The following is a 70,239-nucleotide window of genomic DNA, read 5'->3' on the forward strand; positions in this document are numbered from 1 at the left end:
AAAATATAGTTGAATTAGATAGTTGGGTATACATAATAAGAAAAATGAGATTGAAATATATAGTTCAAAATGTTTAAAAAAACCTGCCAGCGCAATTTTGATTCATTGGGTCAATTATTGATTCTTACTTTGTATATTATTAACTATTTTTTCCAAGTATTTTATTTTTTTTATATTTTGGTCATCTAAACTTCAGTAAAAATTTGTTAAAACTACATATTTAAATTGTGGAGAATATATCATTCTAGTGGTTTTACTAATAATTAAACATGAAATTCCTCATAATTTTCTTACATGCCTTCAATTTATAACTACTACTTTTTTTAATGTGCAATATTATTTATAATTGTGATGATCATATGTTTCTTCCTTGAAAATATAGTAGAATTAGATAGTTGGATAATATATAACAAGAAAAATGAGATTGAAATATATAGTTCAAAATGTTTAAAAACCCAAAATTATTATTGCTCAAGATTACTTTAGTCAACCTACCTTCATCGTAATTTTATATATTTGATATGGATATTGTCTAGTACATTGATATAAGAGGTCATGGGGTCATAGCTAGATTGGTGGGGAGTGAGTTTGTTAACCAACCCAACTAGGTTTAAAACCTCACAGTGATGTGTTTTAAAATGGATAATATGTTTTAAGTGGTTTTAACAAAAAGGTGGGCCCTATTTTCATATTTGTAAGGATGTTTCTATCAAGTTGGGTCACATGTTTTTGATATATGTGACTTACATGTTGTCGCATATATCCTAGAAGTTGTACTAATAGATATGGGTTTAATTTGAGATCTAGCTCGAGTTATCCTATCTAGTGATTGATCCCCCTAGTTTAAAAAACTATAATGATTTAAGAGAAAAACTACCCTATGAAACATGGTTAAATCTACACATGACATAAAAAAAGTTCCCCACTAGGGATTTCTTTTGTAAGGAGGGCCAACCCAAAAGTTCAACGCTTACTTAACTAAATGCATATCCACATCATCTAAGTCCACTAAGTTGGCCACTCCCACTTCAAATATCTAAACTAGCATGCATGGTCATTGTAACATTGAACCTTCATGTTTCACTTGGGAAGACCAAAGCAAGTGCCCCTTAAAAAATATTTGTTGAGGTGATGGAAGACCACATGGGCTCTACTGTAATTTGAAGATACTTTACAATTCTAGAAATAAATAAGCAGAAAGATCCCATTCTATCTTCCAACTCTTCTTGTGGTTTTCCATGAAAACAAACTCTTGCTCTTTTTCGTTGAATGTAAACACTTGAACCACAAATTTAATGACATGCTTATCCCAAGCTTGGGCTTCCACCAATGCCTCATAATCCCATTATTTTTCCACCTTGCCCACTTCTTAACAAATATTGTCAATTCTCCTTGAGTTGTTGTTACTTGGCCTTCACACCTCTATATTCATCTTCTAACCTCAATTAATTCACATCACACATAATTTACAATGGAAATGATAGTTGGTCATATGCCTCAAATTCTTCTCCGAGCCAAAAATTTCCTCTGAAAGCTTCACTCTATAAACCACTCACAATCCCTAATTACTTTCTCCATAGGGTTCACCCACAAATCATGAGAGAAAACCTTTGGCACCAATGAGACTAATGAATTCTAGAATTGATGGAATAACAACATGTATCCCAACCTCCAAGAAATCACAATAAAACCACATGTGACAACCCATCTCAACTATGTAAATATGATAAACCCCATTTCTAGGAGTGAATGAGAAAGTATGAGGCATCACAAGGCTTTAACTACCATTTCATTACTACATGCTTGAATTGACACTTATGGCATTAATACAAATTCAATATTGTATTGAGACTTTAGGATATATCATGATAAGGGAGACCTGCAAGTACCCCACATCTATATTCAAAATATCTTCACCTAGTCCCAATCCCATATTGGCTTTTGCATCAACAATTGAGTTGTGTGTTTGAAGGACATATAAGAACTCTATTTTTTCAAAATCCTCCTCCAAAGCTTGAGCTTTAGGAAGAAATCTTGTGGGGTTGAATGGTGATTCACATGTCAAATAATAAGAGTACCCCAAGATTGTCACATGATTTATTCCATGACTATTGAGTAACATTAATCCTTGATAAATTGTCAATGTATTGACTTATGTTTGTGGCGATACAAACCCCCAACCATAATGAAGTTCTTAATTTCCATTGCTATCAAGGGTAATCCCCACACCTACCTCCCTAAATACCTTTTCGAATGTTATATTTCAACAAACTTTCTTTTATTTTTTAAACAATATTTCAATTTTATATAAGTTGTTGTTTATTTTTATTTATTTTTGTAAATAAAAGGTGGAATTGTATAAGTTTTACAATCATCGTCCTCCCAGGAAAGAGGTTAAATAGCAACTTAATGTTGTAGGCTAGATGCTACTACAAAACACATGACCCCACTAGAGGTGGCCTCAATGATAATCCTAAGGGTCACTATTGTTCTTGTGAATACCATCTAGGTTACAAATGCCTTTTGATCCTAGGGTAATACATAAAACTACTTACGGTTGGCTAAGAGCTTGTCTTCCTCGAACATAAAGAAACAGGTTAATGACCCAAGACCTAGAGGCATATATCAACAGCGAAAGTCTACCCCTTTATGGATCAACAGTAGGTCATTTCAAATGGCATGGATTTTTTTTAATAATTTTGATGAGGCATAATGCATTTGCAAATAACAACCAATGATGGTTATCTTCACTATTGATCAAGAACTAGATTATGATCAGTTGTCACCTTTAAAGAAAATTTTACAATTATCATTAACTTCACTTCATAAATATAATATCAATAAATTTCTACTATATATCATTAAAGATAAACCCTATATTTTTGTTTCTACCCCCATCATTTAAAAAAATAAAATAAAAATAGAAAATTGCATTATCATTCACAAAAACCAAATATACCAAGTATAACTTCAAAGCATAATAAAAGTTGATTGGTAAATAAAACAAAATTGATCTTATTTGTTTTCCATAACATGTTAACTAGATAACTGTAATATAATATCATGTATATCCTTATCAAACCATAAGTTGACATAACATTAGTAATCATGAAGTTTTACTATCACATCTCGTAGAATAGTCAATCAGTTAAAAGCAATAAAGAGCATAGCAAAATCCAAATTTATAAAAATATTCATTGTTTTATAAGAACTTTACAAAATATTTGTAAATAATGCCTAGTCATTTCGAAAAAATCTTTTTATGAGGAAAAAGATAAATAGATAAATAGAAATATAGTGTACTAATGAAAAAAAATTACAAAATTGTCTTAAGGGAAAAAAAATTCCAAAATTGTCTTAAGGAAATATCTTTATGATTGTGAGATAAAATAGTAAGGTTATAGGAAACTTTTTATGTGTGGTTCAAAATTGACTCTTTTTTTTCAGTGGGGGAGAGAATCCCCACTGAAGAATCATAATACATCTTATATCGCCGAAGCGAGCAGATTCATCATACAATATCGCCAAAGCGAGCAGAATACGTCATCATCCGTCATCATCGAGCAGAATATGTCATCATCCATCACATTACGTCATCATCAAACACATAACGTCATCATCAAACTGCAGCAGCAGCAACGCGCATCGCACAGGATTCGAACGTGGTTGGGGGGTGCGAAAGCCAACCGCCCCAACCACCACATCATGCACACATAATGATGAAAGTTTGATTTTTAATTTTTTCTCTTTTATTTTGTAGTTTTGTTTTTTTAATGTGTTGGTCAAATCATAGATATTGGACTTCTCAGTTTTTACATTTTTTAAAATCTTGTAGCATATTGTTATAGTAAAGCGATGAGAAATGTGGAAATTTTCTACATTTTAATATTTTTCCTTTAAAAACTAGATATTTCTTTTCTCTACAAATTGTTAAAATAATGAGAAAGATGAAAACGACATTAAGCTTATCTCAAAATGTAATGTTGTTTTTTTTTTTATTATATATATATATATATATATATACACACACTATTTGCATTAAAATAATAAGTTGGTAGTGAATTAACTTTTAAATTTGAATATGTATCACATTGATCGTTTAAAGAAATGAGAGATAAAATTCTCTAAACTCATAATTTAGAAGTATTTTAGAAAATTTTACTTTCAAAAAAATTATTAAATATTACATATACAAAATAAGTATTTTAATTTTAAAATTGACTAAATGAATTGAACATTCAACTGAACATTCAACTGGTAACTGGTATAACTACTTATGGGGGTCTAGATTTGGACTCTTGACCAAATTTAATTTGTTTTGGACCCAAATTTGAGAGGTAAAAGTTCCCCTCAATTAGGTGAATGTGTTTTTTTCCAATCCAACATGGGGGGCAATTCTATAAATCTATAATGTCAAGGAACTATGATTTTCATCTCATTTCCATTAATGTTGGATGGATATATATCTCACTTCCATCTCAGTAGTCACTACAATTTCAAAATAAATAATTTTCATTCAATTAGAATTTGAATATTTTCTTGTCCACATTTTGTTCACTTTAATTTCAATCTAAGATCTTGTCTAAAACATTCATCTCTTCTCTACCAAAACTCATAATCAAATCTCTTCAATGCATTTTTCTTTAACATTGCTTTTGCAATGTTTATCGACACAACTTATAAGGCTCTACATTTTATTGAGTTCATGATGTGCACAGAAAATATGTGGTACAACAAGTAGATCATTATTTAGCACAACATGCAGACCCATTGTGCCGCCACCTCTTCTTCTTCCTTGTCATCTTGTACTTACGCTTTTCCATTTTATCAACTAGTTTATTCTAAATTTCCCAACAATTGCCTTACCTTTTATAATGGTAATTTTATTATTGACTTCTTATTTTGGCGTCTCTCCATTTCAACCAGTTTTCCTTTGTTAACAACTCCTCTTGCAAACCTCTTCTTCTTAGTTTAAGTTTGTTTATTTAATTCTTTCCACATCAACTCCACTATGTCAAACGCTCAACATGGAAGCTTATCTTATCAAGTGACAATAGTTATCCATTGACCATAGGACCAAAGATGAATCAAACTTGACCCTGTCAAAAAAAACTACTCCTAACATTTAGCATAGAAGTGACCTTTAAACTAATGGATTGAAATTATATTAAATGACTTACACTATTTTGGATTTTTAATGTCGTTCCATTGAAGTCATCTTTCGACTAAGAGGACACAAGTGGCACATATCTATTCTACCAAAGTCATTGAGGACTTGCACCTAGCCACGTCAATTTTTTCAAAGTCTATGTGCACACTAGGCTCACGAGCATGCTCATGTCATGGGAGACAGTGGAACCCTATTAGGGTCAATAGTTGTTGACGAATGTAACTAGGTTCGAACTTCATAATTGTATTTGAGTCATAATGAAATGTATTTATCAAAATAAAGAAAAATGAATTTTTATTGTTATTGTTATGACTTATTAAAGCATGAGTTTCATGCTTGGGTCATCATGTTTTAAGTCAAAGTGCCCATTGAGGACTTCTAGGTTTTGTCTTGAGTCATTAGAGTCATTTTCCATTTAAAGAGACCCTTCTTGGGCTTTTGAATCATGTAAAAATAATTAATATTGAGTAAAATAAGTCATTTATCACCTCCACATAAAGTCGACCCTTACCTGATCAAGTCGGCCTACAAGAGGGTAAATCGAACTCTAGAATAAGGTATATATACAAATAGTTCAATTCATTTGGAGGACATATCTCACACAAGTTCGATATCCAAGAAGAGGAAGCAAAAAAAGTGTGAAGCTGCAAAAGAAGGAGGAGATTTGCTAGAAGAATGAAGATCGAAGTTCCTGGGTTTGTCTCTCTCTCACTCATGTGGATTTATTGGGTTATTTACTAAGTCGAATTTTTGATGCTAGAAAGGTCGAAGTTATGGATTTGTTGGGTCAAAGTTTTGGTTTGCGAAGGTCGAAGTTTTGGTTTGAGAAGGTCGAAGTTCTGTTGTTGGGTCGAAGTTTCGCTGGGTCAAAGTTTTGTTGTTAGGGAGATTGAAATTCTGTTATTGCTTCTAGGTCAAAGTGTTGCTTCAGGATCGAAGTGTTGCATCTAGGTTGAAGTTCAGTTGTTGTTGCAGTGGAACTTCTAGGTCGAAGATTTTTATTGGAAGGTTATCATCTGCAAAAGAAAGGAAGGGCCGACTTGGTGTGTAGAGGAAGTATGTGTCTAGGTCAAGGACTCTTGGATCATCTTGTGAAACTAATAAAAGAAGAGTTGTTGATTAGGTTTTCCCCTAGATAAGGGTTTTGCCCTAGCTATCCGCCTACATCTAATGTCTTTGATCTTCGTGTTATGGTTTTGGTAGTTGCTTGATGAACTAAGATAAAAGAAGAACATAAGAAAGTTAATAAGAACATAAGAATATCACATGTAATTATCAATATAAAGAAAATCTTTCTACCTTTATGATTTTCCAACATGGCATCAAAGCTTAGGTGAAGAAGAAGGAAAAAGACAGCCTGAAAATCTATTGAAAAGAGAATAAAGAAATTGAATTAGGGATCATATAAGAAGTTAAGCCTACTAAACCCAAATTTCAAATTAATTTCAAAATACCAGAACATGAAATTTAAATACCGAATTTAAAAATTAATCTAATGAATACCAACTTGTCTGCTCTGTTGCAATTCTTATCCGATTGCGTTACCAAAATGGCCAAAAGCTCCCTACTGAACTGGGTACAACCTAGGTACTCAGTGTCAGAATGCTTTCCAATTGAAGCAATCTGATACCCCATGCCCAAAAACTCCAGTGCAATCAAGACTCAAGACTCCTTCATGGCTGTACTTCTGTGTTAAAATTTGTTCTCATGTCTGCACCTTTGCGTTAAAAGAGTTCCTCTCCCCCTTCTTCAAGATTTCCTTCCTCCTTTTAATTCCTTGTCCACCGCCTTCCTCCCATCTCCGTGTCAATGTTTTGTTACGTGTAACTTTTATGAAATCAAATCTCATTTGATTTTGTTGATTTTATTTGGATACGTAGATTTGATTTGATTGAAGTTTATTATTATTTTAATAATTTAATTTTATTTATTTAATTTATAATTTTAATTAATTTATATTATTATTTTATTAATTTTAATTTGTAAATTAAAATTAACATTTTCTTTTAGTTTAAAGATTTATAATATATATGATATTTTGGAGAGATATTAATTCATTACCTTAATTTATATCTCCTCCTGTAGTAACCAACTTACATATAGTGTGATACATGTGGATCCATGCATATGTAGCTATCGTATGGAGGTCTCGTATGTATGTTAATATTCGTATTTTATTTATAGTTATAGGTGGGTCATTACATACATCCCTCCTTCCAAAAACTTCGTCCCGAAGTTAGGGTTTCTAAAATATATTAGTGATTAATGTGAGTATATAAGTCTTTATATTTCAGGATTGAATTCGTTTTATATGGGTATTTAAAATTTGTTTTCTTGAATATTCTAATATTTTACAACTATAATATTCATGTTCTACCCCAGTCGGGTCCCCAAGCTACTCTAGAATCATCCTATCCTTCATAATCTCTTTCGTTTCCATCCTATCCGTCATCTACTAGAGTGCCATGGCGTTAGCTATACTGACTAACCATTCATAGACTCTCAAGGGTATCAGCGTCGATTATATCAACCTGATTGCCCAGTAGGCATTTGGTAGTCATCATCACACGTCTAGGAGAGCGTGATTCACACAGTCCTCCCATGACTCCAGGTTTTGGAGGATAAACGGTGGGTAATACCTCCACCACTCCTAGTGGGACCAGAGTCAACACTCTTTCATGGAACCTCATTGAGCCTTAATTGTACTGAAGTTTTTGTCATTACGTGGTCATTTTGGTAACAATGATATCTGCAACGTAAACACTTGTCCATATATTATAACATATGCATCAATATATATAAAATAAATAGTTTTTATATAACTCATACATGTTATCTACAGTGTAACATATTTGGTCATGTCTTACTCATGTTATTGACTTTTATATTGAAATTGTAATCATTCTTTTATTTCTATTTCATTAATCATATCGATATGCATAAATGAAACAAAATTATAGATATCTTATATCATAATTCATGATTTAGATTTTATAGCAAGGTTGATCAATTATTGAACTTCATTTTGGTATCCATAATTCAGTAACATTAATTTAAATAATATATTTCATCTTGGTATGCATGTACCAATGGAATTAAGCCTATAACATAGATCATATTTCAGTAACATCAAAATTTACGTTTATATGTGATCCTTCCAAAATGGTTTTGAGTATCTGATTAAAGTAAAGTAAATATATACAAAATATAATTTAAAGTTCTTCAAAATTGACACAAATTGGGATAGTTTTTACATATGATTTTGTATCTTCCCAAGTTGTTGATCCAAGAAGAAGCATCCAATTACAGGGCATGGAAAAAAGAAAATAGATCTCATCCTCGAGAAGAATAAAGTCTTGGATCTAGTCAAAGGAAAAAGTAAAGAAGCCTACGGATAAATCAAGAGAATCAGAGAAAACAAAGTTTAGAGAAACAGTAACATTGGCCATAAGCCTAATAATGGATAAAGGATACCAACATAGATTCCGCTCAAGAGATTTGGAATGATACTTCTACATTCGAGCAATTATGAAATGCATGCAGTCAGGAAGAAGTCAGAATATCTTTAGTAAGAAACAAGGAGAGTGAAGAAGAGAAAATCTTGAATTCATAATCCGCTCATCACAAGTATAAAGGAAGCTTAAAGAAGTCCAAAGGGCCAAAATAGACCTATCCAAGATTGAATACTACATTGCCAACGAAGATCCACCAAAGAACAAGATGGAAGGATCCAAAGTCAAAGACCTATTTTCCAGGGACTCTTAGGGACTATATCCCTTACATATAGTTTTGAATTGTTTTCCTTTAGGTTTTGATTTCAAGTACTTGTAGGTCTAACCTACTTTGGAAGAACATTTTTGAGTTGTTGAAGGTATCCCTCAAGATTGCATTAAGAGGGAGTCCTCACCATTTTACCAAAGATAAGTATCTTACTCCTTGCATTATCAATTTTTTATTTGGTTTCCCTCTCTAGATGTGTTTGCGTTAGATGCTAATAACTTTTCCTTGTTTAGGAAAGCTTGATGACATACAAAGGGATTATGAAGGAGACCTCAAAGAACAAACTTGAAGCATTATAGAAGTCCTATTGAATCATTGTCCTATAAGTTTTGTCTACAAGACAACTCAAAGGTATGTCTTAAGACCATAAGCTTTGTTCTCTTCGTGATAAAGGTATATTCATTTTAATAAATCTACTTTACATTACTAACAAGTGTTATATCGAGGACCTTTGAATCAAAAAGATTCTTGTTTGGGTGATTAATCATTAGATTGAATCTACCCTCATTAAAAACATCATGTTTGTGGAACCCTAATAGGTTTTTTTGTAAAACCCTAACATAAGGGTATGTCAAAGCTAATGTGTAAGGAAATCAAGAAAATATTATTATTTTTTATGTTTGGGGCTTTGATGGTAATACTAGTATGGAAACCCTAGTCCTTTAGAGTTGGGTGGCAATGTGTTCCTAGGCCTTAAGGTTTTGATAAATTAAGTTTGTGAGCGAAACTCTTGTGTATCGAGAGTAAGCTCCTAGGAATGAAACCCTAGGTGTATGTTTGTCTGTCTAATCAAAACCCTAGCCCAATAAAGATTGTTATATGTCTAACTTTAAATGTATTGATATTTGTGTCTTAATTTTATCTAATATATGTTGTTATGATATGCTTCTGCATGATTATGAAATCCTAGATATGCATATGTGATAACCTAATTACTGATAGTATGTAAATTCTAAGGTTTGTAACTAAGCCCCAATAGGAGTTTTCTATTCTAAGATATAGTGGTATTGTTTCCATTATGATGATAAATCTGGGGTTCACTACAAACCCTAGTAGAAGTTGGTCATATCGTTGAAACCTTAGATTATGTTGTACTTGGTTTTATTTGTTGACATATAAGGCTTAGTGTCTCAAAGATAAAATCTAAGGCTTTACAAAAGGTTGGTCATATTGTTGAAACCTTAGATTGTGTTGTGAGTGGTTTTGATTGTTGAAATCTAGGGTTTGCATTAAATTCTAGTAGAAGTCTAACATATGAATTATAAATTTGTTGGATGCATTGTAGAACTATACTTGTTTGAATTGCTTTTAGGGTTTGCAATATATTATAATAGAGTATGTCATATCTTTGGAAGAAAATATCGAGGCCCTTGATATAATGAAGATTGTTATCTTGATTGAGTTGCCCACAGTGTTGATGATGAAGTCTAAGGTTTATGACAAAACCCTAGCAAGAAATTGAAGTATAAAAGTATCTGTCTCTTGTTGATTATGAACCTAACTAAGTTTAGGTATTTGATGTCTAAAGTCTAATGCTTCCATTATTGTATGATTCTAATATAGTTAACTTGATGCTTCTATATATGTATTTGGTTGTACTTGTGATTTAAGTTGTGCAGGTACATAATCTTCAAGTTACTGAAGATATTCGTAAGTAAAGTTTATTTGATAAGCATGATGAAGTAAGTTAGATGAATGATGATAAAGATGACTTTGATAAGAAGGATGGAAGTCATAAAAAATTCTCTGATGTCATAGAAAGAAGTTGATCTCCCTAAGTTAAAAGGGAGCCTGGATAAAAGAAAGGGTATATCTCCCAAGTTGAGAAGGAGGGCATATTATAGCCATGATGGATACCTTGAAGAAGAAATTGGAGAATGAATGATAAGGTGTCGCTAAAAGAAGGAAAGCTAAATCCGGTTGTAGAATATGTTGATGCATGTGATGAAATTGTATGATTGAGGAATCTTCTGTCAAGATTTGTTTGGGAAGCCTCTTAAGTCCTAATGTGATAAATTATGAAGCAACATCAAGATGTCTAAAGACCCCAGAGGTTTGTGTTTACTCATGCGAATTTGAAAGGTTGCTATTGATTTGAGGTTATGATTGTTCAAGTAAATCTCTCAAAGTTTTTGAAAAGCATGCTTGAGGTTAGAGAGATTTGATGTGTTGAGGCATTTTGTGCATAATATTCCTGGGAGAACATCTGACTGGCATATGTGTTGATGTTTAGTTCCCGAAATAATAGGGAAGGTGGCATTGGTCATAGAGTTCTGGCCTTGCATTACGCACCTGGTTCCCTGGGTTGATGGTTAATAAATAATCCTAATGGTACCTAGGGAGGCTGAAAGCTTTAGTCTATCTTAGTCCTAGATTACCCTGGTCAAGAATCTAGTCAGTGGCACCGTAAGTACCTAAACTCTTCATGTTTCATGTGTTGTGAGATCTTCCATGTACTTGTATGAATACCTCCCTAGTTAAGAGTGAGTGTTGAAGAATGTAACTAGGTTTGGTTTTCATAGTTGTATTTGAGTCATAATGAAATATATTTATCAAAAGAAAGAAAAAAAGATTTTTTATTATTATTGTTGTGACTTATTAAAGCATGGGTTTCATGCTTGGGTCATCATGTTTTAGGTCAAAGTCCCCATTGAGGACTTCTAGGTTTTGTCTTGAGCCATTAGAGTCATTGTCCATTTAAAGAGACTCTTCTTGAGCTTTTGAATTGTGTGAAAAGAAATAATATTGAGAAAAATAAGTAATTTGTCACCTCCACATCAAGTCGGCCCTTACCTGATCAAGTCGGCCTACAAGAGGGTAAATCGAACTCGAGAAAAGGGTATATATACAAGCAATTTGATTCATTTGGAGGACATATCTCACACAAGTTCAATATCCAAGAAGAGGACGCAGAAAAGTGCGAAGTTGCAGGAGGAGATTTGTTGGAAGAAGGAAGATATAAGTTTATGGGTTTGTCTCTCTCTCACTTGTGTGGATTTACTACGCCATTTACTGGGCCGAAATTATTCTACTGGAAAGGTCGAAGTTTTGGATTTGTTGGGTCGAAGTTCTACTACTAAGAAGGTCGAAGTTTTGTTGTTGGGTCGAAGTTTTGCTAGGTCAAAATTATGTCGCTGGGGAGATCGAAATTTTGTTATTGCTTCTAGGTCAAAGTGTTGCATCAAGATCGAAGTTTTAGGTTGAAGATTGTTGCTAGAAGGTTATCATCTGCAGAAGAAAGGAAGGGTCAACTTGGTGTGTGCGGGAAGTTTGTGTCTAGGTCAAGGAGTCTTGGATCATCTCGTGAAACTAGTAAATGAAGAGTTGTTCACTGGGTTTTCCCCCAGATAGGGGTTTTGCCATGGCTATCTGCCTACATCTGGTGTCTTTAATCTTCGTTTTATAGTTTTGGTAATTGCTTGATGAACTAAGATAAAAGAAGAACATAAGAATATCACAAGTAATTATCAATATGAAGAAAATATTTTTCCCTTTCTGATTTTCTAACAATAGCAACCCACTTTCACTAACCTAGCAAGCCACCATTGATGTGAGAATATCTTCAGAACTATCTTCTTTATGTAATTCTCACTCATCACAACCATTGTTGCTTTGGCATAATCCACTTATAATGTTTACTTCACAAAAAGTCCAAAAATTTATCAATAGATCCCTATAAAGTATCTTATTCTTATTTGTGTCAAGGTTAACTGATTTCTCTTTGAATAACTTTTAAGATAATGATCAATTAACCTATTACATCACTCAATATTATTTTCCCTTTACCTTTAATCACCACTAACAACAAAATCAAATGATATCATTACACGAATGAGCAAGGAAAGATAAAAAACCAAATCACGCATGCAACACATTTAAACATGGACAAAAAATAATGATGGAGGAGAGAGTATTATTATTAAGTGTTGAAGCAAGGAAAAGACAAGATGCTTCCATTGCACAAGAAGCCTTCCATCTACTCAACTTATATTATCTTTCATGAATATTATTTATAGTTGAAGCGATTCAGAACATAACTAATAACCAATGTCACTAAGCCAATGGATGTTGATATGTAAGCCAACAAGGTCGACATTGTTAACTACTAAATCAATTGCCTACATTTGTATTGTCATCACTTTCAAATCCATACATGTTAACTACTAAATCAATTGCCTACATTTGTATTGTCATCACTTTCAAATCCATACATCAAATAAGATTGCTCAAGTGCATGTTTCATACAAATCAAGGTGGTTTCAATTCCATTCATCCTGCAAATAAACATGATTCAAGCCCTTACAATGTAACCTCAAACCAAATTTTGAAAACAAATCAAGGTGGTTTCAATTCCATTCATCATGCAAATAAACATGCTTCAAGCCCTTACAATGTAACCTCAAACCAAACTTTGAAAACGTTATTTTCAGCACTTTCAAATCCATACTTCAAACAAGATTGCTCAAATGCAAGTTTCATACAAATCAAGGTGGTTTCAATTCCAGTCATCATGCAAATAAACATGCTTCAAGCCATTACAATGTAACCTCAAGTCAAATTTTGAAAAGGTTATTTTCAGCACTTTCAAATCCATACTTCAAAGTTCAAACAAGATTGCTCAAGTGCATGTTTCATACAAATCAAGGTGGTTTCAATTCCATTCATCATGCAAATAAGCATGCTTCAAGCCCTTAGAATGTAACCTCAAGTCAAATTTTGAAAACATGAACCTTCGGAATAGAAGCCTCTTGATAGCCAATTTCTCTCCATAAAATATATAAATAAATTATGACTTTAAATAATTCAATCAAGTTCAACCAAATTATCATAAGTAAAACAGTCTAAGTTTGTAGAATTTTGGGTCTACCCTCTATTTAATTAATAACTATTTAGGTAAAACACTTAAGAAAATGCTAAATGGTGAATATTAAGCCCTAAATCTCCAACGTTAAGAATCCTCCATTTCTTTTCACGGTGCCATCTTTTGATACTTTGCAAAAGAATCAGATCATTCTACTAAGCATAAAATAGTATTCAAAAAAATATCACGTACCACTGCCACATTCATCAGAGATTAGTAGAGTTGACAACCTCTCCCACTCCACCTCTCTTGTTTTGTTTTTTTCCCTCTCCTTAGTTCTTTCCTTCCAAACATTTACATTCTTCCTAGACTATAATACTTCAAAACTCGAGATAACTAGGTTAGACACAAATCTTTTACTATGTTTCATAACTTGCTTTATTATCTATTTGCTACTCAAAGATACAAAATACATGTTCACCACCATTACATCTAAACGAAAAAAAAAAAAAGTTATATATAACCAGAGCCCCTTACCTTTTTTACTCAACAAAACAGGCACCGTACTCTGTTTGACTTAGTCAATGTATTATTCAAATTGCTAGAACCGGTAGTTGATAAGCTGCTTGGGATAACTGGGGAGTGGGGAGAAAGGAAAGGTCTAGCATATACTAAAGTAAGACGGAGAATTCTATGAAAGGATCATATCCCTGGTTTGCCATAATTCGATATATTCCTCCAAACATACTACAAAAAAAAAAAACCTATAACTTCTTGGTTGCAAATGAACCAGTACTTACTCCAAATTAGAGTCACTAGGATCTCTGATGGGGTTATACAGTCAAATTTCAAAAGGAGATGATTATACCAAAATGATTCCCATAGTTCCTTCTGGTATATAACAAACTTAATAGACTTTTTTCTGTAGCACTTTTCCTCCATCATTGAAATTGATAATAGAAACTCCAAACCAGATGCATTGTATTTAAAGATTTGCCTTGAAAGTCCTATGATTTTTTATTGAAAACAAATTATACTATACAATCAAATAGAAGAGGGCAATCAGATATTTTCATGACTCCAGACAAATAATCTTTTGTCTGGAGCTAGCAATACATCCCTTCTGTGATCCGCACATGTGCTCAAAATCCATGTTAAACGAGATAGCTGATTGTTATTTTCTAATCTGAGAGTTGAAAAGGAAAAAAGATGCTAATATAAATTTCTAACCACTACATAATGAGATATGGTGAGTATAAAATTCTAAAGCCAAATATGAAGCTATATAGTAACGTTTGTCATGATACACTGTAATGTTGCCATTATGAGGCATTTTGTGCTTCCAAAGAAAGTTGTTATATGTGGTGGGGCTGTGAAAAGATAAAGTGATACGCCATGGAAAACCCCCTCAGAGCGGTGGCTTAGCTAAAGGGACAGCTTTAATTTTTTATAAGCAGAATATCCCAAAACAAAAACAAAAGAATATTCTAGTAACATTTTCTTTTGAGAATTCAGCAATTGTTTCTTATAGAAATAGGTGGCCCACATTCTGTGCACTCCAGTCCAAACAGCAAGAATATTACAACGAAAGACAGGTCACTATGAAACATATGTTTTCAAAAAAATAAGATCTTCACTGAAATTTATATTAAGATAGCCAGTGCTGCTTTTCTCTATAGGATGCATGCATGAAGTAAAGCTCCACCCACACCAACATAAATTAAAGTTTCCTAAGGTCTATACCAGCCTTCTTGGCCATAGCATCCAGTCCCTTTTTTTCAATTGTTTTCAATGCCTTGGTTGATATTCTCAATTTAACAAAACGTTTGCCTGCTTCCCACCAAATTCTCTTGTACTGTAGATTAACTCCTTGTAATTTCTTCGTCTTATGATTTGAAAAAGATACCTTGTTTGCATTATTTGCCCTCTTGCCCGTAAGTGAGCAGACTCGACCTGTAAGAAAATTCATGGAACTCATATGAAAGTGATTCACTTCACGAATGAAATGCCATATAAGCAAGATATGCATGCCCATACCAAAACCCGTGGAAAGAAAATGATTTCTACCCAAAGCTATTGGCCTTCCACTTCAATGCATATCAAATCAAAGATTGTCATAGCAATGAGAAATCTTGTCGTAGTGAATATGCAAACGTTTCCAAAAACTAAAATGAACTTTGCAGGAATTACAATCAACTGTCCAAAATCTCCATTGTTTTCATCAGGTAATAAAAATTGAAATTTGGTCCATGGGGTCTTGGATAGAAGGTGATCGGGTTCGCTGTTAAGGCACTCCTAAATGTTAAGTCACCGGTTCAATTCCCTGCCCTATTTGCGTGTTATTCTTGGACATGACGATGATGTAGCCTCACCAATGCCAACTTACAAAAAAAATGAGATTTGACACTAAATAGTAAAAATACAAAAAAAATGAGATTTCACTTCTCTAGGAAAGATTTGGAAATCCAACTTCACAGATGATTGGAAATGTACCGGAAGAAGATGATTTCCACCAAGGACAAAATGGCACATTATACCCAATGAGTTTGTGCTTGTATCTAGAGTCTGTGACTCCTCTTATATTCCAGTGAAGATTCTCATTAACTTATGGGATTAAGTCACTCCTAATCATGCCAAGACAACAGGCAAAATGTGGATAAGCAAGGCTTCTCTTGCAACAAAATTCAGACTACCAACTTCAGGCAAGCCCTGTCTCTTAAACACAATTTGGTTATTACTTTTCACAGAATCCCCATTCTCACTTCCAAAATCAGGAAAGGCCTGGGACCTGGGTCACCCAGGCATTTCGGCAGCATTTCAGGTATGAGTATGCCAGCTTGGGGGCCATTTCCTGCAACATACAATTATTCAGACAGAGGAAAACAAATTTTCTCCAACTTCGATTTTTCCATCACAAAACACGTAAAAAGAAGGAACTTGGAAGAGTTAAGATTCCACCTGAGAGTGATTTCTCAATATAATTTAGGAATGAACCTTGTATATTACAAAGAGCTGTTTTTCCTTTGTGCCCTTGATGCAACAAAATAGAATTCAAATTAGTCAACAGTGTCTTGGTTTGATGGTAAAGCAGGGGTGTTTCAAACCCTTCAAGGTTCAAATCCCCCAAAGACACATTTCTCCCCTCGGGGGTTCTCTTGCCCATGTAAGCAAGCCCATTTCATGTGGTTGGAACCTGATACATGTCCTGGGCAAATTAGGCAGAACAGATACCCCCTTCTGGGGCATCTCAGCCAAGGGGATTCTTTTGAGGGTTGTAAGCTGGTTACGTTCCAATCTAATATTCCCTCGATGGGGAAGGGCACACTTTGCTGCAGTGATAATCAGAAGCATCTCGTCATAAATAAAAATAAAATTCAAAACAGATCTAAGGCTCCAATATATCAGCATTTGTAATAGACATAAGGAATGTACGAGCTGGATAGGTTATGTCGAGGCAATCTTCAAGTTATTTAATAAATTGTCCTGGAGGTAAAGAGTAGCAAAAAAAGGACAAAATAGAGTAATATGTGAGTTAGATAAATACAAAGTCAACAATAACTTCCCAGAAAACAATATAAATTTAGAAGTGTGAATTAAGTGACATGGAGTTATGAGGCTTCGAATGCATCAAAACCAAATTAAAAATAGCACACTACGGGAAGTTATCCACGTAAACCTCATATTCTGGACCATATATCCAAAATGTACAGCTGGATGAAGAAAATGTACATTACACAAATCAGCAAGAACTGCCATGACCTCAAATTGAAAACAGACAGATAAACAAAATAATATGATTGATATGAATGGAGTTAGAGACTGAATTGGTGGTTGTTGGCCCATCACTCTTCTCAGTGTCTCATATAAGATTTTGGCAAAGGAAGTTGCTCTGGCGGGAGCATACAGGTTTTGTGCAGGGCAGGTTTATCTTGGAAACTTGATCTCCACATGGGAGGCTATGGAATGGGCAACACAACTTGTTTCTTAATTGACTTTGATAAAGCACATGACAAAGTTGATTGTTTCTTCATCACAAAAATTGCTCTCTTTAGGCTTTGGATCTAAATGTTTTGCCATGGTGAATACTTTATCTCAAATGCTTGAACTTTCATCTAGTTCAACAATTCACTCTTGGCTCACATCTCTTCCCCCAACCCACCACCATCGTTCAATTATACAAGGATAGTCCCCTTGCCCTGTAATTTTATGTCTTGGCAACTGATGTTCTAGGTTATTTATTAGTGTCTGCTAGGGCCCAAGAAAGCATTCAGAGCGTTTCTCTCCCTAACGCCTCATAAATAGTTAATAATCATTTTGCAGATAAGTCTATCCTCTACATTCAGGTGGATCAAGAGTTGGTGGAGAATACTCACAGTTGCTTAGATCTCTTCCATGCACTTTTAGGAGACATTGTCAATGATCAGAAAACTGATTATTGGTTGGTTGGCCCCAAATATACTCCTGATTGGATTCCTTCAACACGGAAATTCATCCATCTACGTGTTATTGTCAGCTACCTCGGGATTCTCTTGGATGCAGGGCTTTCAGCAATTGACCAGTTTTACCAGTGATACAGGTCCTCCAAATTTGGTTTATATTTGTTCCACGTGTGATGAATAATTGGTCTCCAGAATGATTGGGTTACTGTGCAAAACTGAATTCATTTGTTGAGTTGGTATTTCCACAGGTCACGTGATAAGTTGCTCAGGTCCACTGATGGTTCAACCCCTGTTTGGTATCGAATTTTCACACCTATGCAACTTTCAGGCCTGATCACCAGAAGTCTGTATGCAAATGACAGCCTGAGTATCCCACTGTTGACCTGCTATCAAGGAGTGAGGGATTTTATCATTCATGTAAATACCGACTTCTGCCCTATTCGACCCACAAAAGAGGCTATATATACAAGTGTAGTTCGATCCATTTGCTCAGTCAGTCAACAAGTTCGATTTACAAGAAGGAAGTGAAGAAAAGTGTGAAATTCAAGAAGAAGAAGGAAGAATTGCAGAAGAAGAAGAAGTCAAAGTTTTGGGCTATCTCTCTCTCTCTCTCTCTCTCTCTCTCTCTCTGTCGTACAAAGTCACTGGGCTGTTGCTGGGGTCAAAGATCTGCTGCTGGGTAGGTCGACGTTCTGGAGTTGCTGGGGTCGAAGTTCTTCTGCTACATAGGTCGAAGTTTTGTTGCTGGATAGGTCGAAGTTTTGTTGCTGGATAGGTCGAAGTTCTACTGCTGCAGGGTCGAAGATCTAGATCGAAGTTGCTGGAAGGAAGAGCTGACTTGGTGATTGGAGGAAGTTTGTGTCTAGGTCAAAGAGTCTTGGATTATCTCGTCTTGTCTTGTGAAAACTACTGAAGGAAGAAGTTTGACTAGGTTTTCCCCTAGATAGGGGTTTTGCCCTGGCTGAGTGCCTACATCTTGTGTCTCTTGTTCTTGTGATCTTCATACACACATAATTTGGTAATTGCTTGATGAAAGATAATATAATAAAGAAATAAAAGAAGCCAACACAATTCAAAAGTAATTATCAAGAAAGAGAAATCAAACCCTAATACTACTATCACTAATTTCTCAACACTGTTGAATTTCCACAATCTTGGGTCTAGGATAGAATCTTAGAATCTCTTACGCTACAAACCAATAATCTCAACAAAAACTACTACTTTGCACAGCGGAAAATATAAAGCAGTAAATCACATATGCACAAGTATAGACAATTTTTTACAAAATATTGTACAAATATGTACAACCCAATCTTTGTTATATTAAACCAATCTGAATAATACAACAATGGAATACAAGATACAATGACAATCATGCTGCAAACTCTATGTCGTATCTTGTCGTGTCAGTGCTTCGCTCCCGATTTGCCCTCTAGCTGCCTCTTAGTCCATCAAAGGACAACACATAGAGTCTCCAGAAGGGTTGCCACCTATCACTGCTGCAAGTCGCTTCTGCCGCTATGAACACGAGTTGATCCAATCTGCTCTTCTAGGCTAGCCAACAGCTGAGCTCCAATCTGCCTTCTAGTAGCCTCTTTTGTCCATCAAAGAGCTACACATAGGCTCAACAACTTCACCCAAACTTTGGTTCTCACACCTCATTTAGGACTGCTAATCACAGGCTACTTTGGGTTGTCAACACGTTGCCCTCCAACAAACCAATGATGCCCAATACACCCACTGCAAGATCTGCTCCTAGGAATGACTTTCAACCATCATGAAAAGTCCTCCAAATGGATCCCACAGGCTTCTACAATAACTTTGTCCACACTAGGACCGATCCAACTAGCATCTAATCAACATGAAACCATCACATACCTCTCCAATCATGGGTTGTCAACATTGTTGTAGGTTTGTCCCATTGGTTAGGGTTGCAACTACACTGCAACAACAACCTTTCCTCACGTCCAAACCTCCCTTTTCTGTTGCGGTCTTCCCTTCCTATCTTTTGTCCACAATCTTCTCAAAGTTTGGGCTAAATCTAGCCCCAAACAACCCTTCTCGGCCCTCTATTCAAATAAGGCAAGGCTTGTGGCCTTCCTATAGCTACAAGCAACCTTACGGCCTACCTACTTCAAGGAAAAGAGGCCTGCGGCATACCTGTTTGTGCCTCCAATGATTACGGCCTAAGAAAAGGAGAAGACCCACACTTAAAATTCTGCCCATAATTCCTCTAATGCATGCCGCTTACTTCTGTTGCTCCACAAACTTGTGAAACCCACCCAAACAAGACCAAAACAGTCCTCCTCCACTTCGGCCTTCTTCCTTCTTGAGCTGTGGCTGCCTTAGGATGGTATTCCTTATGAAAGATGCACTTTGGATGCTCTAAATGAGCCTCACATACCTTCTATTTATACACATAAGAAGGGTCAACGAATAGACATGTCTTTTGGACAAATCACTTCAAGCCTACATGACTTGAATGCCCAAAAACCCATTATCAACTTCAAAAATTCATAACTCCATTTCTACAACTCAGAATTGGATGATTTTGGTTGCGTCGGATTCGTCTCAACGAGAGCTATCATCCTCATCCATCGCATGTCGAAATGTGAACATGATTTTGGCTCAAATTGTAAAAGTTTCCATTAACAGCCCAAGATTATCAATACCAAATATTTCACATTCAGAACTTAATATGTTGTTTAAGATGACATACCTTGACTAACAGCGGAAGATGTAATGGCTGCCATCTTCTGTCTTCTGTCTTCTGTCTTCTTCTCAGAATTCGGTTTCTCTCCTCTTGCCCTCACTTCCTTTATGTGCTTCTTGATGGAGAAGAATGCAACTCTTGTGTGGGAGAGAGAGGACCCAATTCTTTATATATTATTTAACTCTAATCTGGTACGTCCATCATATACCAATTCAACGCTTAAGATCTAATGCTTTAGATTAGAAACTGCTTTAATGCTTTTAACCGGGTCACATTAAGATTTAGAAACTGCAGATTTCTAACATTCTCCCACTTGACCCGATTATTCATAATATTAAGTGTTGAACATCATACTATGATAAATTGCTGAGAGTTATGGCGGTTGTGCACTATTAATTCAATGCATTCCCTTCCATATACTACAATACCAGCAATCCATCAATTCATACTCATAATTTATATAAAACAGCATAATGGTCCACATAATGTCTTATATCATAATGATTAAACATAATATCTTTATAAGACTCTTTCTTGTTTAAAATTACATAAAATACGTACTACTTCATTAAAACAAGAGACACATAATTGTATATCAGAAACACATAAAAGAGCTCAGAATGTCACACATCAATTATTATTAATACAACCAAGACCCATTCTTTGAACATGTTCCTTAAATTGTCTTGGTTGTAACCCTTTCGTCAAAGGGTCTGCAATCATAAGTTTTGTCCTGATGTGCATGATTGACACTCTTTGTTTCTGAACCTCATCTTTCACAACAAGATACTTCAGATCTATGTGTTTGGCACCTTTAGAGTACTTGTCGTTCTTTGAGAAAAATACTGCTGCAGAGTTATCACAATAGATTTTCAGCGGCTTGCTAATGGTGTCGACAACCGCAAGTCCTGAAATAAAGTTCCGCAACCATAATGCATGAATCGTGGCTTCAAAACATGCCACAAATTCTGCCTCCATAGTAGATGAAGCAACGATAGTCTGTTTCGCACTTTTCCATGATATGGCACCTTGAGCAAACATAAACAGGTAACCAAAAGTCGATTTTCTAGTATCGATGCATCCAGCAAAATCTGAATCGCTATATCCAATCACCTCTGATTCATTGGATCTTCTATACATGAGCATGTAATCTTTCGTGCCTTGTAAGTACCTCAAAACTTTCTTTGCAGCTTGCCAATGTTCCCTTCCTGGATTACTTTGATACCTCCCTAACATACCGACCGCAAAGCTGATATCCGGTCTAGTACAGGTTTGAGCATACATTAGGCTACCAACAACAGATGCATATGGAATTGATTCCATTTCCTTTCGTTCAACATCATTCTTAGGACATTGCATGAGACTGAATTTATCACCTTTCTGTACAGGAACTATCCCAGGTGAACACTTACTCATTCCAAATCTCTCTAGAATCCTTTCGACATATCCTTTCTGAGACAATCCCAATATTCCTTGTGATCGATCACGGAATATTTCTATTCCAATCACATAGGATGCCTCTCCCATATCTTTCATTTCAAAGTTCGTTGAGAGAAATTCCTTAGTCTCATGCAATATACTTAAATTATTTGCAGCAAGCAAGATGTCATCAACATAAAGGACCAGAAAAATAAACTTGCTCCCACTGATCTTTAGGTATATACAGTGATCAACCGTATTTTCCTTAAAACCAAAAGATGTAATAATGGTATTGAACTTAATATACCATTGCCGGGATGCTTGTTTAAGCCCATATATTGACTTCTTAAGTTTACACACCAATTGTTCTTTACCTTCTACAGAAAAACCCTCAGGTTGATCCATATAAACATCCTCATCAAGATCTCCATTCAGAAAGGCTGTTTTCACATCCATTTGATGCAACTCCAAATCATAATGAGCTACTAATGCCATTATTATTCTTAGTGAGTCCTTTTTCGAAACAGGAGAAAATGTCTCCTTGTAATCAACACCATCTTTCTGAGTGTAACCCTTAGCAACAAGTCTAGCTTTATATCGTTCGATATTACCACTAGAGTCGTGTTTGGTTTTAAAAACCCATTTGCATCCGACTCTTTTACAGCCATGTGGTAATTCAACGAGATCCCAAACTTCATTATGTTGCATGGATTTCATTTCTTCTTTCATGGCATTAATCCATTCCTTTGACTCTTTACTTTCTACAGCATGTGAAAACGAAACTGGATCCTTATTGATTCCAATATCATAATCTGATTCTTGCATATAAACCACATAATCATCAGAAATAGCTGACCTACGATTTCTTTGAGGTCTTCTTAATGCTACTTGTTGTGGTTCATGTATATCAGCATTATGTAAGTCATTTCCTTCAGGAAGTACTTCTTCATTTATATGTTGTTCATTATCATCATGCTGTTCTACAACAGCTGGAACAACATTTGGAGTAATAGTAGATGGAGGAACTATTCTAGGCAATGTAACATTTACCCTTGTTTCCTTTATTTCTACTATTTCTCTTCGAGTACTCCCACTGACTTCACCATTCTCAATGAATCTTGCATTACCAGTTTCTACAATTCTTGGACTATGATTAGGACAGTAAAACACGTACCCTTTAGATTTCTCAGGGTATCCTAAAAAATACCCACTGATCGTTCGAGAATCTAATTTCTTTTCATGTGGATTATAAATTCTCGCTTCCGCTAGACAACCCCAAACATGCAGGTGTCTTAAGCTAGGTTTCCTGTTAGTCCATAACTCAAAAGGAGTCTTTTGAACAGCTTTACTAGGAACCCTATTCAACAAATAATTAGCGGTTTTGAGAGCATACGACCACAAATTCTTAGGTAGTGTAGAATCTGACATCATACTCCTAATCATATCTATTAACGTCCTATTGCGCCTTTCTGCTACACCATTTTGCTGTGGTGTACCTGGCATTGTGTATTGCGCACATATGCCATGACTTTCGAGGAATTTTGCAAATGGACCTGGACACTGGCCTGACTCATTATATTTACCATAATATTCACCACCTCTATCAGACCTTATGATTTTCACCTTTTTATCTAATTGCCTCTCAACTTCCTTTACAAACGTCTCAAGGACATTCACAGATTGAGATTTTTCATGAAGCAAATAGACATAACCATAACGGGAAAAATCGTCAATGAAAGTGATGAAATACTTTTCTCCATTAAAGGCTGGAGTGTCCATAGGTCCGCAACTATCAGTGTGTATTATTTCAAGAAGCTGGCTGCTTCTAGAGGCTCCTTTCTTATTATGTTTGGTTTGTTTACCTTTAATACAATCCACACATAATTCTAGATCACTAAAGTCCAAATTTGACAAAATTTCATTACTTACTAATCTCATCATTCTTTCTTTGGATATATGACCTAGTCTTTTATGCCACAAGAAAGCAGAATTTTCATTCAACCTGCTACGTTTACATCCAACATTATTTACTACATTCAACAAGGAATTCGCATAAGTGTCATTCAGTTTCAATTTATATAAACCATCAATTAGAATACCAGAACCAACATTATCAGTGTTCTTATATAAATCAAAACAACCAGATCCAATCATACATCTAAAACCAGAAATATCCAATTTACTTGCGGAAATAAGGTTTCTAGATAATGAAGGTACATAAAGGGTACTGTATAAGTCTAATACATATCCACTTTCTAGAATTAGACGATAAGTCCCAATGCCTTCAATTGAAGATTTCATTCCGTTTCCCATAAAGAGAAAACGATCTTCATTTGGATTTATGGTTCGGATCGTAAGAAATCCCTGCATATTGTTGGAAACATGAGTTGTAGCACCAGTATCAAGCCACCATGTATTAATAGGAACTTCAACTAAATTTGATTCAAAACATACGAAAGATAGACAACCTGCAAATCAAAAATGAAATAACTATAAGCTCATAACTAACGCGATTCAGATGTAGACATAATAGTATAATATAGCACTCCTTTGGGTAGATACTATCTTATACTTAACATAATTAAATACCAAAACATAAGTAGGTAATAAATATATTCAATTAAATAGAACTGACATCTTTGGATGATCAATATTTATTTAATCAAAATATCTATCAAACCTCATCATGTCAACTAGTTATAGAACAAGACTTTCCTTTGGGTAAGTTCTCAGGTTCTATCATTAGTGACGCCAGTTCTTAATTGGTATTATTATAACTAGCAATTTCTATCAATAATCATTATGTCACTTATGCACTAAATGATTATTCTGATTTTGACCACTTTGGTGATTAACAAAATCATAAATCTCATGTGCATAAATAATTTGTAACACATACCTTATGCAAAACAACATTCTGATTTTGACCACTTTGGTGATTAACAAAATCATAAATCTCATGTGCATAAAAATTTTATAACACATACCTTATGCAAAACAATCAGTCATAGAGCAATTACTTTTATGCCCAAATTTCAAACAATTATTTTGTACCAGTAAACTTTAATCGTGCAAAGCCAAAACAGTAAATGATGCACGAAAAGACCCTTCTAAACTTCAATCCAAATTATATTGAATATAAGTAATTAGGGTCCATATTTCCAACCAGCAAATGTGACCCTTGGAAACTAATACCCAAATTACAGGTCTTCCAAACAAAGTTCGGCCATAAAGAGGATTCTCCGCGAGCATATTGTAAGGGAAAATGTAATGTATTGTGCCCGTATCAGAGGTGGAGTCCCCAAAGTTAAAAACGGCTGGATATTCACAGCTACTATAACCCATTGCAGGCAGCAATGTCATAATCATAACTATACAAGCGCCACAGCGTTTAAACAAAAGAGAATTCATGATGACTCTGTATCCGACGGTCGGATCACGAATCTTGATTAACAGAAATCCAGGTGCAGTTAATGAGGCAATGAAATAGTTGTTTTACAACTGGAACTCAAAAGCAACAGTGCCTCACCCCTCCGGAAACTCAAATCCCAATCTCAAAACTATGGAAAGCAATCATAATATCACGCTGGTGATCTTACTGTGCACAACTCACAAAAGCTAGATGTGGATCATGCGTGGTAAGGAAAATTTATGCCCGTCCACTGCATGCATGGCGTGATGTTGAGATCCCACGATAGGAGTCAACCTCTTATCCAATTGAGGAGATATTCAGGAGTCAGATTGGGGTTTATCAAGGGACTGCATCCGAATATACGACAAATGTTTTGAGTATATGTTCAGCCAAAAGATTTAAACGTACCCCATACCGGCTGAAATTTAAGGCGAATATACGACACGAGAAGGGGAGGGCGGATTCCAATTAATTCCCGTTGGCTTAAGACTTCGATTAATGGAGGACAAAACCAGACGTTATGCAGAATTTGCTTGCGGTGGATTTGTTTCGTGGTCATTTCATGAAACCCCCACAATTTCCCGAAGGCTCAATCACATGAGTAAAGCACAGAACAGATCAATTGCAATTATAGGAAATATTCAGTTATTGATTGTGGCTCTGATACCAAATGTAAAAGTTTCCATTAACAGCCCAAGATTATCAATACCAAATATTTCACATTCAGAACTTAATATGTTGTTTAAGATGACATACCTTGACTAACAGCGGAAGATGTAATGGCTGCCATCTTCTGTCTTCTGTCTTCTGTCTTCTTCTCAGAATTCGGTTTCTCTCCTCTTGCCCTCACTTCCTTTATGTGCTTCTTGATGGAGAAGAATGCAACTCTTGTGTGGGAGAGAGAGGACCCAATTCTTTATATATTATTTAACTCTAATCTGGTACGTCCATCATATACCAATTCAACGCTTAAGATCTAATGCTTTAGATTAGAAACTGCTTTAGTGCTTTAATGCTTTAATGCTTTTAACCGGGTCACATTAAGATTTAGAAACTGCAGATTTCTAACACAAATCACGATGACTGCAAAACCCCAACCTTGGCTTCCAAGCCCACAAGTGACTCTTGTGGTGCTCCACCCTCCAAACCCCGAACCCTAGGGCTTGGAGTACCTCCCAAGCTACTCAGAAATCAGCAAACACTAAGGTGACAAGTTAAGGAAGGGCAGCGTAAAGAAGGACACTCAAGGACCAAAGCATTAGAAGGTCATCAAAGGCATCAACATGAAGAAGGACCACTCACCTCAAGGACACTACAATCTTGAAGGAAGCCACTAAAGAAGATCACAAAACCCTAGTTCAAAGAAGGAATCTACACTTGAAGCATTCTTGGAACCTCGCTCAATCATCACCTCGAAGAAGGAGATCGCAAGAGACCCTATCTCTACTCAAATAGAGGAGAACTTCAAATTGAAGCATCTTGAAGTCTACTCATCCAAGAAGAAAGGCGTTGTCATCATCATCAAGCATTCAAAGTGATTTCTCTCTCTTTGGGTCAAGGATCACTTTTGAAGGAAGTCATCTTCATCAAAGAAGTCATCTTCCACTATCAATGTCATCATCAAAAAAAAAGGCAGCAAGTTGAAGATAGTGTCATCAAGAAGTATCTTCACAAGTATCTTTATGTCCACATCTAAATCTATCAAAATGTCTTTTTGCAAGGAAAGCAACAAGTTGGTTGGGGCATCAAACTTTCTTGCATGGAAGAAGAGGACAGATTTGATCCTCATAGAAAATGAAGTCGTGGAACATGTTAAGGGCTCAATCACTAAACCTCCAAAGGAAGAAGCTCAAGCTCTTGCAAAATACATGAAAGGGGAAGTAAGGGCTCAAAGGATTCTCATAGAATCCATCAAAGATCCCCTCATTCCCTATGTATCAAAGTTGGAGACATCAAAAGAAATATATGACAAACTTGTAGAATTGTTCTCCGTAAGTACTGCAAGAGAAGTGATCTCATTAAGACAAGAACTCTACAAGATGAAGATATCAAAAGAAGGAATAGCCTCATACTTTATGAGGGTGTTAGAAATTAGAGACCAACTACAAGAGTTGGGAGAAATAATGTCTGATAAGGAAATGACCACCATAGTGCTCAATGCACTACCAGAGGAATGGGGCAACTTTACATCAAGTATCTATGAAAAGAATAAAGCCACCCCATTCAATGAACTTTGGTCATTATGCAAAATTGAAGAAACCAGGCTAAAGGCAAAGAGTGATGTAGGATCAAATGAACAAGCTCAAGCATTTGCTACCATGTCTAAGAGAAAAGGAAAGTTTGGGAAGTTTGCTCCTCAAAAAAAGAAGAAGAATATGGCAAAGGTCCAATGCTATGGTTGTCAAGAATATAGGCACTACAAGAGAGATTGTCCAAAAGTCTAGAAGGACAACATTGAAAGAAGAAGGGAAGAAGCAAGAAGTTGAAATGACGAAATTAGAGGAGGAGGAAATAAAAGATCTCTACTATGATTGAGATAATCTTCTCCACCAAGTTCTTTTCAGTTTTGTAAAATATAGCTATCATGGTAGGAAGCATTAGAAGCATGATAGGATGCATCATTTTAAGAGATGGCATCATAATAGCATATGATTGAAGCAAGAGCTCCTGAAATCATCATAAGAAGCTTAAAAGATAGCTAAAGTAGAAGTCTATCGCAATCGTCGTCACAAGATAGTGGCTCTTGGTATCCTCATCCAAAGCATAAGTGGTACTTATGGGTAGAGTTATCTAGCATAGAGTTCATCATACATCATTAGAAAGGAGCATTTTCAGGATGAGTCTAATCAAGATCCTTCGTTGGAATCTTCACTAGAAGGTTCATCTCTTAGAAGAAGCAAGTGTCTCGCTGAGAATTCCACCTTGGATGGGATTCATTTTTTGAATGATGGTATGATGAAGGAATGCAGTAGGTCAAGACGATTGAAGTACTTTCAATCATGGAAAAGGAAGCTACTGAAGGAAGTCTAGATGACCAAAAGAAAAAAGAGGTATGTGTGCATATGTTTGATAAAGTCACGTCATCATGTAGTTGCAGATAGTATGGGTGAAACTCTACCTCACGAGTATGATCAAAGGAAAAGGATTCCTTTCAAGATGCATGATAGCTTGTCTCACATATTAACAAAGATGAAATCAACATAATATGTCCTCATATGGAATATAAGGTGGTTGACAAAAATGAAGGAACCATGGATGGAAGTTCCTGGGGAGCAATATGTGAAGAAAGAAAGAAGAGATCATGAAAGATGCAACTACAGTCACATAGAAAAGGAAATCAACATTTGATAAATAAAAGAATTGGCCATGATATCTCCATGGAAAGGTATGAAGACCTTGGTAAGGAAAGAAGACCCTTGACATTAAATATCTTGGAGATGTGTCAATATGTATGCAGGATGTTGATGTTGCAACAAGCAGATGTCATGATGAAGGGCCATCACAAAAGGTAATTTTGATTTGATGTTCATTTTTTATTTTTGAACAACATCTGGATGGGTTGATACAGGGCTACCGAAAGAGAGTTGTAGATGTTATCTACAACTAGCACTCATGTGGTTGGATGGAAGATCTTGAAGGAAACATGACGTGGAAGAGGTAGTTGTATGAAGGAAAGCCAAATGTGGACTAGAAGATCACTTTTAGACAAGAGGAAGGATGACATGACTGAGGAAAGTGATGGATAGTTGATTCCCTACAAAGAAGTCCCAAAAGATGAAGGCTCCATTATATTAAAAAGAACTTCATGAGGTCGATAAAGGGAGCCCCTCTAAGCAGCTGATAGTCCCATGATCTCCACCTAGAACCAAACGCTACTAGAAGCAAGTCCCTGGTTAAGAGGGAACTTGGGTACATTCCTTTCGTAGGAATGGGTACATTCCTTTTATAAGAATGGGTACATTCCTTTAATGGAATGGATATATCCTCCCCGGTTGAGAGGGAAAGATAGACACATCATTCTTGTCTTCACTTTGGGAAGAAAGAATGGAGGATTGGGTAAGCATCTGGCATCTGATACTCTTTGAGGATGTGGTAGGGAATCGAAGATAAGAGTAGTCGTGAGAGAATCAATATTCTTTGAGGACTGGGAATCCACGATAAGAATAGTCCTTGAAGGACATACCTTGTGTAAACCTGGGCAGGGCATATTCCTTGAGAGACAATGATGAAGATGTCTATAAATCATTGGTCTCAACAGCATTGTGCTCTGATCTTGAGGAGAGATAGAGTTGTTAGTCAAGGCCTTGCTATATGACAATGCTGGATGATATGATGTTATATAGATGGGTTACCAATCTGACTCTTCTTGTGAGAATTCTTCAGATTGAGAATGTCCAAGTACCTTGTATGGATTATGAATACCTCCCTAGTTAAGAGGGAGTGTTGAAATATGTAACTAGGTTCACTCTTCATAATGACATATGTAATCATGATTTTATGTATTTAATGAGAAAAAAAAAAAAATATATATATATATATATATATATATATATTATTATTATTATTATTATTGATCTTGGGGTGTGGGTTTCATGCTCAAGGAAATTTATTTTTAGGTCAAGCTCCCATTGTGAGCTCTTAGGGCTTGTCATTGAGTCTACAAGTCATTGTCATGTATGAAAGGCCCATTTGGGGCATGTTTCATATTGTAAAAGAAATTATTCAAGTCAAAATAGAGTCAAAATGACCCTCCAAGACCTTGTCAAGTGCTTATCATCAAGTCGGCCTACAAAGAAGCAAATCGGCCTATCTAGAAGGTGAAGTCGGCCTATTTGAGGGCTCAAGAAAGGCTATATAAAGGAGTACTCGGCCTCACTCAAGGAGCACTCACTCAAGCATCAAGAAGAAGTTAGATAGAAAAGGAAGCCAATTACCAAGCGAAGGAAGAAGGAAGAAGAGCGAAGCACTTTAGGTTTGTTTGTTAAAATGTAAAACTACGGTCAAATTCCACTTTGGACAGCGTACTTGATGGAGATAATGATTGCATTGAATTCCTCTTTTCGAGAGGACCAAAATCAACTTAAATATCACTCAAAATGGATAAGGGAAAGTGTACTTTTGAATTATAAGCCCTCATCTACATATTTGATCAGGTCGGCCCTAAAGCAAATTGGACACCCTTGGAAGGCTATAAATACAAGTGCCCTCTACCTCATTTGGACATCTTGATGAGAAACTCTTCTATCTTGGTTTTTGGCTCGCACAGGTCTAAGATTTGTCCGCGAAGGAATGGTTTTACTCGAAGACGAAATTGCAAGGTCCGAAGCTCACATCTTTGTTTTAGAGTTTTGGACCTCAGTCGCAGGCATAACACAGGAAGAATTCAACCACAGTCGCTCGCTAGTTGGCTCATCCGTGCGACTGAAGCATCTCAGTCACATGCACAACTCGTTCTCCGTGTGACTGGCATCTAGGGTTTCTGAGTCTCGGTCGCAAACCGCAATCGTTGGCTTATAGGCTCCAGGGAGCGACTAGAACCTTCCTAGTCACACATATGACTCCTCCTCTGTGCAATCGGGACCTAAATGAAGAAATTCCAGTTGTTCGAAGATTTCGGTCAATGACCGCAATGTTCGGCAGTTGACCATAGACAGGGGTTGTTCATTACAGGCTTCAAAATCAAAGTTTTGAGTATAAGCATTGTTGGTTTCATTTCATGAATATTGTGTAGTTGTTTTAACTGGATAGTTGTAGGGATGAAGATATGGATCATTGCACTCTCCTTTGTTGAATCATTCGATGACAATCTAATAAGAAGAAGAATTTGTAAGGGTTTTCCTCATAGTGGGTTTTGCCCTAGTCTCTAACCAATCCTTGTATCTCTATCTATGAATGCTTTTCTTCTATTATTTCTTTATGCTCCGCTGCAGTTATGATGATGATATTGTTCTTTCTACATAGTTGCATATGTTGATGAATAATGTTATGTTATGGGGTGAATTTAATGTGTTAATGAAGAAATGCAATTATCAAAGCAAAGAACAATATAGTCGTAAGAAAAATTAACACGGTATCAGAGCTAGACTGAAGAAAAGTCATTGAAGATCACCCTTATGATAACACCATTGATGGAAGCGAGAGAGGATGGAAGAGACCTAAAAGAATTCTAGGGTTTGAAGGAAACCCTAGGCAATTTGTGTATTAGGGTTTGACAGATATTAGAAGGGTTTGAGAGAAACCTTGGTTTATGGCAAATATTTGAGATATGAAATCTAGAAACCCTAGCAGGGTCAATGTGAAGATGCTCAAGCACTTGTGTCAGAATTAATGAAGCCCTAGATGGGATAGTCTTTATTAGTCCCGATTGTTGATAAAGTTGGTTGGAATAGTGAAGGCAATATTATCATATGGACAATACACAGTGATGGCTCTTGAAGGTTGGTTCAAGAGGGAGATGTTCACCTCTCATTGAAGATAAGTACTTTCCGACTTATGATGCTCTTTTATATCTTTACTTTTGACTTGTGGATCTAATTATTGTTTTGATTATTATCTATACTTCCTGCATGTATATTTGAGTATTTGGATATTTCTAACCTCTTGATGAGTTGTGATAAGTGGATCTTTTTTTAGGATCATGGCCAATGCAAGAAGAGAGGAGCTAGTAAAGGTAACAAAGTGATACAAGTTGCCTATGCAAAATAAGAAGGTGCATAGGTATTTGAATACTACAAGGTGTGCATGATATCTTGTTTCAATGTTATGTTTCATCTGTAATATTGGATGGCAAGGTAAGCCCCAAGGTATGATGAGAATGTCTCCTTCACAAATGGCTCATGCATATGTCACTGATTTGGATTCATGATTTTTATGATGGAATGGTGCACTTGGTAGTGAACAAGTATCTTAACTTTTAGACATGATGAACTTCTTGATTCTATGAAGCTACTTAATATTGATCTTTGATATATTGGTATACTTGATGTTTGGCTAACATCTATCATTTTGGATATCTTGATCCCATAAAGAAGGCTAGCACCTTGATTCCAATAGATGGTAACGTGATACTATTGATAATGTTTGTGAGAAGCATGGTAGTCATGATGATAGAAGTGTAACAATGAGACTGATATTCGGGATCCTTTGTTGACCATGGTTATGTTTTCATGTGCTTACTAATTATAGCATATGGTGAAATTGAAAGCCCTGACTTGATGGATTGAGTTATGTGACGTTGTGATCATGATTTTTGAAGTATGCTCCTATTAGCTATTAGACACTAACCCTTGATGAAAGATTGATTGTAGCTAATGCTAACATGTTATGACCATGATGGATATATGCTTTAGAACATGATAAAGCTTGACTTTATGATCTAATAGTTTCGTTGATGCATGACAGTATTATAGACAGGTTGATGACTTATGGCTGAAGGGAATGCTCATTCAGAGGGAGAATCTCTCCATAAGATCCCTACACCTATTATCATTTATATAGATGATTCCTTATTGTTAAAGTAGGATTATGGACATGAATAGACAAGTATATGATATTGTTGGTCTACAACAAAGTTCTGGTCTAAGAAGAGATAGCTTTCCTTACTCTAATCCTCAACCTCATAGAAGCAAGCTTAAGGGTGCGACTGAAGCCTCTCAATCGCACGAAAGAAGGCCTATGGGTGCGGTTATGCCTGCAGGACACAAAAATGAAGTTTTGTGCATGAAATCAAAGGTTCACCTGAAGGATGTCAGTCCTACAGACATGGAACAGACAACGGAAAGTTTTATGAGCAGGGAAGTTTGAATGTTTGACTTACTATAGAAAATGTGAATGTGTTGACTAAACTTGTGTTTGCAGGGGACCCGAATATGCATATCAATATGTCATTATGACTTAACCATTGAAGCTAGTACTTGATAACAATTGCAAGCGTTGGACAAGTTATGGCTAATATAGATGAGCAATGACATGATGTTTGATAGTTTATAAATATGCTTTAGAACATTGACATGATGCTTCATATGTTTTTGGCTTATGCATTGATTGAATTCACAAAGATGACAAATTAAGGTTTTGACTTGATGACTAATGATTTGGTACTTGACGACTGATGATTTCCCTTGATGATAAGTACTATGTGAGCATAGTAAATTTCAGTGACTAATATTGGTATTCATTAATGGTTTTGTATTGGCCTCATTATCCTTAGCACAATGGTTGAAGTATAACCAGTGGTGATTCAATATGAAGTAATCTCGCAATAAATGGATGGAACCTGCATGACTTATCCTTGGTGTATCCATTTGCATCTAGTGACAAAAATGATTTATATTATGACCATGAAGATGGCTTGATAAAGTTTGATTGGATAGTGCTTGGTAAATAAAAAGTTGTTGCAACTTGATATTTGGATATGAGCTCTACTTGTCACCTGGTCCAAAGAATTTGTTACAGTGATATTGATGAGTTTGATATTAGTTTTGATCTGACATCTAAGGCTTGATAGGCTAATTTAGTCAATTGGATTACATAATATTGATTTGTGTAAGGCTAAGCATATTGCTTTGATCAAGTGTTATGTTTGCGGAAAGCATTGTATGAAGCAAGCTCCTTGAGCCTGATACGTTTGCATTGACAGTTATCTGGTGAAGCCAGGATGATGTATCGATCCAAACCTCTACTTCAAAAGTGGTCCAAGGTATGACTTTGATTTTGGTTTTTATATACTAATGGTCTATTCTTGACAAGTAATGAGCCTTTGATGATCAAAGTAAGAGGGAGATGGCCTCTGAAGTTCAAAATGAAGAATCATGGCATGATGAATTACTTTCTGAAAAGAAAATATATATAGCGAAGCCATTGAATAATTTTTGGAAAGTGGAAATGCAAATCCTTGGACATTCCAATTGAATTTCAAGAAGTTGTGAAGAGATATTGTTGAACTTGACTTGGCAACCGATAGTTGATTGAAGCATTGATGTTCCAACACCCATCTATATATATATATATATATATATATATATATATATATATATATATATATATATGTTGTGCATAGAACTTGAGTGAATTCATGATTGAGTTGCTTCATACACATTGAGTTGTCGCCCAGCACCCTTCGAGATATTTGCATGGGACGATCAATTTTTTATCTGAGATAATCATTCTACGATATATCACTGCATGGATGCACTGATGTTGTTTGGGATCATTATTGATAAGCGCATCTGAGCGATGACTTAGTATGAGATCTACCATGATATTTTGGATGAGAAGTACGTAGTTTTAAGCACAACCGAGGTTGAGTATGATGTTGCTAGCATGGCTAGCTGTGAGGCAGGATGAAGAAGCTCTTTGGAGAGATGTTTGAGCAGGTTCTGAATATGACATGGATACATTGTGATGACAAAGAATGGGAACCGATTGGAAAAGAATCCCGCATATAGCTGAGACTGAGACACCTTCATTGAGACAGTGTTGTTGTACGAGACAAGCTTAGGCTTGTGGTTGGCACCTCCTTAAGAGGGAGGATGACTATGGTATCATTTTTATGATATATATATATATATATATATATATATATTTGTTCTAATATGATATTTGATTTGATATCATGCATGAACAGGAGACAACTACTATTGAGACATGATGATTACTAGATATGAGTACAATGATATGTTGTTGATCTTCAAAGAGCATCGTTGATCGAGGACATTGAGCTAGCTCTTCCCCCCTGTCTGAACTCCCAAGGTGTGGAATTGATATGGAGGGCTCCTGGGGTTGAGGGATCTCTGAACAGTAGGGTCATAGATGTTGCTCCCCTATTTGTTACCCATAGGGTTGGAGATGTTGCTCCCCACCAGAGTATACCCGAGTTGGCATCATACCCACAAGCAGGGCTTGTAGGGAATACTACTCCCTGTCTGGCCAATGGGTTGAGAGCGTACTTGGGGGTGTACAACCCAAGTTGATTATTATGCAGGTGTTCTACCACATGACTCTTGAGGGTCATTGTTGGGAAGATCAGTGGACAAAATGGTATTGAGTTGAGATGTGTTCCCCGATGTGGTTTCCGGTTTAGATGTGCTCCCTGATGATATGCTCTCTGATGATGATGCGAGTCGTAGAATTAGCTCCCCGCTAATGTTTCCTGCGTGGTAGCATTGGGCTCCCTGCTGGCAGAGATTCTGGGTGGTAGCAATGGCTCCCCGATGAATAAAGGGTGGTAGCTTAGGCTCCCCTCCAATAACAAATTCTTCTTCTTTAGATTCAAGTATGTTCAACATATGAGCTGGGGCAATCAAGAGATGAGCATGAATAAGTAAGAGACAAATTGAGATGATCAAAGACAATATGTGATGATGAGATACTTGAGATTGGATATGATTTATTGATAGGATACACATGATATGATACAGGTGGAATTCTCCCTAGTTGAGAGGGAGTGTTTAAATATGCAACTGCGGTCAAATTCCACTTTGGACAGCTCACTTGATGTAGATAATGATTGCATTGAATTCCTCTTTTCGAGAAGACCAAAATCGACCTAAAGATCACTCAAAACGGATAAGGAAAAGTATATTTTTAATTTATAAGCCCTCATGTGCATATTTGATTAGGTCGGCCATAAAGCAAATTGGACAACCTAGGAAGGTTATAAATACAAGTGCCCTCTACCTCATTTGGACATCTTCATGAGACACTCTTCTATCTTGGTTTTTGGCTCGCACAGGTTTGAGGTTCATCCGTGAAAGAATGGATTCGCTCGAAGACAAAATTGCAGGGTCCGAAGCTCGCATCTATGTTTTAGGGTTTTGGGCCTCAGTCGCAGGCATGACACAGTGAGAATTCGACCACAGTTGCTAGCTAACCAACTCATCAGTGCGATCAAAGCATCTTAGTCGCACGCAAGCTCATCCTCCGTGTGACTGACATCTAGGGTTTATGAGTCTCAATCGCAGACTATAGTCATTGGCTTATAGGCTCCAAGGAGCGACTGGAACCTTCCAAGTCGCATGTATGACTCCTCCGTGCGACTAGGACCTAAATGATGAAATTTCAGTTGTCCGAAGATTTCGGTCAGCGACCGCAGTGTTCAGAAATTGACAGCAAACAGGGGCAATTCATTATAGGCTTCAGAATCAGAGTTTTGGGTATAAGCATTGTTGGGTTCATTTCGTGAATATTGTGTAGTTGTTTTAGTTAAATAGTTGTATGGATGAAGATATGGATCATTGTACTCTCCTTTGTTGAATCATTCAATGACAATCTAATAAGAAGAAGAATTTGAAAGGGTTTTCCCCATAGTGGGTTTTTCCCTGGTCTCCAACCAATACTGGTGTCTCTACGTGTGAATGCATTTCTTCTATTGTTCCTTTATGTTTTGATGCATTGATAATGATGATATTGTTCTTTCTACATAGTTGCATATGTTGTTGAATAATGTTATGATATTATGGGGTGAATTTAATGTGTTAATGAAGAAATGCAATTATCAATGCAAAGAACAATATCGCCCTAAGAAAAACTAACATGTTTTGGGCTATATTCCTTCACACATCTGGGAGTTAGGACATCATCTTGCAGCAGAAGATAGAGAATTGCAGTCACTCCAAAAGAGTTGAAGTTCTAGGTCAAAGAAGATCTCCTTAGCAAGTCAAATCATCAAGAAAGGAAAGACAAGTCAAGTGAAGTTGAAAGAAAAAAAAATTGTCCATTTTTCAGCCACACGTGTGACCTAGGGTTTCTGCAGAAGAAGCTGAAATTACAGGTCTGCAACAGCTAGCCGAAATTCTGAGTTATGGGCCGAAATCTGAAGCAGTGGAATAAGTTTTACCAACGTTGACTTGGAGAAAGAGAAGTTCATCAAAAAGGAGCTTTGACTTGGTCTTGGAGGGGTTTTTGGTCAAGGGTCTAGGTCTTGGAATTCGTCAATTGAAGATTCTATAAGAAGAAGAATTCTTATGGGTTTTCCTCTCAAGTTTGGAGAGGTTTTGGCCCTGGCTTATGGCCTATATCTTGTGTCCTTTGTTTCATTGTTATTTATGGTTTGGTAATTGTTTGATGAAGAAAAACACTAATAATAATCAAGGAAAAGAAGAAGCTAATCTAAAGAAGTAAAAATATATCATAAACAGTTATCATAGAAAAGAGAAATCACCTACACTTGTTGTCCCTAGATTTATCAACATGTCGAAAGGCCGATAGCAGTTGCTTTTCCAAAAGATATATGCTGAAGAAATTTGTGTGTAGTAACCTACTTGTAATATAGAGATATGAGTGAGCCAACAAGGATAAAGCTTCCATAACCAGATAATACATGGAAAGAGTATTGGGTAGCAAACAAGCATGGAGATAACTTGTTCAACATCACATTATTAGTTGGAATTTCAGGTGGGTGAGACCTTTTCACATGATTTCATCTCCTGAATATAACCTCAAGTTGGTCATGCAGCGGCAGATAGGGCAGCAAGATTCCATCTTTGGAAGAAAAAAGGACAAATTTGGGGGCTATGATGATACTTTAGGAGTCAAGAGACATTATACAAGTCCTCTCCAAATTGGAATAGATGGAGCATGTGATAGCACATGACCAGAGGACTTCACTCTCATCAACATTTAATTATGGAGTAGCATGTCATGGCGTATCACAAGAGTTCTTCTAGTTGAATCTGAGATATCAAAGCATCCTTGTTTAATTTTGAGGGATGATGTGGAGTATGTTGGAGAAGGGGATCATGAGGAGCTATACTCTTCAATCTTTTCAAGAATTTTTGGGAAGCATGTGCTACATCTTTATGGTATGGCAGAGTGCAGCAGGATTGAGATGATATCGTAGTTATGTAAGGAAGCATTCTGCAAATTTGTGGGATCCTGGTATTGGTGTTTAGATTGCTTGGGGTCAAGCAATGTCAAGAAGGGAGGACTGTAATGTCCCTTTTTCCGGATGTTGATAGTAGAGACATCTCAGTAGTCTAGCTAATTCTCATTGGCTACAGAGTATTAAATATCAAGGCATTAATTTATTAAAAAGTGACAAAGGAAAAGAAATATTATAAAGTCACTTATTAAAAGATGAAAAAAGTGACCCATGGTATCTGAATGACCCATGGTATTCGGAATGGCCATCTCTATAAAAGGAGGATCTCATTCAAGTGGATATGATTGGATATTTGATGAATTGATATTGGAGCTCTAGTAGCATACTATGTGATGGGAAATCCTTGTGGAGATCCCAATTTCGATGTTGGAACTATACCATAGCTGGTGGCGATTAGTTTCCGTGGTGAAATATGATATATCCACCCTAGCTAGTCAAGAGGGAGAAACACTTCAGGTCAATGTTGCACACATCGCGATCGGGATTTAATCGGCGCCGGGAAAAAAGCGGAAAAAATCGTTAAAATCGGGAAAAAATCGGAAAAAAGCGGGAAAAATCGTTTGGCACAAAAATATTCATTTTTTTTCAATTTTTTTCAATTTTTTTAATATCTAAACCATCTACAACATAAAATAAATACATTGACACATAAATATGATAAAAAAACTAATATATAAGATGTTCAATATCATTTCTAGCGCTAAAATCACACATAACATTGAATCATGTCCTGAATAGTAAGTCCTGAGTCCCAAGTCCAACTCAGCCTCAAAATATCAACAAAAAATATGATAATGTATCTCATCATGTCATAATGTCATATACAATAAAATGAAAGTCTAATCCTATTGATTTCCTCTGCCCCTCTTGCGAGAATATGGCACAGCTTTCTCTTTCCCTCTAGATGTAGAAGCTGGTGCCTGTGGTGGTGGAAATGGCAGTGGAGTCTGACATGCTCTAGAAGCTGAAGAACTAGTAGTAGCAGCTACAGGAGGCTGAGGTGGACGGAGACCACGTCCTCTACTGGTGGTAGTGGTAGCCCGGGTAGCCCGGGTAGGCGGTGTCACCTCCTCCTCCTGCTCCTCCAACTCCTCCTCCTCCTGCTCCTGCTCCTCCTCCTCCTCCCCCTCCTCCTCCCCCTCCTCCTGCACTAACCAATCCTCAGTGGGATCCATGAGAGGCCTCTCGGTCTCAACCCTCCATTCAGCAGTGGTGTCAATCCCATCCAATGAGATGGCTTCCGTATCAGGTGTCTTCTCTAGTTGTTTCACCCACAATCGAAGATTGTAGTAGACATAGACCATGTCATTAAGTCTATGGGACTCCAACCTGTACAAAGTTCATGAAATAATAAATTAATAATTAATATTATAAAAAAAATATTGTTTAAAACTTTAATGAATTCAAAAATTTATTTGGAAATTTGCAATATTTTAAATGTTTAAGTGTTAACCTATTGCGCTTCTTGTTGTGTATTTTTTCAAATACACTCCAATTGCGCTCACATCCCGAGGAGCTGCATGTTTGGCTGAGGATCCGCACGGCAAGATTTTGCAAAAGGGGTACTCTGCCCCCATACATCTTCCACCATGCGTCTACAACAAAATTACAAAGAAAATTTTAAATAAACATAAGAAAAAAATGGAATTTGAAGAAACAATGAAATTTGAAACAAAGTTACAAAGTACATACTACAAACTAAAAAATACCTGGCATTTTAACCGTCCTATCAATGACAGCCATCTCAAAGCCAAATGTGCCCGCTGACAACTTATATTGCTCAATTTGTCTAGAGGCCTCCATACGTTCTTCTGAAGTTCTCACCATCTTCTGGACACAGGTTAATAATCCTTCCACGACCTCAACATCAAAATTAAACCCACATGCATAAGAAAATGCAGGGTTCAGGAAAAGGCCAGCAGCATGAATGGGACGATGGAGTGTGTTGTTCCATCGCTCATCAATGACGTTCCATAGAAGGAGTTGTCTCTGGAACCCATCATCTCCCTTGTCATCATAGTAGGACCGAATGGCTTCTTTGGCCCTATCCATGGCTTCATACAAATAGCCCATTGCGGGCTTCTCACCATCAACCAACCGAAGAACCTTTACCAAAGGTTCTGTAACAGCGCACACCTCCTGCACTCCCGCCCAGAAGTCCTCCTGGTATGAAACTAGTCTGCAGACGGCCTCTCCTTCTGGTTTGCGGCTCATTGTCGAAGCACGCCACTCCTCTGAAAGAAACATTCTCTTCAAATCCCACATAGAATTCAAGAGGGATTGAAGAGATATGAAACTCGTCGCAAACCGTGTAATGGCGGGGCGCACCAACTCTTTGTTGTTGGTGCATTTTCTCATCAAGCTAAGCACAGATGTGTGATTGTAAATAAATTTTGTGATGCTTTTTGATGAGTCAACAACCTCTTTGACAAAGGGAATTTTCCCAATGTCCTCTAACATCAAATCAATACAATGGGTAGCACAAGGTGTCCAAAATAAAGTAGGATGCCTGTCCATAAGCATTCTACCAGCAGCAACATAATTTGCAGCATTGTCCGTTATGACTTGGACAACATTTTCTGCACCCACCTCCAAAATAAACACATCCAGCAAATCACATAAATTTTTTGCATCTTTGATTTGATGAGTTGCATCAACAGATTTGATAAACATAGTCCCCAAGGGACAACTAACCAAGAAGTTTATAAGGGTTCTCCCCTTTTGGTCAGTCCAACCATCTGACATAACAGTGCATCCTGTTTGTGCCCATGATGCCCTAAAATCCTCCAATCTTTGGGTGCAGTCACGCTTTTCATCTTGAAGAAGCCGGCCTCTGAAATCATGAAGAGAAGGGAGTTTGTACCCCGGGCCAACACTGGCAACAGCATCAAGAGTAGGTTGGAAAAATGGATTATTCCTTATAATGCTGAAAGGAATATCACTCCAGAGGAGAAATTTTGTCATCAACTTGTCAGCTTTTTCTTTTTCAGTTCTTTTTAGCATTGAACCAATAGTTGGTTGTGAACCAGGTGTGGTTCGAGGAACAAAATATGATGATGCAGCTACCGGATTGACTGACGCTGCAGTAGAACCTGTGCCACTTGGCCCACTTCCTTCAACTGACCTTTTTAGTTGCCTTTTGAGTTCTTCTTTGGCGTCTCTAGTGTGCTCTAATTCTCCCAATGCTCTCATGGCTTTTTGGATAATTTCAGCATTTGTCTTTAGACAGGGCACCACATCACGTCCAGGGATTTGTGCAAGGTGGAACTTCAACCTGTACACCCCCCCGAATATTTCCTTTCCACACAACTTGCAATACAAGTTTTGTCTATCATTCGGAGTTTTAGGGTCACCATATTCCCAGAAAGGATCCAATTTCCTTGGCATGTTTGTTTTTGAATTTTGAATTTGCAAACCTATGGAAAAATAAGGATTAGGAAATAGGAATTTAGGATTACATAAATGATAATAGTAAATACAAATTACAATTTAGCATTTGCAAAATTACAAGCTAATTATTTCCAAAATCCCAATTTCTAAACCCAAGTTACCCAACCAAATGCCAAAAAACAATGAAAAATAAAAAAAAATAAACAATGTTTAAAGAAAATGAGAAAATAAAAATCAAAAATTGGTTCTCATAGTCATAACAAATAACCCATCCCAAATCAATGAAAAATTTCCAAAAATTCTTTAAAAACAATGAAAAACAAAGTTTTTATAGAACCAAAACAAAAAAAAATTAATCTACATACCTGGTTTATGGACAAATTGGCGATCTTGGCTTGGATTCCTCCTAAAATCGCTTCGATTCGCTCCCACAACGGACGGCAACCCTCTCCCTCACTTCCTCTCCTTCTCCTCCTTCTCCTCCGCGGCGGACTGCTGAATGAACAAAAAAAATTTCGTTTTTTCCATATAAAACCCCGCTGCCCGCGCCCCTCGCGATTTAATGCGAAAAAATCGCGATTTTTTCGATAAAAATCGCTATAAAAAAAAGCGGCGATTTTTTGGATAAAAATCGCGCTTTGAATCGGCAATTTAAAAAAATCGCGATTTTCCGATTTTATCGCGATGTGTGCAACACTGCTTCAGGTTCTTCATTGGTGCTTAACAAGGAAGCAGGGTTGAGAATCGTCAAAATCCAGGGTTCTGAAGACCGGTGTGTTTGCAACATACCAGGATTATGCTCACAAGAACAATTATATTATAGAGGTAGAGTTAATTGGGGGCAATGAAATATCTTGTAGGAGGTCGAGTTGATTTAAGGGGGAGCCAGCCAAATTTTGCTAACAAGTTCCACGAATAATTGTGTAAATTTTCCCAAATTTTATTAATAAAAATTGGTTGGAATTTTGCTATGGAATTTTATCTAGAAATTACGGTTATTGGCTCTTTATTTTTCTTGTGTGGATTTAAATAAAAATGTGGGTTCTCCAAATTTTTCCTGTTGAATTTAATTAAATTTTACGACAAAATTATTTCTTAAAATTTTCTAAGGAAATTTGTGGAAAGGCTAGGAGGATTACAAAATAATTTAAGAGGGGATATTACAAAGAATTTGCAGGCGCAAGGAAAATTGCATATAGGAGTTCTTCAATATTATTGCAAAATTGACTAAGGGTTGCCATCAATGACAAAGGGGGAGATTGTTGGAAATATTGTTGTCATTAATGTCAAAGATGTGGGGAGACTACATATGTCCAAGATAAAGATTGGAAAATGAAGATTGTTGGAAATATTGTTTTTGGACTTTTGATGCCCAATTTGGATACCCTATCTTTGAAGGCATTTTTACTCTAATTTCATAGCTCAAATTGGAGCATAAGATATATGGTTGGAAAGCTTATTCTAATATCTTTCGAATGGTATATGGCACTCCCTCTCACTCCAAAGTAATGAGAAGATATGAAATATTTTGTCAAGATGACCAATGCAAAGTACAAGTAGGTTGACCCAACCAATGTTACAAGTCAACCCCAAACATACAAACACTAAATAAAGGGCACATGAGTTCAATTGTACATAAACCAAGCAAGAAGACATCTAAAGTCGCATGAGGATCTGAGGAATAATCTTTGAGGTGATTCTTGGAGTCTAAAGGTGGAAGCAAAAATGTGATTTATTGGGTGAATGAGCCATCTTGGCATTTTCGCTATAACTTTTCTTCTAGAATGTTTCAGACAATGAAACTTGCAGGATACAAACAGAAGATCTTCATGTACCTGGGGCTAAAATTTTAGACCTTGGTTCGCTATAATTTCGGAGATATGATCTAAGGAAGTTGGCTTCCTAAATGCTCATCAAACAGGTCGGCTTGGCATTTTTGCAATAGCTTTTGTTCTAGGATTTTTCAAAACATGAACTTGGAGGATCCAGAGAGAAGATCTTCATGTACTTGTGGTTAAAATTTCAAACCTCGATTTGCTATAATTTTAAAGATATGGTCTAAGGGAGTCACGCTTCTTGGATGCTCATAAAATAGACTTCAAACAGGTCAGCTTGGTATTTTCGCTATAACTTTCTTTCTATGATGTTTTAGCTGTGAAATCTAGTAGAGATAAAGGAGATATCTCAAAAGATCTATAGTAGAAATTCCAGACCTTGTTTCACTATAATTTCGCAGATATGGTCCGAGAAATTAAGCTTCCTGAATGCTCATAAAATCTACTTCAAACATGTCAACTTCGTATTTTTGCCATAAATTTCTTTTTGTGATGTTTCAAACTCTGAAATCTGGAGGAGGCAAAGAATAGATCTTAAGGTACTTGTTGTAGAAATTTCAAACCTTATTTCACTATAATTTCGGAGATATGATTTGAGGAAGTTAGTGTTCTTGAATGCTCCTAAGCATACTTCAAACAGGTCATCTTGGCATTTTTGCTATAACTTTCTTTATGAAATGTTTTAGACTATGAAATCTTGAGGGGATAAAGAAGAGATCACTAAGCACGTGTGGTAGAAATTTGAAAACCAAATTTGCAAAATTGGATACATGGCATGTTGTACAAGTTCGTTCTTGGGAGGAAGCCAAAGGCAACAAGTTTTTGGCAGAAGTAGACTTGAAGGAAGAAACAGTAGGTAAACGTGGTGAAGGTTGAAGCAACTAATAAACCTAGTGAAGGCAGAAGTAGCAAGCAAATTTGGTGAAAACGAAAGCAACCAACAAACATGTGCAGAAGCAAGTAGATTCAATGAAGTAGGTTGGTGCCTACGAATATTTGCAATAGTAGGGACTAATGTCTCCTGCAAGTTGGTGCCTACAAATCTTACAGTAGTGGTGATTTGTGTCTCCTCTAGGTTAGCGCCTAGAATTCTTGCAGCAATGGGGATTGATGTCTCCAATAGGTTGGTACGTGTAAAGCTCAAAAGGGATTGGTGTCTCCAGTAGGTTGGTACCTACAAGATCTTTCATATAAATAAGTTTTATGGTTTTCTCCTGAAGGGTTTCCACATATATCTTGTGTTACTTGTTCAATTTATGAGATTAATGTTCTATGATGTTCTAATGTTTAAATAAGTAAAAATTGTCATTACACTAATTCACCCCCCAATGTAATTGTGAATCTCCACCAAAGTCGTTCTCATTGAATTTCACCCTAGAAAACTCCATTAAGCCCATTTAGGATAAGGCACTAAACGTAAATTGTGTTAATCATCCATTCAATTAATTAAATTCCTTCTTCCTAATCTTTTTCCTAGATACCTAGAGTTACTAACTAGGGTTTTATGTTGAAAAATTCTAAAATTTAAGCTTGATGTTTATGGTTCATAAATTAGGAATTGCATAAATAAATAATATAAAAGTAAGATATAGCATTGTTTAATGGTAAATCCCTTTTGCTTAGGGCTGATGCCATCCTTAATTTGTTGTTCATGCACGTTTTCAGCCCTAGATATCCATTAAGAACTGTAATCCTTGGTGTTTATTGGAAGGCCTTGCTCCCTTTGTTGATTATGCATTGAAAGGACTTTTCCCTTTGCTATTATATTACATCGTATGCCCTGCCAACAAAAATAGGCAAAACCCTAACTTATAACAACCATGATATTCGACTAAGAATTAAATACTTGAACTTTGGCATAGAATATCTAGACCTTCTAGGCTCCACTGATACTTTATCCCATATTCTAAACCTCATATCAATCACCTTGAGCCATCGTCATTAAATATCCTTTAGGTGAGTTTATGGAAGCCTCCCTTGTGGTTAAATACCACTAAAGAGCAAGAGAAAGGTTGTTGAGGTGACAATGGCAACCTTTTCTCCTATTATCGTAAAGTCTAGTTCCACCTATTGGGGCTTTGCACTAGGCCTACTAGATTTTGCAGCAACAGTAACTATTCTTTAGATCTATTTTCAAAAAATAGCAAGCTCTCTTCAAACAATCAATCATTTCATCCATTTCGGACAATGAGAAACTATAAATTAGTGTAATATTGTGGATGGCCTTGGATCCTATACATATACTCCATTCTTCGTCATTCTTTGGAGTGATCAATGTTGGGACTGTTACAACAAAATCTTGCACCTTCGTGCAAAGCTTCACTAGGTGACTAAGACAATAAGTAACATGGGAGAATCACCACTGCCACCCTAGCAATTACTTCCCTTATTTTCGTGATGGATACAGTCTAGCATAAGGGAGGCAATCCCTAGTAGATCTTAAGGATCTAATGGCCTAGTCAAACCAAGTCAAGAGCTCACTAAAGCTTCTACTTCTATCACCACCAAGCAAGAGGATCAAATACACAGGGTTTATGATGGATTTGAAGGTGATTTCTAGATTTTAGTTCAAAGGGTCCTATGGTTGTCCACTATTCTAATGGGTTACGTCAACCAATATGAGCTTAAGGAAGGTCCCCAGACACACAATCAAGAAATTATAGAATGTTGAAAGGAGACTAGCCTGTAAAGTAGAAAATTGCAGTGATACACCAATTTATAACAACAATATAAGTGTTGAAGAATCAAGGGCAATGATGTATAGTGGGATTCTTCTAGAATTGATAACAATTTGTGAAGCACTTTTACAATTTATCTTTGTTAGGTTGATCTTCTTCTTATTATTAGTGTATGTGTTTACTTCATCAAACTACTACCAAAACATAAGAACAAGAACACAAGATGTTGGCTCTCTTCTAGGGCCAAAACCTCTCTCTCTTAGAGAGGAAAACCCTTTGGTAAGTTTCTCTTATTGAAGCTTCTTATTGATTAATGCCAAACCTAGACCCTTGACTAGAATGTCCTCCAAGCACAAGTCCTTTCTCCTTTCTGCACTTTGTTCCCAGCACTTAGTCTACCTTCTTCCGGCACTTTGCTTCCCAGCACTTCGTCCTCCTTCTTCATTCTTTGACTGGAGATAGACCTTGCTTATTCAAGCTCTAGATGAGATGCTTCTCTTCTATACTTAGTGATGTCCTTTACTTGTGTAGACACCTTTCTCTTGATCAAATGCCATTCTTCTAGAGATGTATATGTAGACTGATGTGACTGTGCAACAACCCTAGATTCTCGCACGTGTGGTAGGTAACCTTGCAAATTAGGGTCTTTTCACCTTCGCTTGAGAGAGCCTTTCCTTCGCTTGAGTAGGAGGCCTTATAGGCCTAACTTTCTAGCCCAACCAAAGATGAATATGTGACTGTGATCTTGCTGTTGATATAGCCACAAATTGTCCTTCCTTTTCTTGTATGTGTGACTGTATTTTGCCCCAGAAACAGTGTTCAACCTTCGCTTATACTTCCCCTTACTTTGTTGCACTAAAAGCTCCTTGTCTTCCTCCTATTTCATTCTTTTCTTGGCTCCTTGACTTCACTGATTTCAGAGATGAGTTCATGATGTTATGAGGGAGTGGACAGCCTCTATATATAGAGGATTGTCCCTCCTTTAGGCCAACTTGAGGCCGACTTGTAGACTGTAGGCCGACTTGAAGTTTCTTCATCGTTTTTGCTCCTTGAAGGATGTTGTTGCATGGAGAGGACTTGAATTTGCTTGGAGGGATTTCCTTTGACTCTTTATACAAGTATACACATGGTGTAACATGCCCTTAAGGGTCTTCAACATTTTCTTTTGACTCTTTGACTCTCCTATAGCACTTTAACATGTGCTAGACCTACTTCAATGAGCAAGAAACTCATTGATAAATATAACAAAAATAATATTTCTTTTCTTGAATAAATACAAATATCAAAAGTACATTTATGAAGACCGAACCTAGTTACACTTTCTTCAACACTCCCTCTTAACTAGGGAGGTATTCATACAACATTACAAGATGTTTGGCTATTTTTCAATCTTGAAGAATTCACATAAGAGAAACCGGATTGGCAATCCATCTGTTATAGCATCATAGTAACCAACATTGTTTCCACAACAAGGCCTTGATTGACAGCTCTATCTCTCAATAGATCAGAGCACAATGTTGGCGAGACCAATGACTTATAGACACTTTAGTCATTGTCTCTCAAGGTACATACCCACCTGGGTGTTCACTGAGTATGACCTTCTAGGACTATTCTTATCTTGGATTCCCAACCCTCAAAGAATATCGGTCCTCTTGCCTACTCTTGTCTCGGATGCCCTAAAGAGTATCGGATGCCAAATGATTACCCAATCCTACCATCTTTCTTCCCAAGTGAAGACAAGAATGTTGTGTCTATCTCTTCCTCTCAATTGAGGAAGACATGCCCAAGTATCCTCTAACAAGGTACTTGTCCAAGTTCCTTTGTAATTGGGAACTTGTTATAACTCCCTCTTAACTAGGGACTTGTCCATTCATCAGCAACTTCTTCTTCGTGGGTCCTTCAGCTGCTTGATCTCCTTCTTTCCTTTGATGTCATGAAGTCTTTGTTCGAACTTCTTCTTGGTAGGGCACCATCCATCGATCACTTTCTTTCCTAGTTTGTCATGTCATTGCTTCCTTCGTGGAAAGTGACCTTATTGTCATATATCAGGTTCTCTTGTCATTTGGCTACTCCTTTGTCATCTTGTCTATGCTTTGGAATACTTTTTCATATGGATGCTTTGTTGTACTTTCTTGTTTCCATACTTCGATCTAGTAGCCCTTCATGACTTCATCCTAATATTGCTTCAACATTAAATGGTGCTTTTGCTAGATGGCTTCTTCATCGTGACATCTTTGTAGAGTAAAACCAGTTATCTGCACCTTTCATATCTTCAAGGCCTTCATAGGTGTCAAGGGTCCTTTGATCTTTTACTTCCTTTGTCAGAGTTGTCTTGCCTTCTTTCAGGAGATGTCTTCAATGGATCTTTGTCAGATAGTGATTCTTTGTGACCATGGTGTTCTTCTCATGCTTGATCTCTTTCTTCATTTGCTTCTTCTTGGATATATTGATCAACCACCTTTCACTCCTTGTGGGAGCACTTCTTCATTGCCTGCTTCTTGGTCTAGTCAGCATTTATTCTTGCTTCTTAGTCAGTAATCTTGTACTCCTTATGTGAGTATTTCCTTTTGTTGACCTTAATTGCATTGTAGTACATGCCTTCGAGCATGTCATTGGTGAAAGAGATTCTTTCATACTTGATCATGTCATAGAACTATTCCCATGACTCAATAATATACATATGATGACATGACTTAACTTTGATGCATGCATACCTCATCTTGATTCTCCTTTGATCATCTTAGCTTCATTTGTTTGTCCTTAGTGTGGCCCTTCTTGCTTCATCTTAGCTTGCTTGCATATCTATGTTCCTTTTCTCTGCACTATGTTCCTCGGCACTTTGTCTACCTCCTTCCGGCACTTTGTTCCCCGACACTTCGTCCTTCTTCCAGCACTTCGTTCTTCCTTCTACTATAAGTAGATCTTCTAGGAGAGATACTTTTACTTAGTGATATCCTTCACCTAAGGATACTCATTCCTTCTCTAGATCATCTGAGTTCTTTCTTGATGTATGGTGGTAGGCTGAGTGTGACAGCACTGTAGTCCTAATCTTCATACACGCGAGAGGTCTCGTTGTAGTTATAGGGCTCCCTTTAACTTCGCTTGAGGTCCTCTCTTCGCTTGGATAGGAGGCCTAGTAAGCCTAGTTTGAAGCCCAAACAATGATGGATGAGCAACCTTAATGTTGCTGTTGTAGTGACCGCAGTCAGCCCTTTTATTTCTCGCACGTGTGGCTACAGCTTACCCTAAAACAGTCCTTAATACTTCGGTTATCTTTCCTCCTTCTTCATTGCTCTAGAGGCTCCCTTAAACTTGACTTTTCCACCCTTTACTTGGCTGCACTTGCTTGCTTATTTCAGAGATGATCTTCGCTACCTTTGGAGGAGTGGACAGCTTCTATATATAGAGGATTGTCCCTCCTTTAGGCCGACTTGTAGGCTGACTTGCTGCATTGAGGCCGACTTGACTTTCATTGCTACAATAGGTGCTTTTAATGGTGCCATTGCTTCTTTTGATGGTGTCTTTGCTAGGAGGAGACTTGACTTTGCTTGGAGGTGTCTTCTTTGACTCTTATACATAAATATACATAATGTAACATGCCCTTAAGGTCTTCAACATAATTCTTTTGACTCTTTGACTTTCCTATAGCACTTTGACATGTGCTAGACCTACTTCAATGAGCAAGCTCATTGACATATAATATAAATATAATATTTCTTTTCTTGAATAAATACAAATATCAAAAGTACGTTTATGAAGACCGAACCTGGTTGCATTTCCTTCAACACTCCCTCTTAATTAGGGGGGTATTCATACAACATTACAAAGTGTTTGGCTATTATCAATCTTTGAAGAATTCACATAAGAGAAACCAGATTAGCAATCCATCTGTTATAGCATCATATTAATCAACATTGTCATAGTGCAAGGCCTTCACTAACAGCGCCATCTCATCATGAGCTACAATGTTGGCGAGACCAATGATTTATAGACACCTTCATCATTGTCTCTCAAGGTACATACCCACCCAGGTGTTCTCTGAGTATGACCTTCTAGGACTATTCTTATCTTGGGTTCCCAACCCTCAAAGAATATCGATCCTCTTGCTTACTCTTGTCTTGGATGCCCTACACATCCTCAAAGAGTATCGGATACCAAATGATTACCTAATCTTCCCATTCTTTCTTCCAAGTGAAGACAAGAATGTTGTGTCTATCACATGTCTACATTTCCATTCATGGCCTTCATCTAAACTTACGGTTGTTAGTCCTAATCTAGTGCATGACCCATGAGATACGAAAACACAAATGTCACTCCCTTGTAATCAGGGGTGATCCAAAAATCCCTCTTGATCAGGGACTTGTCAGAGCTCCCTCTTAACTAGGGACTCTTTCATTCATCAGCAACTTCTTCTTCGGGGGTCCTTCAGCTACTTGATCCCCTTCCTTTCTTTGATGTCATGAAGTCTTTGTTCAAACTTCTTTTAGGTAGGGCACCATCCATCGATCACTTTCCTTCCTGGTTTGTCATGTCATTGCTTCCTTCGTGGAAAGTGGCTTTCTTGTCATATATTAGGTTTTCTTGTCATTTGGCTACTCCTTTGTCATCTTTCCATGCTTTGGAATACATTTCTCATGGATGCTTCGTCGTACTTACTTGTTTACATGCTTCGATCTAGTAGTCCATCATGACTTCATCTTGATATTGCTTCAACATTGCTTTTTCTTTTGTTGGATGACTTCTTTATCACGACATCTTTGTAGAGTAGAATCAGTTATCTGCATATTTCATATCTCCAAGGCCTTCATAGGTATCAAGGGTCCTTCCTTCCTTTGTCAGATTTGTCCTGCCTTCTTTCAGGAGATATCTTCAAAGTATTTTTTGTCAGATAGTGATTCTCGGTGATCATGGTGTTGTTCACATACTTGATCTCTTTCTTAATTTGCTTCTTCTTAGATAGATAGGTCAACCATCTTATGCTTCCTGTGAGAGCATTCCTTTATTGTTTGCTTCCTAGACTCGTCAACATTTTCTTTTGACTCTTTGACTCTCCTATGGCACTTCAACATGTGCTAGACCTACTTCAATATGCAAGAAACTCATTGATAAATATAACAAAAATAATATTTATTTTCTTGAATAAATACAAATATCAAAAGTACATTTATGAAGACCGAACCTAATTACACTTTCTTCAACAATAAGTAGCCCCCAGAACTATGATAATTAAGTGAAAAATGAAGAACTATAGCATGAGTGAAATAAAAATTGAACTACAACAAATTTATGCAGTAAAAGAATATGTAACAGCAGTATAAACCCCAGATATCAGCCCTAGAAAATGGCTGAAAATGCATTAAAAATGACATTTTGCACTTTATAATATACTCTATACACTTTCTAACCCTAGGACTAAGACATCCAAGCTATTTAATGCTCAAAATGAAATATTTTGCTGTAATTTGACCTTGAGATACCCTAAAACAATAAAAGAAAATGAAATTTAATGAAATAATGATCGTCACAAGGGAGATGACCAGTATCTCTCTCTGCTCGGAGCATATGGATATGGACTCTGCAATCAAGAATCAACACACTTGAAAAGGAAATGGAATGAATGTAGGTTCAAAAACTAAGGGATACGTCACTTGTGTCCCTTAGAGGTTTGACCTATGCATCCTACAATTTTCAAGGATAAATAAGGAAGGGAGCTTTCACATAGGTCACCTCAAAAAACTTGATTGAAATCTTGTCCAAGGAAGATAATGAGATAAAAATACCAACAATACTTTGGTGAATACTTAATAACCATTATCCATCAACATAAACAAGATAAAGAAGAATAACTTACTCAATCTAGCATGCATCCATCAAAGTTCACCAATAATCATCTAAGAAAAGATAACCATCCACATTAGCAAGTCCTCCTTAAGAAGAGCTCTCTCTACTTAGAAGACATCCATAGCGCACAAGACAAGAGAGATAGAAGGAAAGAGTTCCCTCTGTAAATAGGAGGAAACCAAGCACTAGCCTCTATCATAGCCTAAATGAAGTAAAAGCCCTAAAATGCATTAAATCCATGATACCAATTGGATAGGTCAAGGTCAACCCCCAAAAGATGCATCCATGAGCAAAAGATGCCAAAAATGCTAGACTTCCATCATAAACAACCTCCAAGAGTCACACATGAGATTGAGTGTGACAAGCATGACATCATCCTCCAAAGTGGTGTATAAGGCTCCAAAAATCATGTCTCCCCATGAAAAGGTGCAACATTTCATCAAAGGTCATGTCTTAATGTCCAAAAGTCACATCTCATCTTCAAAAGGTGCCAAGTGTCTCCTCATCATGCTAGGTCATGTACAAAAGTAGTCGGCCATCATCATCAAGCATAAGAGCAATGCCCTCAAGCTAGGGGCATGAGGTCATCAAGTGAGAATATGCCATGACCCTTCCAAAGGGGTGTGCTATCATCATCATGTCCATCATCATCAAGCGAAGGATTAACATCCATCAAGAAGGTACAATGCCATCATGGGGTTGTCATGCCCTTTCCAACAGGTACAAGGTCACTAAGAAGCCCAACATCCTTAATAATGGTCCAAATTATCATCGAAATAAGAGAACATCTTCAAGAGCCATGAAAGGAGAGTGTAATCATCGTCATCATCATGGTAAGAAGGTCCTCTCCATTATGGTATATCATCATCTATGAAAACTCATATCATCATACGTCTAAGACACATACTTCCCAAACAACATAATAAGTGTATCATGTCATATACAAGGGTTATTAAGTTAGATCACACAAAGAATCCTTATCAAACTTCACAACAACTAAATAATCAATGCAATTTACCAAGTCTAGATATGGTACAGTCATCACCTACCCCTATCACATACATCAAAACCTAAGGAAATCCCATCAAGGGATATGTGAAGTGTAGGATGAGTATGGTAAAGGGGAAATATAAGGGGTTCATTGGTTGTATTTCACAATCAAGTAAGGCTATAAGAATTCATCCCATGAGTGCCTTTATGGAGGATTTCCCTAATGATTTGAGTTACACTTTCTTCAACACTGCACCTTTCCACCCTTTTACTTTACTTTTTAACTTTCTTCGCCCTTCCTCAATATTTAATTGGGGTATCTTGTTTTTCATTTCATAATGCTTGCATATAAATATACATTTCTAGTCCAATTTATCGAGTCCATTGTTCATATGGAGTTTATCGCATGGGACATCAAGATACTTATTAATCTTGTTTGGGTAGATGCATTTAATGCATAGGACTAGTGGTGATGGCTTCACATGAGGGGGCATTGCTCAATTTGCCTTGGCCTTTGCGCATTATTATTCTTTTGCATTTTGACAATTCATAATTGCTCTTAACTTTCTTTTCATTAGCATCATCCTCAAGCTTACTAGCCCCTTCTTCTCATGGGACTACTAAAATAAGGACCTTTGATGCGGGCATGTACAATTTAGCCATGAACGTGAGTATGAGGAAAGATGGAAAATGTTATGTATGGCGGGCATATGGACACAATACCTCTTTTCAAGCACTCAATAGTAGTACAACTAACCCCAAGAAATGCCACACTTTACTAGAGAGGGTGATGACCTCTAACTAAAAACTAAAAACAAGGTAAAAAGCACAAATAAATAGTGTCTTGATTCATTCAACAAATATCCCAATGATCACTAGGATGACCCCTATATATGAGATGTTAGAAAATTTAGGGAGATGAGTAGAGAAAACAATTAGACACACAAATCACCCACTTGATATTGACCATATAAAGTAGTTACATATATAAGAATTAGTTCACCGACTTCTAGATGATAAGATTCGAAGAAGGTGGATCTATGACTCATAGACAACTCACACACATAAGGAAATAACTACTTCTAGAATGACACCTAGGGACTCACAATGACAACTCACAACAACACATGGAAGCATTACTTCCAACACCCTCCCTTAATGCTTACATGGTAAACATTGAAAACACATATTATAACAATAAGGATAATCTTTGTCTAACTAGTCTTCATCAGCACTAACATCCACTCTGGAATCTCGCAAACTCCACTCTTTCACCACCACATCTTCGAGTTATCACTTGACCTCTATTTAAAACGTAACCGTCCCTGACCATCGTTGATGAACTTTGCAAGATCAACAATATTGACACCTTGGCTTGTCAAGGCTTCTGCAATAAGAGTTGTCAAGTAATGATCCATCCTATGGACCAACCACCATCTGTCGAATATTTCGCTTCCGGCTATCTGTCAATTGCTAGCATGGAGGTTTGGATATTGAATGTGTTCAAAAGTTGATCAAACAACTTGACCTTACAAGAATTGATGTTTCGGACATTGAGGCTTCCAGTTTAAGAACCACCAACCCTTTATAACCAATAAAAACACACAAGAATTGATGTTTCGGACACCAAGGCTTCCAGTTTAAGAACTACCAACTCTTTTAATAAACAATAAAAACACAAACACCAAAACCATCTCTCACACTCTGTCTCTTTTTCTTTTTTTCTTTTTTTAATAATAATAAATAAATATAATTACTGCTAGATATCAAACCAAACCCACACCAATATATTAGAGTTGAATATAATATAGGAACAAACACCATTATCAACTTCTCCAAAGTGCTCAACTTCTTCATTTTTGAAAACCAAGCCATTGAGTTTTCCAAGATTAGCCACTGAACTTAACCAACTGTGCATAATCCTTCCACGACGTCTTCAATGAGTTGTTCTACTTTGAATTCCATGTGAAGGTTGCAGAGTTCGAAGATTGCCTCAAGGCATTGAAAGACGCCTGTCTTCACACCGTGATACATCTGTCGGTCAAAACCATTTATTTCTGCAACGTCAAAGAGAGCCTTCCTCCATTTTTTAAGGTCATCTAAGTCGTATCGTGGTTGACCATCAACATTTTTTCTTGAATCTTGCGCAGGGCTTGAGCGTAGACTCCCTTTCTGTCCTCTGCCCATTGTAGTTCTGCAGGTTGTGCATTTGCTCTGACACCAGCATACCAACAATAGAGATTTTATTAGATTCACGGCTTGTTGTTCTCCTGTGACTCAATCCCACAAGGATAGAAATCATTACGTGGACGTAGCGATTTCTTCTCTTCTGTTCATTCCAAACAGTCAGATATATGTTTAATAAGGCTATCAAGATCGAAATCCACATTTGCTTCATCAGTGACAGGAATATCTACATGCAATGCAATGAATGCTTTTGGACCTTTGAAAGAAGAGGATGAAGCTTCAGCTACAGTTGCATTAGGGGAACCACTTTCTGTTATTGTACTATCAATATGTGTAGAAGACGAACCCTCACCACCAAATGGAGTAGGAGTAAGATCATCTTCACCAGATGATGAAAAACACGAAAGGGATGCAAAGACAAAATTTGAATGTCATTGCTCTGAAACAAAACACGCTTGCTTTGAGAAATGTAAAACAGCACAACAGCGCTCCACAGTCGACAATTCTTGACGGAACTTTTTCCTTCGAAGATTCACTGTGGCTCCTTCTCCTCACAATGGTTCGGATCCTCACAAGCTCTCCCTTGATTATGCGGGCCTCTTACATAATGATAAAACAATTCAGATCTACAATATAGCTAACAAATGTACACACAAACACAAAAATCAAACACTCAATTAATCTATATATAGAAGATTATCTCTCACAGCTCTCATATCTTCCTGGCCTTCCCGTAAGGGAATCAAGCCAGAATAGGCTCTGATACCATGTTAGAAAAATTAGGGAGATGAGCAAAGAAAAATATTAGACACACAAATCACCCACTTGATATTGATCATATAAAGCAGTTACATATATAAGAATTAGACTACTGACTTCTAGATTATAAGATCCGAAGAAGGTGGATCTATGACTCATAGACAACTCACACACATAGAGAAATAACTACTTCTAGAATGACACCTAGGGACTCACAGTGACAACTCACAACAACAGATGGAAGCATTACTTCCAACATGAGAATAGCACCTATTATGAAGAATGGAAATAATGTACCGCATAAGTATGTGGCACCATAATCATCTGCCGTGAATGAGAGTTCAGCAAGAAATAAAAGGCATCATTGATCTTTCCACTGTGGAGAAGCGAAGAACATGTGTAGTTGTTGGTTGGAGATCCGCATCATGGGAGAAAAAATTTCCCCTGTTGTTACCCATGCATGTGGATAGGTAATAGGGACAACACACAAGCTTAGGATATCTCTTATCAAATCTATTGATAACAAAATTTGTGCTTGTCTCTTCAACACTTCATTTTCCCATGGGTTCAAGCGCTGTCAAGTTTGATTTAGCAACCAAGGTTGCGAGGGAGCCCCCCCCCGGAATCTGCACCCGAAGCGCGCTTCAAGTGGTAGTGAACTGGGAGCAACCTGGGAGCGCGCTCCAATAAAAAAAAAAAAAAAAAAAAAAAATCACTCCCTAGCTTTTTCACAAAAAAAATATATATATATATATATCCACAAAGATGTTCCAAATGCAAAAAAAAAATCAAAGAAACAAGAGTTTTTGAATGAGGCAGCCTAATATTCAAGCCTATGGCCCTAGTATTGATATGCAATTCATCGTAATGTTAAATTCTTAAAGTAAAAGTGACATTCTCCTTTATCTTTCATTTTCATCCTTTTACTTAAATTTTTAACATTACCATGAAATGACTTAAGATGTTTGAGAGTGGTTCCAACCTCATTGGATTTCAGATTTCACTCAAAATCCAGCAAACTTATTAGTTTTTCAAGATTTCAGTATTGGGGGGATTGTAATGTTTACATTGGATTTTGTCATGTACTAGGGTATGGAAATCACATTTAATCAAGAGCATTAATCTCTCTATGTACCTTGATGTTAGTGACATTGGTTGTCGAACTCCTCTATCATGACCCTGCTAAAAAAATTCCCATCACTCAAACAAAATCTTGACTTGACATGCTGCATTTTTTCTATCTTATGTTAACGCTTAGAGGGTGATATTAATGACAAAGATCCCAAGATAGGCAATTATTTTGATGATATGTAGGTATTTGTTGTAGCATGATTTTTTTGGATGTTAGAGGCCATCTATAGCCTATTTGTTGATGTATTTTCGATTCAGAGATGGATTGCACTCGATGCTATTTTGGTTATGTGCACCCTTACATGCTATATAAATGAGAACTTGTAACTTGTGGACATGTAGTTGATGAAGATTGTAACTTCTAGATGATTGATGTTATATGGTTTAATCCATGTTTTTATGCCTTTTATATCTAATTCATCATTCTACATGCTTTTATTAACATATATGCATCAAAATATATAAAAATATATATTAAAAATGTGCTCCCAACCCGGAAGCTTTTGAAAATGTCGCTCCCCGCTCCCGCGTCCAAGCAACCTTGAGCAACCTAACTCCTAGAGTGACAACAAGATGATGACTCAGGAATAATCTTCCTCAATAATGGAAATCCAATGGGTTTCCTTTGTCTTTCGTCCCATTCTAATTTTTGAACGTCAATTGAAGGTTTATCATGTTGCATCCAACATGCATTCTTTCTCTTCAATTCTTCTTCTAATTTATAAGCTCTCTCCTCCTTGTCTCTAGCATTATACTCTTTGGTGTGGTTGATTAGATCTACTCCAACTGAGGCATCTCAAAAAATCATCAACCCCATCATCGCCAATCCTGACTTACTCTAAGTCCGCAATGGTGCACATGATTGCCCTACTCATTTCCTTAAAAGGAAATCCCAAGTTTCACATATATCCTTGTAATTGGCTTCAAGGAATTCTTCCCAATCACTTTGCTTTTTCTCCCAATTAGGGTTTGATGGTGGTTGATGCAGAGGAGCATGGTCCTCAACAATATAACCAACTCCCTTATCTAACAAAAAATTTTGGAGTAGAGAAGGTATGGTACAAAAGAATCCGTCATGAAGATCATCATAGAACCTTTCTTTTACTTTGTCGATTGATGTTTTGTCTTCTTCACAATATTCTTTAGCAATTCTCTCGACCCACTCATGCAAATATTTCCAACCCCTATTAATAATTTTTAGCATTAACTAGTCCTCTGGAGTGCATTTATTCATTACTAGGTTGGTTAATGTATTTGGTTAGTGCCTCAGGAATGGCTACCAGGAATTGTCCGTGGGCCTCTATGAAGAATTGCAGTCTTGCTTCAGCCATGGTCGATCGATTTCTTCATACATAGATTTTAAGGAAATCATTGATATTGCGCTCCCACCACTCACGTATCACTTCCAGGCTCAACATCTAAGTGTGCATTATCTCGAATCTCTTGGGTTCAAGAACCATTGACAACAGAACCAATGTTGTATTATGCAACAACACATAGCACATACATCGAGAAGAGAGAAGAAGAGAACAAAAGTAGTGGGAAGACCAGCAACATGCATTTTATTGATATGTCAGAACAATAACTACTACAACCTTTCTTGTTCTCTGTTACATTATGCACATAGTTATACTCAATATTCAGTTACAAGGTAGTTGTAACTATCTAACTAACTTGGTCGGTTGACCCAACTGCATAGCCAACCGACTTACAATCTTGACTGAAAAGTCAACTACTATTTAACTCTGGTCAACTATCAGGTCCAGTTGACAGGGTTGACTAGCCCTTCCAAGAGGATTCACCATGGTTGAACTTGGGCTTTTATCCCATCTATCCATGGATTAACTTAGGAATTTATGCCCACTATCTGTTATGATGCTCCTGCATCGTACCACCAATGGGACCTGTCACTTTCTGTTTCCTTCAGGTTGTTACAATAGAAACAGGGGTACCTGAAACTTTTTGTTTCCTTCAGGTAGTTACCATAGAAACAGCATTATAAGACAGCTTATTGTGGATTGGATGGAAATCTGATCAGTCATTCTGTGAAAGGAAATACTAAATAGACCTATTTTAATTTTTGAATCTCTGAAAAAACTTGTTGCTATGAAATATGGAATCGGGCCAAGAACTGTTCACATTTCATGACAGAAAAGAGGCAAATTTAGTCTGCTCTGAATTCTAAGGATGGCCATGTTATTAATGCCATATTTGAGAATCACCAAAGGGAAAAAATTTATTGGTTTGAAAGACCATCCGGGAGGTACTATCAGTGGTTGCAGAATGCTCGCAGTTGAACTCAGATGCATGGACTTTGGACATTTTTAACCTTACCCATCTACCAAATAGCGAATTATCCTTTACAGGCTCAAAACTGCTTGATGAGAAATATACTGAACACTAAATTCCCGTCTTTGGACCTTTTTCATTAAATACCTATCTGAATATAGAAACCAGCAATAAAGCAAAACCGTATGGATTCCATATGGGGTAATGCCAAATCCTGAAAACTATGCAAAAATCTATCAACGAGCGTCAAATTTCCCACTAGAAATCATACCCATCTATCAAATCGTCCAATTTTTATTGCGGAGCGGAGGAAACAAAAGCAAGAAAATACAAAAGACAGCAATCTTGGCTGTACTCACTTGCAACGGGTTGAACAACAACAGCTGTTGATGTAGCGACGAGTTTGGTATTTCCCTGACACGAGAGCTTGAGAGAAGAGAAGCCGTTACCCCGTAGCAGCTCTGAGTTGGCTGAAGACAGAGAAGAGGCCTTTGCTGCTTGCATCGATGGATTTCGAGCTTTTGTTGCTGGGCATATGCATGTGCAGGATGCTAGACGGCTCAGCAGAACTGTTGCCATTGCTGGACAGTATAGAAATTGTAACAAAGTTAGAACAGGGAACCTGAAATTCTATTGTTTTCCTGCTATCCTAGTTGAGAAATTGTAACAAAGTTAGAACACGGAACCTGAACTTCTATTGGGTTCCTGTTATCCTCGTTGCAATATTGTGTGGACGGGTGCGAGGAGGTGCTGCGGCTTTGAATTCATATTTTGGTCCCAGACAACTGCAATAATTGCATTTTATTTCTAATTCAGGTCACCGCGTGCTTCATTTTTTTGGCGTGCTCCGTCACATGTTCTGACTGCCCCTTCTTCTCGGTTGGTGATGTGATAAGGTGTATTTAATGTATTCTTATTTTGATGGATGGTCATTCCCATTAGTTTTATATAGTTGGCCATTTCCTTTTATTTAGAGAAGAGCATTTAAAATAAATCAGATTTTACTGAAGTTGAAGATTTTGTTAACAATATACTAAACTCAACAGGGTTGTGTAGGTATTTCTTTTTATTATATCAATTCAAGGGGAGTAAATGGGAGGGATATTACTTAATTTTGATGGAACAATGGAAGTTAAATTTTTATGGAGTTTGGGAAGGAAAATCAACAATCAAGCAGAAATGTATGATCTTTTACAAGGTTTATGTATTGCTAAAGAAAAAGGCATTAAAGATATTATTGTCTTCAGAGGCTTGTTGCTTACAATCCATTATCTCATTAATGAGAGCAATCCGAAGGATAGCTCCCTTGCCTTGGCGCTTCAAAGAATTAGGAGATTGGTTACATCCTTTCATACCAAGGAGTTCTACCATATTGTCAAAATCAATACCATGGATGTTGATCTGCAAGCTAATATGACTTGCTCTCTAGAAGAGACTAAGTTATAAATTAATGACTCTAGTAACTTATGTCCAATCCCCTAAGGCTGTATGGTCCCTAGAAATTGGTTTTCCCCTTGGCTTCTCCCTTATTTGGCTATTTGTCTCCTTGGAATTAAATTCTCCCCATTATCCCACCCCTTCTATGTGATCCCTTTCATAATCTCGACAAATATCTTGAAGGTTGAAAGGTTTGGTTTCATGTTTGGAATTTAATCTCCCATGACGTGGCATTATATGAGAGTTGTCACCATGCATTTGTGTTGCTCTTAGCCTCGCATGCTTGGTATTACTATGATCATCTGCCCCGACGTTGGAAACGCCTTCCTCTCAGAATCATGATGGTTCTCTTTGGAAGTTGTACTAGGAAATTTAATGATCAGTTGATGAGGAATGTATGGATTGACAGGGGCATGAGTGATAAATCCAGCTTTCGCCTTGTTCCAGTGTCGTTCATGTCTGAGTTTACATCTCGGATTGCTCCATCACCTTTGTGGTCTGTAAATTTGGTTGTTGTTTTGTCTCTGGAATTAACTGTGGCGTCCATGCATCCAAAGTTCTGCCAGCTTTGCTCTTGTTTTAGTTGCTCCTCCTTTGTGTGGTGAGATTGTGGGTTTGACACTCCAATTCTTGGGAATTTTGGAGGATGGGACTCACTCCAGCGACGTATAGGTTCCCTAATTTTGACGACCTCAGGTTGGTTCGGGCTCTAGGGCACGAAGGTAACTCTTTGTTTCCCATTTTCAATTTTGATCTATATGGCCTAGATGGAAACTCCAGTGAAGTAGGCTCCTTTCTCAACACTATGAGTTCCAATTTGAGTTTATTAAAGAGGTTTGAGGCTCTGTTGGGCATCATCCTAGCAGTATTGTGGTCTTCCTTCTCAAGGGTTTTGTGGATGTTTCTAGTTCATTAGCGGTGTGGTAATTTTCTGACTTTTGTCTCACATTCGACCTTAGTCTCATGCGATGGTTCAACAGAAATTGTGTATGGCAATTATTGTTTCATTTGTGCTTGGGGTATCAACAATTTTAGGTCTTAAAGGTTTTTGTTTGAATTCCCCTTGTTCCCAAATTCTTCAGGCCGATCATATCTCTTCTGCAACCATCTTGGGGAGGTTTGGGTCATACCCTTTTGGTATTTGTTTGTTCTGCAACCTCTTTCTACGTACCCCCATGAATTCTGACTCTAAATTTAAGACCTCCTTAGTAGCAAGACCCTACTCACATTCTTTGTCTACTCATGAAGCCCTTCATGGTGCTGACTACGACTTGTAAGTCAAATTTTGCCAACTATACCACTCACAAGTGGAACACACTGATAAGATAATGGCTCTCCAACATCATATCTCTCGCTTGGTGGATGAAGTGGATGCGTTCTGGGGTATAATAATGGACTATAAACTTAGTAGAGATGTTCCTACAAGCCAAAAGCAGCTCCGGGAGGACCTAGGCAAGCGGGACATTGAACTCAACAGGCCAACTACGGAAAATGACTAAATTTCATGTAGATGATTGATCACAATATGTGTTTTTTGCTATTTTTATAGTTTTGTAAATCTTATATAATGGGGTATACAGTTAGTCTACTAGTGTTTTTCCATGTAATGTGCTTTTGATCACTTTGAACTCTAATCAATTATGAAAACTGGCAATGTAATCCCCTTAATATTTACTACGGTTGGGCGTAGACTTAATACCAAAAGTACTCATTTTTATTTAAAAAAATAATAATATATCAATTTAATAATTCAACAATTTATTTTGATCTCTTCAATTAATTAATTATTATTCAATTTGATTTTATGAAAAGTCTTAACTTTTTATTAATATAATTTTAAAATATAATATCTATTAACATTATTGAAAATATAAGTATTTAAAATTAATTAATATATTATGAAATTAAAAAATATATACGTTTTTTCCTCGATGGGGGTGAGGAACCCGACGCACGAAGCATCACGTGGCTCATGTTTGTAAACAATTGGCATAAGGGTGGAGGGTCAACCTCCCCGCCCTCTCAAATCACCTAGTGTACGAGGGAGAGTTATGGCGTCTGTGTGAAATACCTTAGCACCTTGACTAGTGCGGGAGGCAATGATCTAAGACACTAGATGGGTTATGGCGAATTCATTTGCATTGGAGTTTCAATACGAGTTCACGTTCCATGTTGGTGTTCTGCCCGTCAGCGAAGGAAGCATCACTGATTTTTCTAGGCATGGTGGCAACCCCAGAGTTTCTTCCTAAACTCTTGGCTCTGCAAATTAGTATCCTTCTTGTTCCAGGGGTGGTATCCCGTGTTTTTTGTGCATGCATAGTGTGGCTTTCAGAGGTGTCGACTAGTTTGTATTTATGGTTCAATTGGAAATTGGAAGTTGTGGGTTATTGGTTTCTTGGAGGTTGGTGGAGGTGGTATGGTTGGCGGTGCTTCTGGGGGTGGTGGAGGCTCTATGCATAGCGCTCCTTCGTAGGCTGTTGGGCCTATAATTGGGTTGCTCTACTTCTCAATGTATGGTTTTCTATGTGTTTTGGGGCAAAGGGAATTAGGTCCTTGAAGGTCGTCATGGTTGCCTGTTGTTGGTGCAGTTGGGGAGGCGCTCATCGGAATGCTTCATGCAGGGTCAGGTATTGATCGACCCTTCTTCTTTTGATTTTCAAAATTGCAGTGAGTTTAAGTGCGAGAGCCTAGGGTGGCAATATTGGTGGGGTGGCAGAAGTCTGGTAGGTGTGTGTCACTGTGTTGGGGAGGGAATTGTTAGCTCTCAGGCCTGCCTAGGTGGGTGGTGGTTTCAGCCTTGGGCAAAGCGGGCTTGGTGGTCAGGGGTCGGGCGTGTTTGGAAGGCTGACGGTGGTTCTTGCATTTTTGACTCTGGTATCGACAGTGTCATTGCTGGTCTAGCCAGTATGTGCCCAGCTCTGCGACGAGCGTGGTCCTCCCTCCCAGCAAACCCTGGCTCAGCTGGATGCAGGGACCCAAGAATGCAAATACAACCTTTGGACCCGGGAGTGGAGGCGTGAGGGGCTCGCCATGGTGGTAAGACAGCGAGGTGCTCCCAGCGGAGGGTGGCTAGTGTGCAAGGTGGTTGTGGAGGTGGCAACTCGGTGACGCGGCATGCAGAGCGGTTGCAACAACCACAGCGGAGCGGTGACGTGCGGCGTGGTGGCATAGGAAGGTGCGGGTCTGCAGAGCGTTCGACACCTAATGTGAGGGAAATTCAGCATTGTTGTTTGGAGAATTATCGCAAGCTGATACAATCCCTATTGGAGCGGTTGGAAACGACTGAACGGATCCGAAGAGAGGAGCATGTTGAACTGGTAGCCACCTTGGACAGAATGCACTACTTCCAGTGCCAGGTTCGAGAATGAGTGGTGGTGGTCTGGCATGGACAGAACTTGTTATCAGAGAAGGTGGAGAAGCTAGAGTCTTGGATGGCTCACTTCAAAGGGCATGTCCAATGCTCCTTTCGTCCTCCGCCTCCTTTTGGGACAACCTCGGACAACCCAGCTTCCATCACGTCAGATGACTAGCATGACTACAGGTGTTCTCTTTGTGTTACTTGTCTTCTAATGTCTCTGGCCTTCTCGATTATGGACAATGTCCTTAATCTCTCTTTTGATTTTTTATCATATGTTGTAAACGGTGGACAACAAACTTGATCGGAGTGAAACCACCTATTTTTTTGTTAATCTTGACATACATCTTTTTCACAGATAAATAAAATTTCAACTTACATATGTGTGTTTTGAAATTATAATTTTATTAAATATAACATTAATGAATCTATTTAAGTGGTGCTATGTATAATTTTTACCTAATTAAAAAATTAATTGATATATTATGAAATTAAAAATATACTGTGAGAAATTTTAATTTTATTAATATAAAATTAATAAATATATTTAAGTGGTGTTACTTTTTGAAATGTAAACTTTTACTTCCTTAAAAAAATTCATTAAATACATTTACTTTCTTAAATGTATACTTTTTACTTAATTAAAAAATTATTAAAATATATTTATTATATTAAAATGAGTGTATTTGAATGATCAAAAGAAAAAGTTGTTTCGGCCTGGAGTATGCCGTAAAACTGCTTCTGCTTGGCTAAGAGCTCGTCTTTCTCGGACGTAAGGAAACAGGTTAACGGCCCAAGACCCAGAGGCATCTGGCAGGAGTGAAAGCCTGCTCCCTTACGGACCACCAGCGGGTTATTACAGGTGGCGTGGTTTTCCTTGATAACGGTGATGAGTCAAACCGACATTCGCGGATAGCAGCCAGAGATGGCTGTCCTCACTGTTGGTTTGACACCTGAGTTTGATAGGTTTTGCCACCTTCGAAAAAAAAAAAAAATAAATAAATAAAAAAAAAAATGTTGTTAATTTTTTAATAATTTAAATTTGATTGTGCAAATATATTTATTTTTAATAAATTTACTATTAAAATATATATGATTTATTCCTAAATTATATATAGGTGATTGGAGTGGGTGTTTCTAGCCTTGATGAACATGTTGAATCACAATTTGTCTGGGGTCTAGGAACTATTATAAATAATCATGTTGAATGTCTGGCTTTATGGAAGGGTTTTGAGATTGTATTGGATAAAAACATAACAATCCTCATCATCTTTGGAGACTCTATGTTGGTCATTCACCAACTTAATAAAGTACAAAGGACCTCAATTCTTAATCCTCCTTCAATTTTACAAAGGATAAAACCCCACGTTCATAAGTTTGAAAAGAGTGAGTTCTATTGCACTACCTAAATTCTGTGTGAGATTTGTTGGCAAAAAAGGGAGCAAATTTAAATCAGGGGGAATATTTGGTGAATATGCAACGGGCCCCATCCTCTCCCATTGCATGAATTGATTTTGGAAAAAATAAATTTCATTAAATTTGGCCAAGGCCAATGCATGCTAACCGTGGTAATACCTCATATGATGGACAACATGATAGAAGTATTAATGTTAATGGTAGTATTTGGTTATAACCCATAGGTGTTACTACAGTGGATATACAATCCAATAGGATTAGACTTTTTCCAAGGACCTCATAACAATTGCCGCATGGCGATCTAGAATCGAGTACATAGGTGACATAATCTGGTTAAAATGGGATGCCTTAAAAAGACCGCTCATGTGGGAGCCAAGATAGAGAAATTTGAGCATTTACTACATGTGAATTTCAAGTCTCCTTTGAGGTATCGGGAGTGTCAGTGTCTAATATTCTATGGAGGAAATTCATTCTTGAGTGTGGAAATCGTCTTGATCTACTCAAGCTTTAAACATGCATTCTAGTTGTTTGAAATATCAATATTCTTAATGTTTTCATAATTTTATGTAATTGCATCTTGCACATTTTTTAAACAACTTTTGAGTACCATTTTGCTTTCCACCATGTTTTATTGTACTTAATAATTAGACGTCAGTAACAGAAGTGTGCACATGGCTCTGTACTTAATAATTGGATGTGAGGAGCAGAAGTGTGCACACAACTCTAATTAATAATTTACCTCTCACAAAAAGTGTAGTTGCCTAGATGTTGATTACTCCTACAAACTCTAGTGATGTTAGTAGAATAAAGCTTAGATCCAGTGTTGGCACCGTTAATTTTGTTGTAATTAACAAATTTAGTGTAATGTGAGTTGATATTTAGAAGTTCTAGCACTAGATATTATAACGATTTGATCTGTCTTTGACATACGTGCTACATGATATCACATTTTTGGTACTTTTAAAGATTAATTAAGTATATCACTTGTTGATTTAGTGCAAAGACAACCATGATGGAGTATCAAAATCAACCAAAATTATGCATTTTAGTATTATATATGAATCCAAACAAAAAATTAAAGGCATCAATTTTATATTATTACATTTAAATATCAAAAATAATAAATGAAAGCATAACATATATCAACATAATTATCAGAATACTAAGTGGTTCTTACTAATATTTAAGAATGGTGTATGATGGATAGAAAAGAGTGTTAGGTAACTATTACTTAGGATTTTGTAACGATTATTACATGCATGACAAGAACCACTTCAACATGATAACTTTACCCTTGAAACTATTTAATTTGGTCAAAAAAATATTTTCAAACAACTTCTTTACTATATGCTAGTGAAAATCAAATTTATTCTTATTTTTCTCTCTCTTCATAAGTTTGAGCAACATGTCAACCCTTCTTTGTATGTCTAGGTAATTATGCCACATGAGGTCTAAGATAGTTGGAGAGATGCAAAGACAATATTTGGGGGGAGGATGGCTTCTTTCCCATAGATTGAGAAGTAAGGGGATGTTCCCAAAGTGGCTTTTGGGGTTTTCTCTCAATCTAGATAACATTTGGTAAGGCATTGTGCCAATTCCTCTCTTGGTCAACTACCATTCACTTTAGGATGTGGATCAGAATTTTATTAGTAGATTCAACTACACCATTACCTTTGGGTAACAATTAGTTGAATATCATAAGATGAACCCTATATGTAACTTATTAGAGAGAGATTGTTGATAAAGTAGCTATTTTATAACCATAGTCATGGAGTTGATCCATTGGGGATAGATCTTTTCAAATTATAAGTACAAAAAACACCCATCTACCTCCTCTAGATTTAAATTCAGATTTGAAGATTTTAAGGGCTTGGGGTGGTTATTGCATTTTCAATGGAAAGGTCTAAATGATTTGCAATTGGATGCTCCTTCCCTAGAATTCTTTTCTAGGTTGACAACATTCATTGAATAACTTCTTAGCCAAATTAAGCACACCTTCTAGGTCAATGGGTTCTTTCTCTATAGGTTTGGTAAAAAATAGATGTTTATTTCCCATAGTCACAGTTTTACTATCTTCCCTGTGTTTCCTACTAAGGTGAGCATCTCATTCTCTACCATCTTGGTTTTCGTGAAATTTTCCACTAGAGTGGTATTACTAGTCCTCTATATTAACACGGGGAGGGATGCATCTAAAGAAGATGCGTAATACTATTCTAACACTCCCTCTGATGGTAGAATTTGTATGGAACTTATTTAGAATAACGGTGAAGCATTTGTTGAAATATATGTTTCTTTCTTTCTGCTCCATTTTAATTGCTATAAGATATTTTAAAAGAGTGGTTAGAATTTTCTCTTCATCAAATTTACTGATAGACTCCATTTCAAAATCATCCATCCTATAATGGAGCTCAGAGTATCAAAATCAACCAAAATTATCCATTTTAATATTATATATGTAATCCAAACAAAAAAATTAAAGACACCAATTCTATATGATTGCATTTAAATATCAAAAATAATAAATGAAGGCATGACATACATCATCATAATTATAAATTACTAAGTAATCCTTACTAATATTTAAGAACGGAATATGATGGATAGCAAAGAGTGTTAGGTAACTCTCACTTAGAATTTTATAACCATTATTACATGCCTAACAATAACCACTTCAAAATGATAACTATACCCTCAAAACTATTTAATTTGGTAAAAAATTATTGTCAAACAACTTCTTAACTATATGATAGTGAACATCAAATTTATTCTTGTATTTCTCTCTTCTTCAAGTTTGAGCAATGTGTCAACCCTTCTTTGTATGTCTAAGTAATTATGCCACATGAGGTCTAAGATAGTTAGAGAAATGGAAAAAAAATATTTGGGGGTAGGATGGCTTCTTTCCCATAAATTGAGAAGGGGATGTTCCCAAAGAGGCTTTTGGGGTTTTCTCTCAATCCAAAAATCATTTGGTAAGGAATCGTGCCAATTCCTCTATTGGTCAACTACCATTCACTTTAGGATATGGACCAAATTTTTATTTGTAGATTCAACTATACCATTACCCTAGGGTAACAACTAGTTGAGTATCATAAGATGAACCCTATATGTAACTTATTAGAGAAAGATTGTTGATCAAGTAGTTATTTTATAACCGTAGTCATGGATTGGATCCATTGGAGATATATATTTTCAAATGCTAAGTACACAAATTATCCATCCACCTCCTCTAGATTTAAATTCAGATTTGAAGATTTTGAGGGCTTAGGGTGGTTATTGCCTTTTTTATGGAAAGGTCTAATTGATTTGTGAATGGGTGTTCCTTCCCTAGAATTCTTTTTTTAGGTTGACAACATCCATTGAATAACTTCTTAGCCAGCTTAAGCACACCTTCTAGATCAATGGGTTCTTTCTCTAAAGGTTTGGTAAAAAATAGAGGTTCCTTTCCCATAGTCACAATTTTACTATCCTCTTCCCTGTGTTTCCTATTAAGTTGAGCATCTCCTTCTCTACCATCTTTCCTTTCGTGAAATTTTCCACTAGAGTGGTCTTACTAGTACTTTGTATTAACATGGGGATGGATGCATGTAAAGAATATGTGTATTATACTATACTAACACTCCCTCAAATAGTTGGCATTTATATGGAACTTGCTGAGAATAGTGGTGAAACATTTGTTGAAACATTTGTTTCTTTCTTTCTACTCCATTTTAATTCCTATAAGATCTTTTAAAAGAGTGGTTGGAATTTTCTCTTCACCAAATTTATTGATAAACTCCATTTCAAAATCATCCATCCTATAATGGAGCTCACTGGTAGTTTATAATACTATATATATGCTTTGTTCTCAAAAGCGTAATAAAATATCCTATAGACCACATATTCATGTTCATCATTCATCAACCTTACAACAAAGTAGAAGTCTTTATGTGGTCTTTAGGAACACATGAATTGTCAGGGTCAAACTTAGGAAAAATTTGCTCAAGATGTTTAGGCAAGTCCTATAGATACCATCCCAAGTCAAGAACTCCTTGGAACAACCATGTGGGTGTGCGGTGTTGGTTGTTACACATTTGGTTATCTATTAAATAAATCAAGATTTGAATGGTTGTTCTATTTAATTCAAGCTTTGGTGAGGGGAAAAATGTAGAGATCGAGGTGAAGATGGAGGAGATGGAGAGATTTGATCCAAATGATATGGATTTTCTTGTAGGGTGAGTTCTACCAACTTCTCTATATAGTTGACAAGAAAATATTGAGGAGTTTGGATAAAATCCTATGAAGCCCTTGTATAGGTAGTAGAGGTGCCATAGGTAGCTC

General features: G+C 36.8%; 2 protein-coding genes across 2 annotated transcripts; both read right to left on the minus strand.

The window, feature by feature from the left end:
• Positions 1–15,172: 15,172 nt before the first annotated feature.
• On the minus strand, positions 15,173–60,589 carry LOC149223585 (uncharacterized). Its single transcript, XM_089385875.1, has 3 exons — positions 60,401–60,589; positions 60,074–60,295; positions 15,173–15,704 (listed from the first exon to the last, which is right to left on the minus strand). Exons 2-3 carry the CDS (start codon positions 60,291–60,293, stop codon positions 15,472–15,474), a joined length of 453 nt encoding a protein of 150 aa, XP_089242001.1. The 5' UTR covers positions 60,294–60,295; positions 60,401–60,589; the 3' UTR covers positions 15,173–15,471.
• Positions 39,763–42,185, minus strand: LOC149223586 (uncharacterized). The gene is made up of 2 exons (XM_089383354.1): positions 40,068–42,185; positions 39,763–39,943 (listed from the first exon to the last, which is right to left on the minus strand). Exon 1 carries the CDS (start codon positions 41,999–42,001, stop codon positions 40,313–40,315), a length of 1,689 nt encoding a protein of 562 aa, XP_089239480.1. The 5' UTR covers positions 42,002–42,185; the 3' UTR covers positions 39,763–39,943; positions 40,068–40,312.
• Positions 60,590–70,239: the final 9,650 nt, after the last annotated feature.

This window comes from Pinus tabuliformis, chromosome Q (genome assembly GCF_031772625.1).
Source record: "Pinus tabuliformis cultivar Carrire ecotype Pingquan chromosome Q, CPIR1, whole genome shotgun sequence".
NCBI lineage: Eukaryota > Viridiplantae > Streptophyta > Pinopsida > Pinales > Pinaceae > Pinus > Pinus tabuliformis.

What these genes read in the sequence shown, in the direction of transcription:
- LOC149223586 (XM_089383354.1), bottom strand. Translation starts at nt 42,001, where the DNA reads ATGCCAAGGAAATTGGATCCTTTCTGGGAATATGGTGACCCTAAAACT.
- LOC149223585 (XM_089385875.1), bottom strand. Translation starts at nt 60,293, where the DNA reads ATGGCAACAGTTCTGCTGAGCCGTCTAGCATCCTGCACATGCATATGC. An exon ending in TGTTGTTCAACCCGTTGCAA is followed by an intron (nt 15,705 to 60,073) that starts GTGAGTACAGCC and finishes ATTTTCTTACAG; the next exon opens with GTCGAGTCTGCTCACTTACG.